Genomic DNA, 71,091 nt, shown 5'->3' with positions numbered 1-71,091 from the left:
TTACCAACTTGTTAAAATTACTAAATGTTACATGAAATTACCAACTCCTTTTTTTTGTCCACTTACTAATTTTATTTAATTATTTCAAAATTACCTAGTATTCCAATAATTAATCGATAATGACTTATGGAGCTTATATCACCAACTATTTTGTTAAATTATCAACTCTTATTTGAATCAATTACCAGCATATCTTTGCCTAGTTTACCAACATCTATGTTGGAGCATACCAAGGGGTTAAATTACCAACTTTCGTAAGAAATTTTCAACTCTTTTCAAAATTACCACACTTTCCAATACTTTACGGATATTTATTTGCGGGAAAGTTTCCAACTCTTGCATTAATTTACCAACTCTTGTTTGAATCAGTTACCACTGTATGTGCTTTTTTTTAGAATTATCAACTGTTTCCACTAATTTACCAATATTTGTTTGCATAGCTTACTAATGTTGTTGAAGTCTATATGAAATTACAACTCCTCGAGTCATGTACCCACTTCTGTTTGCTTTAAATAATTTACCTGCATTTATTTCAGGATCTTACCAACGGGTTAAAGTGACAAATTTTTATATGAGATTACCAACACATTAAAAATTCTTGACTACTTCAATAATTTACTAACATCTATTTGTGGAGCTTAAGTTACCAACCTTGTAATTGAATTACCAATTCTTATGTGAGTTATTTATCAACATATATTTTATTGTTTCCAAATTGCCAAATGTTTAAATAATCTACCAATGATTATTTATGCAGCTTACCAACTTATAGAAGAACTAACTTTTATACGAAATTGCCAACTTCTGTTTGAGTTCACTTCTCAATGTAAATTTGATTGTTTCAAAAGTGCCATCTGTTCTCATCATCTTCCCAACATTTGTTTGGGAACTTTTTAATGTGCTAAAGTAACAAATTCTTATAAAGATTATCAACTTTTTTCAAAATTACCGACTATTTTTGGAACTTATGTTATCAAATTTTATTTAAGTTAGTTACCAATATTTATTTGATTGATTCGTAATTATTAGAATAATTTACCTACATATGAAGCTACTAAATCGTACTTGGTAAATTAACATGCTGGTGATTGAATCAGTTTAATTTTGATAAATTATTGGAACACTTGGTAATTTGAAAAAAGTCAAATAAACATCGGTAAGTAACTCAAATTTAGTTTGGTAATTTTGTATAATAATTAGTAACTTTGACGCATTGGTTCTTCGTACATTTTCGGAATAGTTAGTAATTTGAAATGACCGAAGAATGCTGGTGCTTTTCTAAAAGTATTGATAAGTTAAAAATGCATGACAAGTCAAGAAGTTGCCAATCAACTTTTTGTAAACAACCTTTTTTACAAATTTACCAGTACAAAAATAATTTCGATTTTAAACTCACATAATACCAGAATCGTCTATTTTTTTTTTTTTGGTAACCCAGGGAACCCCCGCACGGCCGACAGCCGGGAGGTAAACCCTGGGGGCGACACGTGCTAGCCACCACACACGTGCACCGGTTAAGTCACCCTGCGGCGCCCGGGATTCGAACACCCAATCTTTTGCGAGAGGAAGAGTGCCCTTTCCAGCAGCGCTACCCAGGCGGGTGGTCCAGAATCGTCTATTTTGATTTCTGCAATTATAAAAAATACAAGTAACGCAATAGGAGTTTCTTTTTTTTTAAAGCAAACATCCTTATTGTCACTCTCAAATGATAAGCATGGAACATGTGCAATCTTTTCCCAATCTGCACCGCTTTCTATTTGGCACCTCTCTTCCAGACCGGGACACCCAACAATTCTCAATTTCTTCAAGGAGGTGAGATGATGCATCCCATCAAGCATACATGCTAAACCATGGCAACCCTCAATTTGAAGATGTTGGAGCGAAGAGAGATTGCCAATCCATTCCGGCAAACTTGTCATATTCTCACAATGAATTAAGCCAATTGCCCAATTTGTTCATGAATTTGTCAGATGGCTTAATTCGTATGGAATTCAGGCAGGGACAACCCCTAATATTCACGACCAAAGTTTTGGGATTGATGATTGTGAATCGTACCACAAATAATCCTGATCTGCTACCACCAATTACCTTCTTCCCCATCATCCTCTCAGTCCAAGCCCGTGATATTCAACGCCTTTATGGAAGGGAGTTCACTCAGGTTCGGTAGATACTTCCATCCCCTAGATACATCAAGTTGGATCTCAATAAGATTGGTGATGGAGGAAAGCCAGCTTGGCGGACTCCTACTCATACAAGAGACTATAATCAAACAGGCCAAGTTTGGGTGTGGTCGGAGGTTCTCCCACACGATTAACTCATCGCTCTCACTTTTGCCATTTTGTTGCTTCCTCGTCCACTTCAACTCTAATTAAGAAACAAAGACATTTTTCCCTCAAGTAAATTTTGTTCGGTTCCGATTGAAGGACCTCCAACTTTCTAAGAGTAATGGACCCAACCAATCTGTTTAACCCACCTAGTTCATCTACTCTTACGACACCATGAGGTAATTTATGGTCCATATTTTGTATGATGAATTGGGATAAAGTCCGAAGCGAAGACAAGTGGTTCAACCCGCACGGCTTATGGCTAAGTGAGTCACACCCATCAAGTAAGAGGTGTCTAAGGTTGACCAATTTCCTAAAATCTCTTCGAAATGTTGTAAGCTTCTTGTGAGTTTAAGGGTCTGCAAATTCAACAAATTCGTGATTCAATCTGGCAAACTCTTAATGGATAGATTTTCAGAAACATCAAGAAATCTTAAGTGCTTCAAAAGACTCTCAAAAGAAGGAGGGATACAAAAATCTGCACAGCCCAACACCAACGTTCGATAATGCCTAAATATGAAAAAAGAATTCCATGAAATTTACTTGGAGACAACTTATGTACAGACGGACTACTCTTTAAAGAAAGAAATGTCGTAGATTGGTCGCTTCCAATAGAGGGGTCACTTCATGTAGCAAGGACGATTGTGAAGCAAATGATGCATGTCGAATTCCACCACCGATGATGCCTTCATCGAGACTAACCATCTTGCACTCATCTCCTGTGACTTTCAAGGTAAGATCGTGAATCTTGAACATTTTCACCTCACCTGTGAAGTAATCAACCTATTCAACTTCAAATAATGGCCTACCTTCTTTCTTGTTTGTGTGCTTAACGTTAGGGGTTTCCGATGAGATAAATCAAATTCTGGCAAGTGGGAATGGAATTAGCCGACAAGAAGATAAGCATGTGCAAATGTTAGTTGGTGCGAAGATGACTTGGGTCCATTAGAAAGGGACTCAAAGATAAGAGGAGGAAAAGACCCCAAAGGCTTCTGGGTCAAGAAAGGATGCGGCAAAAGCAAAGCAACTTGCTCTATTTGTTTAGAGGAAATTTTCCATTTTTTTTATTTTCATTTTCATCTGAAACCTGAAAATAATACTTGAAAAAGCGTTTGGTAAACATATTGAGATCAGTTTCCAAACGAAAATAGTTTCCAAAAGAGTTGATGAGCAGAACATTAAGAAAGACCATCGATAAAATGCTCTCCAGTATTAATATGGGTAAGAGGTTTCCCACAAATTGAAAGACAAGTGTTGAAGTGAGGTACATTAGGTGATGGGTTAATACACTCCTGTTTACACAAATAGAAAATATACAGAAAGGGATTTTTACTAGTTAAATCGCTCCACTTAAATCCATTTTACACAAAAAACATGATCTTAAAACTCTCTTCTATTGATTATATAAATTAGTTTACCAAAATTAAAATCTGTATACATATTAAAGTCTTAGCCAGCCCTGCTCGTATAATAATTTTTGCCACAAAAAAAACATTTAAGAGACTATTGCTTTGTCTTTTCTTTTTTCCCAAAAAGTAGACTTAGTCATCACGGGATTTCATTATGTTTTGTTGGAATTTCTCCAGCGACGAAATATCTTTTACCGAAAGTCATTCTTCGATTTTTAAATTAAAGGAAACCAAGATCTTGCACCAACTCCGGACGGGAAATATCACAAGCAATAAGAACCAACAACTTTAATTAGAACATAACTGTACGAACGCAAACCATGTCGGAATTAAATCGACGACAAGGCTTGGAAAATATAGACTCAGTAAAGCAATCAGAATCAAACAAATTATGTTGGAATTTAATCGACGACACAACATCCAAGATAAAAATACAAGCCGGAATTTAATCGATGACGCGAATTTGGAAGCTACAACTAGGAAAATAAAGTATTGTGCATGAAAGTAAAGATACTGAAAAGATAGTAAATTTGTTTGATTTGTGCAAGGATACTCTTCGGTAGATGACTGGTGGTATTTATACTGGTTAAGTGGTAACAGCTCCCCAACGGTTGCTAGCGGTTGCATTTTCCTCAAACGGTTTCTGTCGATTGTCCCCAAAGTCCTTTTTTTTTCTTTTCCAAAAGTCTCATGCCTATACTTCCACGATCTCTTGATCTTGTTCTCGAACGGTAATTCCTTTGAAAGTGCATGTTAACTGCCTCATTATCTTGTGCCCACGTTCTCACGATCTCATAGTCTTACTATGAGATGATTATTCTTTCAAACATTCATGACAATTGCCTCGCAATTTCAGATGCCCAGTGTGGTGCTCTTGGGCTTGCAATCGTACCTCTAAATTCCTCATGTTTGTTAGTTGATCCATCGTTTATATCGTCCTATCCCCTGGCGGCTTCGAATTTCTGAACTCTGTCTCAACGCTTCTCAGGTATTCAAGGAATTGTACACTGTCATTCGCCCATCGGCACATTCATTGATAATTACTGGTCCTTCGTCATCGTATGTCGACAGCTAATTGACTGTATCCCTTAACATGTGTCGTCGACACATATCAATATTGATGTGGTCATCAACGATGTGTCATGTGCATAGTAATGTCCGCACACTAGTCACGTGATCACTTGTGTTTACGCAGTAGTCACGTGTTCATCTATATCGATGACTTGTTCATTTTTTGGTGTAACATGTGTTTAGTAGACTATTACTTTGGTCCACTACTCAAAAACTGAATGAAATTTGGCATAATTGGGATGGTCTTGTCCAACTCGCTTACATTATAAACATTACAGCTACCCGTGATATTTTTTTTTTGTAATTTCACATACGAAATAAAAGAAATTTAAATTTTAGCGATTACGGGAATGACGAGAATCTGAACTAGATTGTAAACGTCATATACAAACTGATGGATTTATGTGGAATCATGTTCTTATAAGTTAGAATTTGCTTATGTGTAAAAATTAACTCATTAAAAATGGAGATATGAAAAACAAAGTGATGAAAAACTCAAAAGGGATAATGACACAAGCAGTTTTTGAAACTTTGGCACAATATGCAATATGGTCCATGAACTTTTAATATATTTAATGTGGTCCATGACATGTTCAATGTCGTCCATAAACTACATAAAAATGTTACATGTAGTCCCTGAGCTTGAATTAATGAAAGGACTACATTGAACATTTTCATATAGTTTAGAGACTAAATTAAACATGTACCAAAAGTTCAGGAACCACATTAAACAAATTAAAAGTTCATGGACCACATTACACATTAAATTAAAATTTAAATACCACATTGGACAACTAAAAAGTTCAAGAATCACGTTGCACATGTGGCCAAAGTTTCAAAGATCGCTTGCGTCATTTTCTCAGCTCAAAACTTAATCATTTTCTAAAGGAATAAAGAACAACAAAATTGGGAGTAAGCCGAAAAATAATTATAAAAAAAAAAAACAAAGCCCCCTTGTGATAATTCTACACTCTCACGGTTCTCTCACGGTTCTCCCTCCCACACAGATACATCCAAGAAACTCTTCCTTTCGTGCCCGACAACTTTTGGGTTTGTCCAATCTAAGCAGGCTTACATGAGCACTCTGGTTCTCCAGTTTGTACTTTGTACCCCGTACTGCGCAAATCATTTTGAGCGAGTGAGATGGAGGCGAGCAACAGCAAAGCGTCCGTGGTGGGCCGGCTGCAGGCGGCGAAGCACGAGTCCGGCAAGTCGTTCAGCCAGATAGCGCAGGAGACCGGCCTCACCAACGTCTACGTCGCCCAGCTGCTGAAACGACAGGCCCAGCTGAAGCCCGACACTGCCCCGAAGCTCCGGGCGGCCCTGCCCGACCTGCCGGAGGACCTCCTCCACGAGATGATGAAGCCCCCCATGAGGTCCTATGACCCCAGTTTGATTCAAGATCCTACTGTTTACAGGTCCCCTTTTCATTATTACTAGCTCCTATGATCGAAAATTTTTCTGTTTTTCTCTATAAGTAACATATTTCTCTTTTGAATTATCTTGGTTCATCTGTGTGGCTTTGTGCTTTGAGGGATATGGGTCTTCGATTCTTTAGATTTCGGATGATGGGTCATTCGGTTGTGTCGCGAACGAATCTAACCATGAGCTGTATTTTTTTTTTTTTGGTAAGTTACCATGAGCTGTATTTTGTTCCTAGCATGTGCTAGAATTTTTGTGAGGGCATGTCCATCCCTTAAAATCTGCATGGATTGTTGTTTATCTGATGTAAGGTGTAGATGAATCAGTTTGAAGTGTAATGCTTATCGCGGTGTCGATTGATTCAGAGTGGAAGACAAAAGTGCAATAGCTATCAACTGAAGTGGTAGTTCCAGTTATCTGGTGTTAAGAGTTGATTTAATTCATGACTATACTCTTTCTTGGGAGACTACTCTGTTTAAGCTCTGTCTGCATCTGGTGGCTGAGTTGAGCTCAACAAAACAGTCTTGATTCTTGAACTACGAGCAAACTATGTGTTTTTCTCTTATTAAAGATGTTCTTTAATGATCCTTCGCAATGAAAGGCTGCCTGTGTAGGCTGTGGAATTACGTAGAACACCAGATGAGGTTATTTCGACTTTTCTCTTTTCTGTAGCTGCGGTTTCAAGAGATAGATACGACCTGAAAACACGCCAATCCAAAGCTTTCATTTTTTGCCTTTGGGACAAATCCTGTTCTAGCTTGTAGGATTTTCTGTCATTGCTGTACTGTTCGATTATGGTACGGATAGTCTGTGATGCTGATCAGAATCTTGGAAATGGCTAATGCTTTAATTTCTAAGTCCTTGGCTATTGGATTCCCAGGTTGAATGAAGCGGTGATGCATTTCGGAGAAAGCATCAAGGAAATTATAAATGAAGAGTTTGGTGATGGCATGTAAGTCTAAATTCCTAACTGTATCATTCTCCTTTTGGAAATCTGCATCTTTGTCCATGCACAAACCATTTGTTCTAGTACGATGAAATTTGACCATGTTGTCTACATAGTATGATATTGGCATGACTTTAGCCCCTCTATTAGGTCTCCTGCTGAACAAGCCTGCAAGTAGCTCGTTTTTGGGTGTACACAATTCATTTGTGGTTATGAAAACAGGAAGTGGGTAAGTTGGAACGATGCACGTCCCAAGCAATGATAGTGGTCATCAGCATGAAATAGGACTGTTCTATTATTGACCTGCCAATGTCTTATGATGGGTCCCCACTTCAGTGAAAATCATGTAAATTAGATTCGTGAAATTGATATGAGATTCTGTGTAGAACATTCAAATGATACAAAACACCTTTCCTTGGTTTGCTTGGTTGAGTTGACCAGTAAGTCGATCTAGGAAGCGGCCTAGCTGCTGGTCTCAGGGATGATTATTCCTCATCCATGGAATGAATAATTGAATATTAGGAACTCGGATGTCTCTATTTCAGCTTTGTTCAATTGTTAACTCATTGACTTTATTGCCTTTAACGTGTTTTTGCAGAATGTCAGCCATAGATTTCTACTGCTCGGTTGACAAAGTCAAAGGTGTGGATGGGAAGGACCGTGTTCTTCTGACATTTGATGGGAAGTATCTGCCTCACACCGAGCAGGTTAGTTGGCATCAATTCTGTAGGCTAAAAGAAAGATGACGGAAGTAATATCTGGGTTTTCATAACAATTGATGCGTTACGATGCTTTCCGCAAGCAATGGAACAGCATAGCACCTTCTTTTCCTTTCAAGCTCACGTAAATCACTATTCTCCAAAAGATGGGAATCAAATACATATTCACTACTTTATGACAATATGCCTATGGAAATAATCTGTCTTCTGTTGAATACAAATTCCGCGTTTAAGTACTTATTTAGTTTGCTGCAAACTGTTGACATACAGCAAAAAGAAATTCAAATAGTCCTTTTTTCCTTCGCCTTTTGGCTAACAAGGATAGAATTAGCGACTGCCCAGCCACCTAATTCCCATTACTTAGTTACCTTTGCCATGAGCATAGGGTGGTTGGGGAAGGTGGTACATGTTGTTATTCTTCAGATAGTTTTACTGATTAGAATCTTTTCTTAGGTGTGTCCTACTTTTTCCACTTTCTTTTGAATTGGATAAGGTTTGCTGCAATATGCACCTTTTCTGAGCCTAGGTATCGTCTCTTTTAAAGAAGCAGACATGTTGACGAGTTTGATTCAGACAAAGAACCACACATGGTTCTCGTACATAAACATGCACATGCTCTTTCAGAGCAGTTTCATTACCTAATTATAGGCAGTCAAACGAAAAACTGAGCCGGTCCCTCTCACATTGTAACATGATTCATGAGGTGTCTGCTGATAGGTTTCTAGGTATCCAATCAAGGGAGTGAAGGATTCACTACTGGCTTTTAACTTCAGCACTTGAGACGAATAAGTTAAACAATGGCCATGTTCTGCTGCATCTGGTGCTTTAAAAATAACTGGATATCTTCTGGATTGGCATGATCTAAACATGTTTGCTCTTTCATTTATACTATGATCAGGTCACATGTTGAAAATTGTTTTCTCGCAGATATCGGAGCATATGGTTTCCAGGCTACACTTGCATGAAGAAAAATGAATATGCGAGCACCAAGTCTGGCGACGCAAAGCTCTTTAAGATAAAATGAAGGTTTTCATTTCTACATGGTTGCGAATTGCCTTAGGCTTTGTTGTGTATGTAATTATGTACTCCTCCAACAATGTTGTGTTGTGCTTTTAAGCTGCAATAAAGAATTAAATATTTTGATTGGATGACACCTCTTTAGCTGATACATATAGAATCAGTGGATTGCTCCTTGAGGCGATTTTTTTGTGGCATATCTCGGTATCTATGCTTGTTCCTGTAGCCTGTTTATTCTGATAGTAACTGCAGGTCAAGTCGTCGCAATAGTTTGTTGAACTTTCTATGAAAAGAATTACGGAGATTTCATTCATGCCTTCAGGAAAAGTTAGGATGATGATGCTAAAACAGCGGTGAACGATTTACACTTCTTGTGTAGGTAAGATGAAGCTCTCTTAATTGGAGTTTCGACAATCTATAATCCGGTTTATGTTTTTCTTGTTCTTTACCTAAAAGTTTGACAGTTTATCATTTTCCACATTGAAAAAAGTACAGCATCGAATCGTGATTAACAGGGCAATGAAATTCATTCTTGCAATTCGATATGCAGGGCGTGTGCGATGTCTATATGAAAATACTTATGCATCTGTTATGCCCAAAATGCTATTTCCATAGAAGCTTATGATCTTTGAATCTTTTTCTTCAAAGCTAAAAGAACTTGCCTCTTATATCCTCTCATTTCACAGTATCTATCAGCAAGTACATTTCACCCCAATGGAGGGAGGACTGTAAAATTAAAGCACAAAGCCTAAGAACACCACCTCATTGGCTAAACTGGAGAGCCAACAGAGGTAGAAAGAGACAACTTATTGCTTTACCCCAGAAGGAGATTTGAAGAGGAAAGGAATGAATTGAAGTGGATTATATATACTCTGTTAAAAAGGGCAAAAAAATGCTCCGGCCTTCACCTTAGAGGAATGCAAATCGATCCTTTTTTCTGGCTTATTTAGATAGCTCCGATCAGTTGTATTGTCAACGTGGTAAGATGAGTAATTCCACAAGTATGCTCTACCCTTGCCACTATGTTAATAGAGGTGATCGGTTGTAGAGTGGGTCAATTCTCATCATGAAACCTAGAATCATATCGGGTAAGGTCGGTTCTTAGCTTGTGGAAGCAGGAACCAGCCCAATCTACCAAACCAACTGGTCCAGTTCAGTTTCAGAGTCGATCCCGTAACGGGTGATTTTTTTTTTTTCCCTACAAGTGGGAGTTTCCCAGCATGAAAAAAATTTAATAATTAGGGTTTGCTTCAAAATAAAAAATAAAAAAAGGGTTAATACCACAAAAATCCCAAATTATTCTCTTTGTGATACAAATATTGCAAACTTTTTTTTTTTGGTAACCCAGGGAACCCCCGCACGGCCGACAGCCGGGGGGTAAACCCTGGGGGCGACACATGCTAGCCACCACACACGTGCCACCGGTTAAGTCACCCTGCGGCACCCGGGATTCGAACGCTCAACCTTTTTTATATCACTAAAAACCCTAAATTTACCATTGTGACACAAATACCTCAAACTTTTTTTTGTATTATAAAAAACCCTGAATTTATTCTAATGTGACAAATATATCATTGATGGAACTAAAATAGAGAGTATATATATGTCACATATGTATAAATTTGGGCTTTTTCGTGATACAAACAAAAATTTTGCGGTATTTGAATCACAGTGGACAAGTTTAGGGTTTTTAGTAAAAAAAAAATTATGGTATTTGTATCACTATGAGCATAGTTTGGGATCTTTTATGGTATTTGCCCTAAAAAGAATTAAGGAACCTTGGTCAGTCCAATTGGTCTGGTTCCTTATGTGGAGCCGAGAATCGGACCGATTATTCCCAGTTCCAAATTTTTAGAATTGGGATTGGAGCAATCTCCTTGAGAACCACTCAGATCGGCCAGATCAATCCGGTCCGATTTAGTTTCAAGGTTGCACACCCCTAGTTGATACTATATATGAGAAATTTTCTGAGAACGAGAGCCTTATGATATAGATTACTGGTAACTGGAAACTAAAAGACAAGCCCTTTAAAAACATCGAAAGAAAGAGTTATGTGTGAGATACCGTACATGTCTCATATGCTCATTACTTTTAGTTTTTACCATAACCCACTTATGCTCTCTTATTCCATCTCAAGGGCAATTTTTAATCCTTACGCAAATCGCACACGATTTCAAAGAGAGCGGCGACCAAAGCAACATCTCATAGCGCAGAAATGGAGGCAATGTCTGAGCTTCGAAGTTAAAAATATGAGATCATCCGTCCATGTTTCACTAGAAAATACTAAATTGTTTGGAGTATTTAGATGTATTTTGTCGATGTTTCCGAGCGGTAACAATTTTAATTCTTGATTGTTCTTTTGTTCCACTTTGTCATTACCAAACAAGTCATCACATTATACATTACAATTATCATAATTTTTTTTTTTTTACCAAAATACATCACTCAGATTTCAATTTGTTTGATGATGATTTTAGAGAAAGAAAAGGAAAATAAAGATAAAAGCCTCTTTTTGGTTTTTTTGGCCCTCACATAAATGAGATTTTCTAAGCCAGGCAAAAAAAAAAAGCCTAGCAAAAAAAATTATATACTGAAATGTATTGTCTTCCCTTTTTTTTTTTCAAAAACGAAAATGTGTTTTCTCCACTTCAGTTTTTATCCCTCGCCGTCTCGATCCCACCATGGCCCACAAACCCTGGCGCGTTCCACCTCCTCCGCCGCCGCGCGCCGCCCGCGCCGCCCGCGCCCTGTCCGTCCAATTCCTCCGGAGGCGCCTCTTCTCGACCGAAACCTCCTTTCCGTCGCCTCCGCTGCCCCCCCCCCCCCCCTCCTCTTCCGCCGCCTCTCCTCATCTCGCCCGCCCCTCCCTCCGCCGGCCTCAACCGGAACACGGTCCGCTCCGGTCCGGGCGTTGCGCGACCCCGTCCCATATACCTCCACTTGCTCGCCGGCGAACTCCGGCTCGGCCTCCCGCGAGCGGTTTCCTCCGGAGGCGGCGCCTCTGTTTCCGGGCTACGATCACCGGCGTTGGCTCGTCGTCGTGGATAAAGCCTGCTGGCGACGGAGCTACGAAGCAGCAGATGACTGACTGTTTACGTTCGAAACCCTGGCTAAAGTTGTTGGCAGGCCGTGAGGTTCCGCGTTCTTTTCTAAATTCTTATGATGCCGGTTTGTAAAAGCAGGAGGAGGAGGAGGAGTTTCTGATCTCTGTATGGTGGATTGCTTGCTATGACTTCTTTATGCGAGCTATATGAAATGTTTCTCATGTGGGTATCTTGTGGTTGTGCTAATCTTATGCAAATGAATGTTTTTTTGAAGCTTACAGCAGTTGCAAGCTCTTGTCTTGGTGATTTTCTATGATGATGGTGGAATGCTCGACGTTTTTCCCTACTTGGTTTTTGTTTGGAAGATTTTGTTGACTGTCCATGCTGCTTTGTTTGTGAATGGCTACAGTGAAGAGGAAGCAAAGAAGATGATCTACAATGTCTGCTTTGAGAGATGCTTTGGTTTTGGGTGTGAGACTGAAGAGGAGACGTCCAACAAGCTCCAAGGTTGCTTCATTTGTTACTTTTCATTTCTCTTAGTGTCTTTTCTAATTTGTGCTACTTATTTTTTATCTGCTAAAAGCTATAAATAATTTCTGCCAACAGGGTTGCCTGGTGTTTTGTTTGTGATTCCAGACTCGTATGTCGATCCTGAATGCAAGGATTATGGAGGTAAGGCTTGTAGCTTTTAGTGTTTGTTCTCCTTTTATGTATGAGGTGAAGGGTCACTCATATTGGCACCTTGCCGGCTACCTTACATCACCTTTTACCTGCATCTGCCATGCACACACAAAACTTTGTTCAGATTATGATCCTAGCTTGTGCATTAATAGGTTTCGGTAGTTTTGGCAGATGCCTGTCCTATCTTTTGTAAATGACTTCAGGTGTACGGCCTAACACCCTCCTTAAGAAATGGTTCTCTGGACTGTTCTTAATTATCAAGAATTTGATTGCATACCATAAGTTTTTTGAACACTAGCATAAATAATGTCATTGTTATTGTTACGTTTTTGCTAAACAAGTAATGTTATTATATTTCTCTTGCAATGAGAAAGGCTGAGAGGCCCACAACCATCTGAACATACATACTAGTCCATCTTGGCAAAGCTAAAAAGTCTAATGGCAATATTTAGCTCTGATTGCTAATGGACTCACATCAGATGTCGCTCTTAAGTGTTCTATGTTTTCTTCTTCCATTTGAGCTCGAGATCAGTGGAGGTGAAATATATATTCTTCAACCGATTAAGTCCAGGTCAATCAACTAAATTTGTTGACTCCATGGCGAATCGAACAATTCTGTGAGATCTCATTCTGAACATGTACGAATTTGTGATTCATACACTATGTTATCTGATGGTCTTGGGATGCAATTTAGCAGTAGCTTTGGGGGCCAAAGTTTCTGTGGGTTTTACATAATTAGTTTTGAGGTTAATGTCTCATCTAAAGCAAAACTTTAACTTTAGCAGTAGATCTTAGATATTACTTTTCAACTGTAAATCAGGTGATATAAAGGCTGATACTTTCAGATTGTTGGAGACCATGGGAGTAAATTTTGGTAGCAAAGCAGCTCAGCTGCATTATTGACACAGAGACAGGTGTGTACACTCGCACAAACATCGTGACCTGTTTCCCTTTGAATGACTTTTTTTTTTGGCATGCATGCTCATCACTTGGACAGAGCACGTGCTTGGAGAAAATGGTCAGAGACTTGGAGGTACTAATAGATGAATAAACCTGTGTAGTCATTTCTTGGGAACAAGAAAAGTAGGTTGTATGGGTTCCTGGGGAATGCAATTCCATATCACAAATTATTACTGTGCTCAAGTTCTTGCGCTTGCGGTTTGTAAATTTGCATGAGGGGTGATCTTTTCAGGATCCTTACTTGTGTGGTCGATAAAGATGTACATATGGCACGTGGGTTCAGGATTACATGTTCACTTCAGTGCATTTTAACCCCGGATAAGTTCAGTCTTATGTGGAGGCCATCCAATTCGAGCTTGAGATGCAAATCAGTCTTATGTGGAGGTCAATCTCATGTCGAATCGCATCGAATTACGCGCCCTAATATAAAAATTATGACTTATCCAAGCACGCAATTATTTGTTAGTACAATACTATCGCCAACAGTTAATTACAAACGATACTAAAATTAAAATCAAAATCAAAATCGTAAATGATAATTATAGTAATAGTTAGTACTATACAGAATAGAAGTTAAAGGGAACATAAGGAAAAGTACTTGGTACATTAAAACTGGAAAAATGATGGGGCTATTTATACAAGTTTTAAGCTTAAGTCAAATTCTTTCCATTGCCTGAAGCTCCTTCATATTTATTTTAGGTGATAAAATAGGAACAATAGATTTATGATAAACTTTTGTATTCTGCTTTAATCCTTTTTTCGTCTCACAAAAAAAAATCACGTTCTTTTAGGTAAACTGACCAAAATGTCCTCCACACATAAGTATACCCTCAAGAACCTGCCTTTTGTTTCATAACAATAATTTAACCTTTTCATTTCTTCTCTCGTCTGGTGTCTTGTATCTCTTCTTGTTTACCGTAGACACCTGATAATAAAAATTTATGATTTAAATATTCTCACCTACTCTTCCGATATCGAAAATTTGTTTAGAGTAAGAATTTATTTAAGAAATGCGTCGGCCTACGAATTCCAAAGGAAAAAAAATGGCGGGTTTGTTTGCAAGATTGGAACATAAGCATGCTCCCAAGCATCCAATTACATTTATTCTTTCATCAATCTTTAGCTTTAAGTTTTCCAAAATATGATGACCCAGTCTTTGGTTTTTAGATTCTTCATAATTGAACTTTTATTATTTCGTAAGAGATAATTTCAACAAGTTAATTTGGTATAAGATGTAATTCAGATGAGTTCATATGTCAGTGAAATCATAGATAATTCTCTTCATTCAAATGATTAAAAAATAAAGGTTTCGAGACGTTAAAAGTTATCTATTTCGTCATAGCTAGTTGGTCATTCTGGGTTTATAGTGCTAGAAAATTTGGGAGATCATTGGGTAAGGGTTATGACTTTGAGCATCTTTAGTGTTTTTTCTTTCTGTTTCACTTCATCTCTATAGTTAGTCATATTAAGAACAACAATTATTGCTAAACAGAATAAAGATGGACGCTCATTGTTTGATTCAACTTGTTGAATATTTAAAAAAGCAATCTTCTATTGTGTAAAGAGAAATCAACATCTTACAAAATATGGATTTTATATTTGAAAAAAGTTCTGTGCTAAAATTGCAGAGCTAATGTTTTGCTTGTTATTTGTGGAAAAAAGCTTTCTTATGATTCTATATATTGGATGTACAAAAAAATGGACATTGAGATTCCTAATAACTTTGTAATCTTTGTTTCTATTGAATAAACAAAAAAAAAGGTTATCGATAAAATAAAAAAAAGCAATAGAAATACAGATTAGACCAAAACACCATTTAACATAAGAGAATTATACATAAAAGCAATTGTTTGTAAACTTAAAATAAGTGAGGAGACTAGACAGGCAAGTTGAATAAATATTTGGCTAGATATTCATGTTATTGAAGGCCATTTTGGTCAATTTTCTTAAAAGAATGTGACTTAAGCTAAATGGGGTGTGAAAATAGTCTCCCCTCGAATTATTAATCTCTGTAGAATAAAACGACTGCACCGCCCGTAGTTTCACTTAAGGTTATCGAAAATTTCTAAATAAGGACATTAACTGAAACTACTTTCTAAGAAGATGGCTCAAAATGAATCTTATCTCAAATAAAACTCTGAAATGATCAACTAACTCTCATATACAGTCCCGAGCTCTCTGGCTGGCCCCGTCATATGAATGTTTGCCGGCCGGCGAGCATGAACGATTCACGTGACATTTTCAAAGCCAAGACAGGGCATTTTTTTTTAGGCCATCTTTTTCTTGTTATCATTTATTGAGGCCATTTTTTTTCTTGTTTTCTTCTTTTTCTTTTCTCTTTTCCCTGTGCCCAAACCAGTTTGAGAACGTTGGAATGGAGATGAGATTTTTGATCGGAAACTCAAGCTCAAGCATTGTTGCCATCGTTGCACAGGAGATGAGGGACAAAATCAAAGAAAACTAGCTGAGAATGATGGAAAGCAAGGATAGATTCACTTCGTGTAAATCTCCCCATCTCATGCCCAAATTTGGTGATGTCGCTCCCTCTCGCTCGGTCGCCGGTCAGTTGGCTTCACTTTCTTTCTCACTTCGTGCTTCTTTCACGTGGGCCACCACCCTCGGCGCAACGGTCGTCGCCACCACCGGCGGCCATTAGACGGCTCTGCTGCGTGGGGCCACGGCCCTTGCTGGCGTGTTTGTGTTCGACAGTGGAAGTGTGCGGCAGCGGCAGCGGCATCGTCAAAAAAGTTTAATCATATATTGAGATTAATACAAACTAATATTAGATAGACAGTCGGCTTGATACTTATAGATCTAAACGATGACAATGACCACGACCACGACCACGACATCAAAAAAAATTTATTGGAAATGGTTGAATGAATATTCCCCAAAATAACTAAATTTATTGAGAATTGTGTGACACTGACATATATGAGCCTTGGGGAAAATAACTAAATTTATTTATAATTGTGTAACATAAATGAGCCATATCCCACAAAATAATGCAAAAAATTTATAACTTTCCTGTGAAAAAAATGAAAAGTCTAGTGCAAAGAATAGGACAATAAAAGAAAACTATTTCACTAGATTACCTTACAAAATCAAGGGCCAACATGCGATGTCTTTAACCTCCTTTATTTTCTATACAAAATTGCCGGGGTCTGAGGTTGACCAGGTTCCTAAATCACTTGGAAGTGTTTTAAGCTTTTTGCAACCAGAGACTTTTAGAGTCTACAAGTTCAGCAAATCCGTGATTGAATCCGACAAACACTTGATGGTTTGGTTTTTCGAAACATCAAAAAAAATCTTATGTGCTTCGACCGATTTTCCAAGGAAGGAAAGACACAAAAATCTGCATAGCACAACACCGACCCTCGACAATGACTAAACTCGGAGAAAATCCAATGAAATTAATTCGGGGACAAGTTCTGTACAGATGTTCGGCTCTTCAAACGGAGAAATCTTCGTAGATTGGTCGCTTCAATTACAGTCACTCGATTGTGAAGCAAATGATGCATATCGAATTCCTCCACTGATGCCGCCGTCATTGAGATTAACCATTCTTGGTCTTATTAACCACTTCGATGAGGTGTGAAAGCTGATTTGATTTGGAGAAGAAAATGCGTACCTCTTTCGACACCTTGTTGCCAGAAGTGACCTTGTGCCTTAGATCTCGGGTTGCGACATGGTTGAGCAAATCCTGCACGTCGTACAAGCACGTCTTCGATCCTGGTGGTTGCGCCGTTATTGCTTCTCGGCATACAATAATTGATTGGAGGTGAGTTGTGAGCTTTAGAAATATTGAAAGTCTAATCCATGGCTGGATGGTCAATCAATTGTTGCCATTACCGTTGGCACGGTATTGAGCTCATAACTACTGGAATCCCTACCCACCTTATATTGAAAAGGCTAAAAAAGGGAAAAAAAACATTACGAAAAAAGAAAAGAAAAGTGAGTATGAGCATGTAATTGAAACAGGGTGAACCTACCCTACTCTCCCCAAGGACTTCAATATTTTTTCTCCAGCAACATACGTGCAAGTGATGCATGTTTAACTTCTCCCTCCATGTTGCCTTCATTGAGATCAACCATCTTGCACTCCTCTCCTGCGACTTTCAAGGCAAGATCGTGCATGAGATCGTGCATCTTGAACATTTCCACCTCACCCGTGTAATAATCAACCTCTTCAACTTCAAGGAATGACCTATACAGTAGGTCCGAGACATAACTATCCCCAATCTCTTCTAGGTCCTGATTCTCGTCTAATGACTCAATTAAGCCTTCTGTCATCCAAAGTTGTATCATTTTATGTTTATCAATGACATAATCTTTTGGAAACAACGCACAATATGCAAAACAACGCTTTAACTGCGATGGAAGATGATCGTAGCTGAGTTTGAGGACTTCCATAATTCCGTGGTCCAAGTTATCTATTTTTGAAAGTTCATGCTCTCTGAAATAGAGCCACTCCTTTTCGTTTTTGGTGGATAAAAAGCTGCCTATAATTTTGATAGCAAGGGGAATACCATAGCATTTTTTAACTATATCTTGGCCTATCTCCTCCAGTCTCGGATGTAATGATTCTTCCCCATCTTCAAAAGCCATTATCTTGAACAAGTTCCACGACTTATCTTCAGATAAGCCATGTAGATCATGGATAACAGATTTCATATTTGTAGCCTGCATGACTGACTGATTGCGTGTGGTTACGAGTATTTTGCTCCCCCACGAACTACCCATCAACAAACATTGGAGCTCTAACCATCTTTGGCCATCTTCATTCCACAAGTCATCCAAAACAAGCAAGTATTTCTTCCCGTGTAGTACCTTATTAAGGAGCCTCTGCAACTGGTCCTTAGATTTATTCTCAATGTCTTGAAGATTTCTCATCTCAAGATCCCCTTGCCACTCTTCTTGGGCAGATTTCAGTATTTCTTTGATTATCAAATCCTCATCAAAGACGTCAGATACACACACCCACATCTTAAGCTGGAAACAGTCATTGACCTTGTCATCGTTGAATATTAGCCGAGCAACCGCTGTTTTTCCAATTCCTCCTAAACCGACGATGTAAACAACCGAAACACTCTCTCCGGAAGAGGAATCAAACAAATGCGCGATAATCTTCTTCTTGTCCTCTTCTCTACCAACAATTTCTTCCTCGCACGCAAAAGAGTGAGTCGTCCTCCTCCTCACAATAGCAGCAGCTGCCTCACTCAGATGCGACTCTAAAGGGAAGTCCTCATCAGTTTCAATCCAATCCAGTGTCTTCCCAAGTTGCTTTGTTTCGGAGAAGAAAACACATACCCCTTTCAACACCTTTTCCCAATCTGCACCGCTTTCAGTTTGGCAACTCTCTTCTAAAGTGGGACACCGAACGATAGTCAATTTCTTCAAGGAGGTGAGGCGGCGCATTCCATAAGGCAAACACATTAAACCCGGGCAATCAATAATTTCAAGCTCTTGGAGTGAAGAGAAATTGCCAATCCATTCTGGCAAACTCGTCAGATTCTCACAGCCTTCAAGCTTGAGAAATTGTAGAGAGGTGACATTTTGAATCCCCTCGGGTAACGCAACCAGTTTTGGAAGTCGTCTGAATCTAAGAACGCGGAGTTTCACGAGGGATCGCCACTGGGTGCCATGCTCGTCGTCGTGGCTCGACAAATCGAGTTCTTCACAAGCCCCAATAACGAGGTGCTGGAGTGAGGACAGGTACCACATGCCACGAGAGAGACTCTTTAGTTTGGGGCAATCATTGAGGCTCATGGACTCGAGATTATTAAGCACCGGAAGTAAAGTCTCGAGCATTGAGTGCTCCAGATCACCCACAGCAACAAAATTTAGATTCTTTAATCTAGAGAAAGGAATGAATGTGGATTCCACTGGTGCTTTTGATGGACAATCTTGAACGGCCATCATTTGTTGTTCCAACAACTTCGTGTTATCTCCATCTGTATACAAGTTTTCTATCCAGGGAAACAGTGGCATAGAATTCAGGTGGGGACAACCCCGTATTTCCACGGCCGAAAGTTTTGGGAATGATGATTCTGAATCGTACGGTGGATGATCCTGATTTGTCGTCACCAGTTGCCTTCTTCCCCACCATCCTTTTAGGTTGCAACAGTCGAGGAGGGATAGTCTCTCCAGAGATGGGAAGAAGGGGCGTGTAGTATTAGATTGCGCCAGGTCACTTATCTCTTGAACGAACTCCAACGCATTTAAGAACAAGAGAGTCAATGCCATTAGGGAAGGGAGTTCACTGAGGGGTGGCAGATACTTCCATCCTCTACATTCTTCGAGTGTGAGCACAACAAGATTGCTGATAGAGGCAAGCCAGCTTGGCGGACTCCTACTCATACAAGAGGATATGGTCAAATAAGTCAAATTTGGGTGCGGTCTAAGGTTCTCCCACACGATCAATTCATCGCTCTCGCTTTTGTTATATTGCTGCTTCCTCGACCACTTCAACACCAAGGAACGGAGACGTTGTTTTCCCTTCAAGTGACCTTTGTTCGGTGCTGGTTGAAGGAACTCCAACTTTTCAAGAGTAATGGACCCGGCTAATTTATCTAACCCTCCCAATTCATCTACTTCCCCCACACCACCTTGTACTTTGTGGTCTATCTTTTGTACGATGAATTGGGATAAAGTCCGAAGCGAAGACAAGTGGTTCAACCCACGTGGCATGTGGCTGAGTGAGTCACACCCATCAATTAAGAGGTGTCTAAGGTTGACCAATTTCCTCAAATCTCTTGGAAGTGTTTAAAGATTCTTGCAACCAGAGAGTTTAAGAGTCTGCAAGTTCAACAAATCCGTCATTGAATTCGGCAAACTCTCAAGGGATTGGTTTTCAGAAACATCAAGAAATCTTATGTGCGTCAACTGACTCCCCAAAGAAGGAGTAACATAAAAATCCGCAAAGCCCAAATCCAATGCTCGACAATGCGTTAACTTGGAGAGGAACTTATTATATTCTTTTGGGGATAAGTTCTGTACAGATGTTCTACTTTTCAAAAAGAGAAATGTTCGTAGTTTGGTTGCTTCGAGTAGAGACATCACTTTCTGTAGTGGGAACGATTGTGAAACAAATGATGCGTGTCGAATTCCTCCACTGATCCAGTCTTCATTACGATTAATCATCTCCAACTCGCCTCCTGCGACTTTCAAGGCAAGATCGTGCATGAGATTGTGTATCTTGAACATTTTCACCTCACCAGTGTAATCATCGACCGCTTCAACTTCGAGGAAGGACCTACTCAGTAGTTCTGAGACATAACTATCCCCGGTCTCTTCTAGGTCCTCGTTCCCCTCCAATGAGTCAATAAAGCCTTGTGCCATCCAGAGTTGTATCATTGTTTGTTTATCAAAGACAAAATCTTTTGGGAACAACGCACAATATGCAAAACAATGTTTTAACTGCGACGGAAGATGATCATAGCTGAGCTTGAGGACTTGCATAATTCCATCATCAATTTCTGGTATTTCTGGAAATCCCTGCACTTTGAAACGAAGCCATATATCCTTCTTTTTGCCGTACAAAAGGTATCCCATAGTTCTAATGGCAAGGGGAACCCCAGTGCATTTTGTAACTATATCTCGACCCATCTCCTCCAGTTCCGGGTCTAATGATTCTGTCCAATCTCTAAAAGCCATTTTCCTGAATAAGTTCCAGGACTTATCTTCAGATAAGCCACGTAGAACATGGATAACTGAATTCGCATTAGTGACCTTTGCAACTTTGTGGCTACGAGTGGTTACAAGTATCTTGCTTCCCCATGAACCACCCATTAGCAAATGTCGGAGCTCTAACCATCTCTGGCGATCTTCATTCCATAAGTCATCCAAAACAAGCAAGTATTTATTCCCATCTAGTACCTTACGAAGGAGACTCTGCAACTGGTCCTTAGATTTATTCTCGATGTCTTGAAGATTTCTCATCATCTCAGGATCCTCTTGAAACTCATCGAGGGCAGGGGCAGATTTCAGTATTCCTTTGATGATCAAATCCTCATCAAAGACGTCAGATACACACACCCATATCTTAAGCTTGAAACAGTCATTCACCTTGTCGTCGTTGTATACCAGCTTAGCAACCGCTGTTTTTCCAATTCCTCCTATACCGACGATGGAAACAACCGAAACACTCTCTCCGGAGGAGGAATCAAACAAATAGGCGATGATCTCCTTCTTATCCTCTTCTCTACCGATAATTTCTTCCTGGCGCACAAAAGAGTGAGTCATCCTCCTCCTCACAGTAGCAATAGTTGACTCACTCAGATGCGGCTCTAAATGGAAGAAGTCCTTCTCATTTGCAATCTGATCCAGTCTCTTCCTAATTTCCTTAATCTTATTAGCCACTTTGAGGCGGTGTGTTGATTTGGACAAGAAAACACTTACCTTTTTCGACATCTTGTCGCCGGAATTGACTTTTCCCCTTAGATTTTGTGTTACGACATCGTCAAGCAAGTCCTGTACGTCGTACAGCACGTCCTTGAGCCTACTGAGCCAGAGCTTCACCCGGGCGTCGTGCCATTGCTCCTTCTCGGCATCCAAAAGCACAGCTCGGATCTTTTCAACGGTCTGCCTAAGACGTACGAGCTCATCTCTCGCTCCACCTCCAAGCTGGATCTCCGAAGCGATGATGGAACTGGCCAGTTCCAGTACGTCCGTGGCGAGGTTGAAGAGCACCGCTTCCGCCATTTTCAATATAGCCTACCTTCTTCTGGTTTGTGTGGTCAACTTAAAGGGTTTCATGCCTCGTCTGTTACTACGTTTATATGAGGAAATCTAAATTATGGCAAGTGGGAATGGGAATCGACCAATGAGAAGATAAGCACGTGCAAATGTCACGTGGTGCGGAGGACGCGTGGGGTCCAGAAAAACTGCGGGAGGGAAAGACCCAAAGGCCCCCGTGGGTCAAAAAGCAAAGCAGGTTGGCCCTGTTTTGCTTTAAAAATGTGGACGCTAGTCTGGTGGCAGATTCGAGGACACGTGTCGAACTGACGCACATTGCGCGGTGGTTTCGGATTTCAAAAGTCGGACCATGCACATGATGGAATCTTTCCCTTTTAATTTTTTATTTACGGTAGACGAACACCGTTAGTATACCTCCACGTGTACCTCCACGACAGTAACACACTTCTGTTCACGCGAATAGAAAATATACATAAATCAAAGGTTTTTTTTTTTTCTGGAAACATGAATCAAATATTAATACCACAAAAAACTCAAAACGATATACCTATAATAAATTTATCTCAAATTAATTTTTTGACCACTAAAAATCCTAAATTGGTAATTTTGTGATAAATTTACCTTTCATTAGCGGACCAATTTGAAATTTTTCTTGGACCTTATGAATTTTCACGTGAACTTGCCACGTCAACATACTACATCACCATGTGTCATCCATATTAGCAAATTTAATGGTAAAATTTAACGGAAGGTAACGAAGGGTAAATTTGTCACAGGTGTACCAGTTTGGGTTTTTCGTTGTCAAAAAATTAGTTTGGAGTAAATTTATTACAGGTGTATCAGTTTGAGGTTTTTAATGGTCAAAAAATTAGTTTTGGATAAATTTATCATATGTGTACCAGTTTGGAGTTTTTCGTGGTATTAACCCTAAATCAAATTTGCTCCAATTAAATACACTTCACACATGTCATGAGACTAAAACTATTGTCTATCGATAGAACAAATTTGTTTACCAAAGTTGAAGTTTGGGTATGCACCAAAGCCTACGGCCTGATTGTGTAGTGATTTTTTTTTTATAATAGGAAAAAGTTCAAGAGACTATTAATTTGTCTCTTCTTATTTTTTCTCCCGGTAAATAGACGAAGTCATCAGCAGGCTTTTCATTGACCTGTGTTTGCACTGTAGTTTTAATAACAATTCGAAAAAATAAAAAATAATATGAAAATTTTAATTCAGGGTAAAATTATCACATATGTACCAGTTTGGGGTTTTTTGTGGTAAGTTAAGGGTAAAATTGTTACAAGTGTACCAGTTTGGGGTTTTTGGTGGTCAAAAAAATAGTTCGGGGTAAAATTGTCACAGGTGTACCAGTTTGGGGTTTTTTGTGGTCAAAAAAATAGTTTGGGGTAAATGTGTCACAAGTGTACCAGTTTAGGATTTTTCGTGGTATTAACCCTAAATTAACTCAATAAAAATGGAGATAAGAAAGACAAAGTAATGAAAAATGAGAAAGAAAAAGCCAAACTTAGATGCATCCTATAATTAATTTAAGAATCTTTTTGAAAGAAATAAAAATACGAAAAACTGGGATTCGGTAAAAAAAAAAACTAAAAAAGCCCACTTGCATTAGTTCTACACTCGCGGCTCTCTCCGTAATCGTTCACCGAAAAATAACCAACTTTTTTTCATTTTTGAGACAACCTCAATCTATTTCTTTTTCCTTTTATATATTTATTTAATGTTGTACACGCGCAGTAAGATAAAAAGAAAGATTGCATATTCTGGCGAAAAGAAAAAAGAAAACGGTAAAATTAAGGCTTTGGAGAATGAACGATAAAATCAGCAACGGAAAGAATCGAACTCGAATCCTCTCAACCAACAACTTTCGGGTTTTCATCTTAGCAGACTTCCATAAGCATCTGGTTCTCCACTTGTAGTCATTTTCAATAGGGTTAATACCACGAAAAACCCTAAACTGGTACACTTATGACACATTTATCCCAAACTATTTTTTTTGACCATAAAAACCCCAAACCGGTACACTGCGACAATTTTACTCGAACTATTTTTTGACCATCAAAAACCCCAAATCGGACATCTCGTGACAATTTTACTGAACTTACCACAAAAACCCCAAATCAGACAGTATGTGACAATTTTACCCCGAATTAAAATTTTAATATTTTTTTATTTTTTTCGAATATTTATTTATTATTTTTATTTTTTTCCTTTTATTATTTTTTTTTTATCTTCAACCTCTGGCCGGTCGCCGGTCCGGCGACCGGCCAGAGGCGGAAGCCGGCGAGGGTCGCCCTCGCCGGCGTCGGGCGAGGGCCGCCCTCGCCGGCGTCTAGTGAGGGCTGTCCTCGCTTGCCCAAGGCAAGAGCGATCCTCGCCCGACTCAGGCGAGGGCGACCCTCGCCTGCGTCGGGCGAGGGTTGCCCTCACCGGCGTCGGGCGAGGCTGTCCTCACCCGCCTGTAAGGGCGCCTCGCCCGACGTAGGCGAGGGTCTGGCCGCCCGACTCAGCGAGGGCGACCTCGCCTACGCGGGCGAGGGTCCGCCCTCGGCTTCCGGCGAGGCACCTCGCCTAGGCGGGCGAGACACCTCGCCCGAGCCGGACGAGGGCCGCCGACGCCGGCGAGGGCCGCCTCGCTAGATCCGGCGAGGGTCGCCCTTGCCGAGTTGAGCGAGGGCGGCCTCGCCGCTGGCTACCGAGGGCGGCCCTCGCCGGCTTCCGCCTCTGGCCGGTCGCCGAACAGGCGACCGGCCAGAGGTTGAAGTGAAGAAAAAAAAAAGAAAAGAAAAGAAAAGAAAAAAGAAAAAATTCAAAAAAATAATATTAAAAATTAGTTGGGGTAAAATTGTCACATGTGTACCAGTTTGGGGTTTTTTGTGGTATGTTCGGGGTGAAATTGTCACAGGTGTATCAGTTTGGGGTTTTTTATGGTCAAAAAAATAGTTTGGGGTAAATGTGTCATAAGTGTACAAGTTTAGGGTTTTTCATGGTATTAACCCTTTTCAATATAGCCTACCTTCTTCTTGGTCGTGCGCTTTAACGTCAAGCGTTTCAACCCTGGGGGAGTTGTCGACTCTTTTTGACCTGCCATTGGAGGTGGTGGCAAAATCAAATTCTGGCAAATGGGAATGGAATTGACCAATAAGAAGATAAAAGCATGCGCAAATGTTATCTCCAGAAAATAGGGACTCAAGAAAAAAAAAAGAGAGGAAAGACCCAAAAATTGTGGGTCACATCAGCCACAACCCCATATGCCTAGTGTCCGAATTAATCCTGGAATCGGGTCCGAATTAATCCTAGCATAGGATCGGATCGGCCTAAACTAATTGGTTCAGGGCTGATTCTAGGAAGAATCAGTTCGGTTTCAGTTCCACGAATCTAGAACCGATTCAACCAGCCCGGTTCTCAAGTTGATACAGTTCAAACCGATTTTAAAGCCCCTTTTAGAAACCTATAAATACTTTTACCCAAGAATTGAACTACGGTCTTCAACGTTAACAAATAACAACATAATTTCTTAACCAACGAACCTGTTTTTTTATAGTGAAATGGTGCAACTTTCATTATTTTTTTATAACAATTTGGTTTTTTACTCGAAACATAAAATGGGCCTGTTCTTAGAACTAGTATTCGAACTAAAACTGAGGGTCACAAGGTCGGTTCCCAATTCTAGGTGGAGAATCCACCCATCTTAAAACCGATCACCCCAAGATATCGTCACCCCTACGATCTCTCTCTATCTCTACTTTTTTCCTTTAAACTTTTAGCCTGTTATGTTTAATTTTTCAATCCTTTTTTGATGTGATGCTACATAGGATGGAAAAATTAGTAAAAGGGTTTGCCACGTAAACTTTCTATTCATCGGAAACAAACGGAAATGACAAAATACTTAATGGTATGTTTTGTGCAAACTTTAATGATATTGTTATCATTATCTCATCCTATCCATTTCAAAATGTATACTTATATAATGGTGTTAAGAAGAGATATTGCTCTAATTAAGTGATATCATGATGCGGGAGCACCTGATTTTATGGAACAAACCTTTAGTTCCAACCTTGTTCCATCGACTGGCCATGCGCAATCGGTTTTCATCCAAGCAAAAATAAATTTTGGTCACAACTTGCTTCGATGGGTCAAGAATGAAGATATCGACGTAGAGGCTATTGACCAATATATCAATTAAAGAGTTGTCGATTCGTCCCTTGCCGATCCAGTACCGATTCACCAGACTAGTTGACGATTTCAAAGATATATCGATGAGAAGCTATTCTGAGCGATTTCCTTGGATATTTGTTGATCTTTCAAGATAGTTATATTTTGGTCAAGGCCGGTGAACAAATTTCAAGGCCAAGTTTTATGAGTCTTAATTGTGATGCAGTTTTCAAGAGTCAAGGTTCTATTTCCTAGGACTTTAACTGCTTTCTGAATTCCCATGTCTTTAATATTTGGGTAGTCCCATGTCTTTAATGTTTGTCTATTTCCTATGTTTTAATTCATCTATAAATAGAGGAGAGTTCTCAATTGTAATGCAGACATTTTGATCATTATATAAGAATCCTCTTTGAATTTCTATCTCATTCGTTTTACAGGTTCCTCGGTGCCGAATCAAACAATTATTTATCCTTGGCCAGTGGAGCAATCCTTTACGCCTTTGCGGTGAGCTGTTATTATCCCGGTTCTTTATCCTTGGCTGGTAGCTTGTGCCTTCATGCTTTGGTGGTGAACCTTGCTTATCCAATCCATCTCAATACACCCATCCATACGCTTAACAAGGCAAATTCCCAATTCTAGAATCACTAGTCCAACACACACATCAAATTGGTATCAGAGCTCAAGGATGGACTTGTTTTGAGTGATTCTTTCTGTTATCCATCTCATATTGAAAATGGATGATTTGGTTCAAAGATGCTTGACTTTGGAATAGGCACACAACGAAAAGGTAAGATCGTGCCATAACTGAACTCCAGCAACAAATGGAGCGAGTCCTCAATCTTCTGGAAGATCTGGTGAGACAAGGACAACCAGCAAAGCATCCTGATAATCAACTTCGACGTGATGATTCAGATTTTCTTCAAAATTCTAGTGACGAATCCACCAGAGGTAACTCTAGTAATTCTGAATACCAATTCCAGAGGAGAAGAGTGAGTTACAAGGAGAATGATCGTGAAATCAAAGTGAAGGTACCTGAATTTGAGGGCAATCTCAATCTATATGACTTTATCGATTGGTTGCATGCGATCGAACGAGTTTTTGACTTCAAGCCATACTCGAATGAGAAGAGATGTAAGGTTGTTGTCTTGAAATCAATGAAATATGCTTCTCTTTGGTAGGAAGATCTAAAACATCATCGAAACAGGGAAAGAAAAAGAAAGATCAAATTTTGGGAAAAACTAAAAAAAAATTGATGAAAAAGAGGTTCTTGCCCAATGACTACAAGTTAGACTTATTCCTGAAGCCAAATTCCCTCAAACAACACGAGATGAGCCTTAAAGAATACACTAGGGAGTTTGAACAATTCATGATGAGGTGCAAAGTTCCAGAAGTGCAGGAGCAAACCATAGCTCGATACCTCGGTAGAATGAATCGGGAATTGATCGATACTTTCTTGGTCCTTCGAAGGAAAGTGTAAACCAGAAATAAAGGTCAAGAAACAATTAAAGAGCAGCAAGAGGTTTTCTGCTAAACATCAATAAATGGAACATCCTTCTTTAAGGATGCTTCCTCAAGCAAGACCAAGAGTACGTCAAAGAAGGATAGGGAGAAAGAGAACTTTAGAGTTTGTCAAAGAACTCCACAAGAAAATTGATGGTGAATTAACAAATGCTTTAAGTGCCATGACTATGGACATTTGCAAGCTAATTGTCCTAACCGGAGTGTTATGACTCTTCAAGAAATAGGAAGATCGACTTGGAGCTTGAAGAAGTGAAGGATGATCCTGACCAAGAGGTTGTGGAAGAAGCTGATGATGGCAAGTTGTTAGTTATCCAGAGAGCATTACACATAGTAATTTCTCCAAAAGCGGATAAGCAAAGGGATAACATATTTCAAACCCGTTACACCATTAATAGGAAGGTTTGTACGATGATTATCGATGGCGGGAGCTGCACCAACATCACATCCATAACTTTGATCGACAAATTGAAGCTTCCAACATCTAAGCATCCTCAACTGTGCAAGCTTCAATGGCTTAGTAAAGGAATCGATCTTAAGGTAACCAAACAAGCTGTCGTGTCTTTTCCAATTGGGAAGAATTACCAAGATTAGGTTCCATGTAATGTCATTCTCATGTATGCATGCCACTTATTATTGGGGAGGCCTTATCAATAAAATAGGAAAACTGTGCATAATGGTCATAAAAACGTTAACTCTTTTCACAAGGGACATGCATTACCCTTGCACCTTTGAATCCGTCCATGATCCTTTAAAATCAACCTAGGGTGGAAAACACAAGTAAGAGTAGCCTTTTTTTGAATGAAACATGGGTTGAGAGAGCCATTAGCAAACAGAAGAATGTATTTTCTTTGCTCATGGTCGAGGATAAAAAGAGAGAGAGGGACCCCCGCATCCTAAAATGCATTCCTTATTAAAAGAATTTGAAGATTTGTTTCCAGAGGATTTGCCACCTGGATTACCTTCCATAAGAGGCATTGAGCATCAATCGATATGATCGTTGGTGCTTCTTTACCGAACAAAACTGCTTATCGATGCAATCTAGAAGAAACAAATGAGTTGCAAAGACAAGTCGATGAACTTATCAACAGAGGATATATCCGAGAAAGCATGAGCTCTTGTTTCGTTCTAGTCCCACTCTTGCCTAAGAAGGATGATGGTTCTTTCAAAAATTGTGTAGATAGCCAAGCCATCAACACCATCACCATTAAGTATAGGTACCCCATACCTAGACTTGATGATATGCTTAACGAATTGCATGGTTCTACTATATTTTCCAAGATAAATTTGAGGAGTGATTATCATCAAATTAGGATGCAAGAAGGACACGAGTGGAAGACGGCATTCAAAACTAAGGAGGCCTCTATGAGTGGCTTGATATGCTATTAAGACTTTCCAATGCTCCAACTTCCAAGCACTCTCATGAGACTTATGAATGAAATTTTTCATTCTTTTATTGGTAAATTTGTGGCCGTCTACTATTTGTCAATCCTCAAATTCTAGATTCCCATACCCACCCAAAACACAAAAATCTAGGATTTGAATTAATGTCCTTTCATTGATTTCTCCTAAAGAGTAAAGATTTTGTTTCAACTGGAATTTGGTTATTCATCATGTACAAGGATCCCCGCTAAGCATCTATAGCCGAATGGTCCGAATCAACTAAAAACTAAACCATTCAAACCTTAAGCAAAAAAAAAACCTTAAGCAAAATGTTAAAATAGTTTGCACGGAGACGTAATTTTATCTTTTCAATGTACGGTTTCACTTATAGGTTTGTGGATGGCACTTGCCAGTCAAAATTGAGCTATGATTTTGGTATTTGCCCCTTCATTTTCTATATCAAAGAATTGATAATTATTTCTACCATCAATGAGATACTTTTATAGATAGCATATAAGAAATTATACGAGACTCTAAAAGTACACTAAAAACAATGAGATAAAAAAAAAAGTCATGCACATTGAGACACCATAATATTTTTTTATAAACACTTCATGATAATATAAATTTTTGTTAATTCCAAACGAATTTGTGTCCTTTAAATTTTCTTTCCTTATATTATGTTAGTCATTGATCTAATTTAATTTCATCTATTTAATTTTTGCATTGAAGAATGTAATTGCGATTTTATTTTGGAAAATCTTTAAAGAGGTTTTTTTTTGTTTCATCTTATCATCCTATAAAATTATGTGTGTGTAAAAGGACAACTGATAGGAAAAAAATTTAGTGATGATATGCACAATAAAAATAGAAGCCTACATATATCTAACCGTGGTAAAACTTTGTTCATGGTCGAATTTTTCTGCATTCTATTTGACAATTAATTCATAAATTTTCTCGACAACTTAGAAAAGAATTAGGTTTTTTGAAAATTTCTCTATTCGACAAAGTTAATATGAATAAAACTAAAACCTAAAAAAAGAAAAAAAAAAACAAACGTAATTCTTTTAATATGCATGATAACGTTACACCCAATTAATTTTTTTAATAAAACGCACGTGACATTGTTTTTTTTTTTTGGTCAGTCAACACGTGACAAGCATAATCATTGATCTTACCTGGAAATAATAAAACTTAAAAAGGAAGTAAAGTGAATTAATTTGGGGTCCCAATCTGAATTTCATTTGGATGATTAAGAGCAATTTCGTTTCTATAATGAAATAAGACGGGACTTAGTGATTTCGGGAGCGAAAATAGTCCCATCCTTTGAAAATATATCATGTTGAAACATCACATGGCTTTTCACTTGTAATAATTTCAGCTCAAACTCAGACTTGAGCCTACACTCGAGATTTAACAATACGACAGAACAAAAAATGATAATATAATTTGTACTTTTTTGCTACAGATATATAAACACGTCTGGAAGTCGTAAAATTTTAATTACTCTATTAAATTAATGAGAAACTTGGTCCGACGATTTCTAAGTTGGAGTTTGACTTAGGCTTCATTTGTTTCACAAAAAATAAATGATTTAGAAAATATTTTTTTTAAAGTAATGGCTTATATCTCTTATAAAAATGAATGAACATATTTTTTTTATCATCCACGGAAATATTAAATAGAAATTGTAGTTGGTTATGAAATCATTTTTATTGACCAATTATTTCAAGCGATACGAGCGATCTTTTTAAGGAAAATATTTTCTAAATCATCCATTTTTCATGAAACAAACGGAGCATTAAATTCAATGTATTGAGGTGCTTGAACCGGAAGAGATTTGAGTTGAATTTCAAAGTACTTTGCTAACTAAGGCCCGTTTATTTCGTGGAAAATGAACGATTTGAAAAATATTTTCCTAAAAATGATCGCTCATATTGCTTGAAATAATTAGCCAATTGAAAAAACTCTTATTATCGATAATAATTTATGTTTAAATATTTTCGTGGATGGTGAAAATATTTTTTGTTCGTTCATTTTTGTAAGCAATGATACAAGCGATTTTTATTTTTTGAAAAAAGAAATTTCGAATCGTTCATGTTCCGTGAAAGAGTGGGAGCCTGATCTTTGAATTATGGAGCTCTTGATAAAAGATGCGTAGCTTCATTTTCATTCTCGCTCCTAATTTTTGCATATATATGACAAAAATAAATAAATAAATAAACGCAGCGATAAGTATACCTCCTTCTATCCCCTTGCTAAACCGTCATTTTTACTCACTCTCGCAGTCGCCGCCCTCGAGCTCTCTCTCCGCCATGGCCCAAACCCTAGCACGCGCCGTCGCCACCGCCACCGCCACCGCCACGGCCTCCGGCGCCGCCGCCGCGGGCCGCCTCACCATCTTCTCTCTCGTCGGCAAGCGCCTCCTCTCGACCACGCCCTCCGTCACCTCCCCTCCTCCGCTCCCGTCCCTCCTCTTCCGCCGCCGAGCCCTCGGCCGCCCTCTCTCCCGCGCCGTCGGGTCGGCTTCCTTCGGCGCGGCCGGGGCTCGGTTCGCCCCCATACGGTGCCGCGTGAACCGGTCGGGGGGCTCCCCGTACTCGCCGCTGAACTCCGGGTCGAACTTCAGCGACCGGCCGCCCACGGAGATGGCGCCGCTGTTCCCCGGGTGCGACTACCAGCACTGGCTCATCGTCATGGACAAGCCTGGGGGTGAGAACGCCACGAAGCAGCAGATGATCGATTGTTATATCCAAACCCTTGCCAAAGTTGTCGGGAGGTAGTGGGTTTACCCTTATTCTGTTTTCCTCGTGGTTTGGAAGATATAAGAAAGGATAAGTTGCATTGACGTAAAGTAATTTGTTAGAAATGCGCGGAGATGCCCACTTTTGGATATGGTTACGGTTTCGGACACCCTTTGTTCGTGTGAAATGTTTTGGTAACACTCCTCTGACATGATGAATTACATAGGAACCCCTGTAGAAAACCCGAAATGTAAGGAGTTTTGGCATAAGTTTACTAGAGTTCAGATTATTAATAGAAATGTTGGTGCAGGTAGTAAGGTTGGTTCTGTTATGAACTGTGTATTAGTTACTAAGTCAAGAAGTCGAATTTGTTTCTTTTGCCCCGTGTAGTGCTTACTGTACGAACTGATTGGAGGTCCTTCTTTATAGATTTTAGGCTATGCCTTTTGGATTGATAATCCCCGTGTTTGATTGTGTTTGACATTTGAAAGTTATGTGATATTGATGAGCGAGTTTGCATCAGATGTGCTAATGATTTAGATGATGAAATGTTGGGGCTTTAGGTTGATTTTAGTGTCCCTTGTGTTTGCTAATGTGCATCAGTGAGGAGGAATCGAAGCAGAAGATATACAACGTGTCCTGTGAGAGATATACTGGGTTCGGCTGTGAGATTGATGAGGAGACATCAAACAAGCTTGAAGGTCAGTTGTCTTTCTCTCTTTATCTGGTTTCTTTAAGCTGGTCTATTCCTCAGCTCTGAAATAATTTGTATTTGTGAACAGGTTTGCCTGGGGTATTGTTTGTGCTTCCAGACTCCTATGTTGATCCTGAGTACAAGGACTATGGGGGTAAGGCTTGTTCCTTTTAGATGAATCGTGAGCTATCCTCTATTTATCATTGTGGCATATAGTTTGGTAATGACATATTGACGGTTAAAATGTGGATATATTATTTTTCGTTTTTCGTTGGATCTTGAGTATATTTCAAGGGTAAATAATGGCTTCAATATTGTTTCTTTAGTTTCTGAAAGCCTGGCTTACCTATAAAACTGGATTTGATTGCTGAATGACTTGTTTTGACTGGGCAAGAATTTTGGTTGTTCTCACCTTGCATGTTGTGGTGCCCTAGAGGCATCAGTGTGAATGTTTAATGAAAGATTAGATGTGGAGAGCATAGTGAAATACATTCACGCATCTAGAGCATGAACTGTAGAATTTCGTAGGATATCCTGATCAGACGAAGCTGTGTCTTTTTCAATGTGCTATGAGCTTGATGCATTTAATGAACTGAAAGAAGAAATTGCTTACTTTTAAAAGGTGTTATGTCTCCACCATTTATGTTTGAGTGTAAAAATATATGTTTGTTTGTTCAATTAGTTATAAACTTTGCATGTGTAGTTGACAAAGAAAAGTTCAAGGCTGCGTTTCTGCTGGGACTTTATGCCATTCTTAATGGTGGAATCACTCGTGTGGAGTCAACATAGGATGATTTTAGTTTAATGACTGGTTATGCATATATGTTGTTTCCCTAGTGAGTATGAGTGTGTGTTGTGGGTGATGATAACTAAAATTTGTCTATTAAAGATTTCTAAATGCATGATAGTCCATCTTGGCAAAGCTGAAGAGTCTGTCGACAATGTTCAGCTTTGAATGCTAATGGACTAATATCAAATGTCTCTCTTAACTATGCTCAGCTTTCTAGTTCCATGTAGCTGCAGTTCAGTGGAGATGAAACAGAAGTACTTCATCGTTACACTAAATTCTGTTTCATCACAAGTCTGATTGGTTATTTTATTGCATGGGTGAGTGTTGTTAGTGATGAATAACTAAAATGTGTCGATTGGGGACATCTGCCAGCATGATAGTCCATCTTGGCGAAGGTGAGGAGTCTGTTGACAATGTTTAGCTTTGAATGCTAATGGAATTATATCAAATGTCTCTCTTAACTATTCTCAGCTATCTAAATTTCATGGATATGCAGATCAGTGATGAAACAGAAACACTTCATCATTACACTGTATTTTGAGTTTGTCATGAGTTTGATTATGGATCTTATAGTGACTAGTGTCTCAATAATTTTAGGCGGTCTTTAACAAGTATGCTTATTTTGCTGGCTGCAAACTGATTGACGCACCGAGACATGGACCTTAATTTTTGTAAACAATATAATGATTTATGCGCTTTTGAGAATGCTTTCGCATGGTGCATTGCAAGTCTCAGAAAATAATATTGACTTAATCGATAGAGCTGAACATATCTTTTTTCTGCTCAGGATGATTGAATGCGGTTGTTAAATGTGAATGCCGTCTACTTCTATGAATTTCGCATGGTAGAGAAACAGACTTTATTCTTGTAGACAATACCGAAAAAAAAAAGACTTTTACATGGATAAGGTGGCCTGTGCATGAGATTCTGAAAAGTTATATCCTTATTCCTGCATTTGTCAATAGACTTGGTTAATGTTGTTACTGTGACAGCAGTACCACTTCTTTGTATTCCACATGGGAAATACTTTGGCCTCGTTTTGGCAATGCTTTAAGATACTGTGTAGAGCTCTCCATTTTGAAAAATATTTAATATTATGGACTTGTTTGGCAATCTATATAAATTAACTGTTCTTTACAATGTTCTTGTTTTTGCTTCAAAATGATTTTTGGTTGTTTTTGCTGCTGTTCTCTTTTTTGTTCAAAGAGACAAATGTAAAAGTTGATTTTTTTTATTTCATTACTATGTATGTGGAAACTATTGTCTAATAGATGTTGATAAAAGTTTCTTCTCCACTTGAAAACATTAAACAGTTCTTGTTTTGGGTTCTGAAAAATCGTTCGCTAAAGAAAAATTTTCAAAATCACTTTTTGGAAAAGCGCTGTCGTCTTGGTTTGTCATAGGCTTATTGAGAAAATAAATCAAGGTAAAAGCATTCGGTTTAGAAGTCCTTTTGTGGAGTCTCAGCAAAAATGCGGTAGAGGGTGGTTGTGGTAGATTGCTGGCCAATTGATTATACTCTGTAGTGCAGATGATAAAAATGGTCATTTTACCCTTTTTACTTAATTTCCATGTATAGAATGGTCCTTTTTTCTTTATTAGCGCCACATGGGTATCCTTTGACGTAGTTGCCCCCCCGGGACTTGTGTCCTTTGGCTTGGATGCTCCATGTACGACGGAGTTGCGAAAAAAATGGAAATGGGAATATTAAAGGCTCATCAGCATGCTTTGTCGTAATTCTAAGGCATGGTACAAATCCGGGGATATTAAGATGTGGTAGCATGTCATGCATGCCATCTCTAAATATGGAGCATATACAAATCCAATTCACCTTTTTGTTTGAACTTACTAGTGTATTAGTTTCTAGCTGATCTTGATGTCATAGAAGGGTATTAACTTATACTGCGGTCTTGCTATATGTTGTAGCTGAGCTGTTTGTGAATGGAGAGATTGTTCAAAGATCACCTGAGAGGCAAAGGAGAGTGGAGCCGCAACCTCAGAGAGCTAAGGACAGGCCAAGATACAATGACAGAACAAGATACGTCCGCCGTAGAGAGAACATGGGTTGATCTGAGAAATTGGTTAACAATATGTATATGGGTTCTGTTTAGAGTATGCCGTGCGGGGTGGCAAGTCTTTATCCATGTTCCTGCAATATGCTTAGTCGACTTTGGACCGGGGTGAATGGATTTATTTTGTGCTGCTCTTTCAGATTTGCATGAACTCTGTTTAATGTTGAGATGATGCATGTAAGCCCTGTGCTTGGAATTCCATCGCTGAAGAATATTCATATAAAGCTGTTATTTTATACCGAGTCTGAAAATTGGTGGTGTTCTTGGTCCAGACAAGAGTGAATGAACTGAATTGCTGCCTTTGTCGAGTTTCAGAGATGCATTCGTATGGAATAATTGATATTGATGGGTTCTGAGACAGCTCTTTTGTCGTAAATTAAGGATGATGTTCCTTAGAAAATCTTTGCCAAGGTACCGGCTGATTTGTTCGGAAGGAGTTCTTGATTCTCTGGTGTCTAAACTCTTGAGGGCATTGGTTCCAGGACGAATTAGCTCAGAAAATATTGTGTTAGCTCGTGAGTTTGTTCATTAGATATAAGAGACAAAGGCGAGGAAGTTCGTTCCCGCCCGTGTCTTAAAACCTGATACGAAAAAGTCATGACGAAGATCAAATGGAATTGTCTGCATGCGTCGCAACCGTGTCTTAACTTGCTTTCGGTAGAGGATGCACCTTACGTTGCGACGAAGTCTTTATCTCGGAGCCTCTACAATTTTTTTTTTATAAAAAGATCTAACCGTTTAAAGAAGAAAGATAAAATGAAAACAAATATAATTATGAAAAGATGAAGTCATGCCCATTCATACTGAGAACAAATCAGCTACAGGGACTAGGGAGTAATCTGCCGCAAATTCATGAAAATGTAAGTTAAGAATAATCTACCGAACTACCACCATAATCAGTCATTGCCAACTACAAAATATGGGCTAAAAAAATCTAAACGCATCCACTCTTTATAAAGAGAGAACCTGTTATAACCGAAGAATGAGAGTGTTTTGAGTGATGGTACTGGAGTGCTCACCCGTGCTCCATGAGCATTGTTTATGGTGGAGCACGGTTGTGTGTGTACATATATAGTGGGTAGAGAAAATATACCTATGATATCAAAAAGTTATAAACGAAATAATTTTAGTGACTGCCTTTCCTCATTGGATTCCACACACACACACACACACACATATATATATATATATATATATATATATAAAGGAACCAGTGCTTATGACTATTGAAGTTGTCCCCACCCATAATATAGCAAAAATGGAACTAGAGAGTGTACTTATAATACAAGTCATGTCCTAAGTTCGGGAAGATCAATAAGTCTTCCACATGGAGACATTGAAATGGTCAACCCACTCGCTAAGTACTGAGACAACCATTGGCTCAACCCCTCAGGATGCTGTTGGGTTTTATCAAAAGATACAATATCGAGTGTGCACAATGAGTCATACATGTTGACTAGATACCTTGATGTTTTTTTTTTTTTTGGGTAAGGAAGATACCTTGATGTTGATCTACTGTATTCCGTAAAAATTCCAATTAATTCATGACGAGAGGATGACCTAATCAACTCTTATTTTGGACAGAATTAATAATTGTATTAGTAGAAAATCTAGTTCCACTAAGATTGTTATGATAGGAGGCTGACCTGATCAACTCTTGTTTCAATACAATGTGTACGTTGTCTATTTTAACTGTGGCAGGGATGGCAAAAAGAACTGTCTACCGAGCAGACAAACACAAATGCCCATCTTACTCAGTAGTAAACATTTCGAATTTCCATATACTCTATCGGATATTTCGAATTTCGAGACCCATATCCTGTCAAGATGTAACTTCTTGCAATCATGTATTCGCAAAGATTTTAGTTTCTTGAAACTTGAAGCTGGATCAAGCACCTCATCTAAAGATTTGCATCCTTGTATGCACAAGTCTTCCAATGACTCCAATCTTCCTTGAATCTTCACAAGATTATGACATCGTCGCAGGTCAAGTTGTGTAAGCTTCTTCAAGTTTGATAAATTGGGCAATCTCTCAAGTAGAGGCAGTTCACCTAGCTTTAAGATCATCAAATTCTCCAAACCATCAAAGCTTTTTATTTCAGTTAGACGATGACAGTACCGCAAGTAAAGTTCGGTGAGCTTCTTCAAGTTTGATAGATCAGGTAATCTCTTCAGTAGCGGAATTTCTATGAGCTTCCAAGTTCTGAGATTCCCCAAGCCTTCAATGCTTTGCACATCAATTAGATTATGGCAGTGCCCCAAGTGTAGTTCATTGAGCTTCTTCAAGTTTGATAAATCGGGTAATCTCTCCAGTAGCGGAATTTCTATGAGCTTCAAAATTCTGAGACTAGCCAAGCCTTCAATGCTTTGGATGTCAGTTAGATAAAGGCAGTGCCACAAATGCAGAATGACTATGTTCATCATGGAAAAATTGGTGATCTTAACTTCCAAGGGAAAATGATGCCACGAAAGGCATCTCAACTTGGAAAGCATAAGCATATTGTTTTGTAGATTGGCTGGGAAATCATTTGAAGGCCAGTTATCCGGGAAAACCCTCACTTCAGGGTATCTTAGATTAGATAGCCTCTCAACTTCTTCTTTTGCAAAACAGTATATCAACTGAGGGTCAAACTTTCGGCAAAGAGCTTCAATTTTTTTTGTTCCCTGCGACAGTAAAACAAAAGGGCAAGTATAATAATCGTCTTTCCAAATATGAAAAATAAATCTAAGCATTAGTATAACCAAAAAAACAAGTTCCCTCACTTTCTTTTCTTTCTATACTATATATCGATCAATCCAATCTCGACTTATTCAGCTAAGCCGAACATTAGATGCAAATAGAACCTGAAAGGAATTTTTGAATTCAATTCTTATGGAAACAATAATCATGAGATAAGAAATAACTTCCCTTAAACATTATTGAGCAAACAATCACAGTGAAAAGGCATGAAATTTTTCCGCTTGATGGGGATAAAGTAACTGAAATGCAACTTTACCTTCGTTTCCATCACCATGTCCAAACCTTCCTCATGGTTCCGCAACCAAGTTTGCTGTTCTCGTTCCTTATAACATTTTCGACGAAAAATGTCTCTACCAAGGCCTCTTAGCTGAGCATGCATCCATAGCTTATTGTGTTCGTCGATTTTTATCAAAGACATTTTTTGAAGGACTTCAAGACCTTCCTCTGGGAAGAGATTGGAATCTTTCCACAAGTGGAGCACTACCCGTTGATCAAATCCAGTGAAAAGACAAGCTATATCAAGAAAGAGATGCTTTTGCCATTTATCCAAGGCATCATAACTTATTTTCAAATTTCTTTTTACTTCATTGAGAGGAACTTGTTTCAACTTCTTCAATATCTCATCCCAAACATCTTTCCTTCTACGCGGAAGTAGCTTACCTATAGCCTCAAGAGCAAGAGGAAGACCTCCCGTACTTTTGACCACTTCTGTGGAGATAGCAACATAGTCATCCGAAGGGTAATCTCTTCCAAAAGCATGTTTGCAAAAAAGTTGAAGAGATTGATTGAAGTTCATGCTCCTAAGCTCATATGGATAATTAACCTCAGGAACCTCGATAATATCCTTGTTTCTACTAGTTATGATAATCGTACTTCCTAAACCAAACCATGCAGGTTTTCCTACCAGTGCATCCCAATGAGTCATTTGATCAACATCATCAAATAGCACCAGAACCTTTCTATCCCATAACCTTTCTTTTATTCTCTTAATTCCTTCCTCAACATTGCTAATGTTTGACCACTTTTTTTTTAGAACGTCAGAGATTAGTTGATTCTGTAAACCTTCGATGCCCTTTAGCTTCGAAGTTTCGCTGATGTTAGAAAGGAAGCAATGAGCTTCAAAATTATGTGACAGCTGGTTGTAGATGATTTTGGCAAGAGTAGTCTTTCCAACACCCCCCATACCATGGATTCCGAGAATTCTTATATCCTCCGAGTCACCACACATCATTGTATGGATTTCCTTCACACGATTTTCAACTCCGACCAAGTAGTCTGTCACCAGCAGATAAGCCGTTTTCAACTCATCTATAACCTTCTGGACAATCTCGTCTATCAGTTCTCCTTCACCTCTAATATTATGAAAGGAAAAGGGAAAACATAATTAGAACAACAAGGTAATATTATGGAAAACATTGCGCCAAAGTGATAACCCAGAAAATGACATACCTATTCTTCTTTGAATTGTCCCATCCGTTTAGATCGGCAACGTGTTTGAGAGCAGCTTTCCACTCACTGACCTTCGCACCAAATTTCTCCTTATGCAAAAGAAAGGCTTCTTTATAAGACCCAATTTGATGACGAACCTCTGCCGGAGCAACGTCATAAAATATGGGCATAACCTTCTGTCTCCTTATTTCACTACACTCCACAATTTTGACCAACTCATCAAGACACCATTTACTAGAGGCATAGCCCTTGGAAAAGATGGGAATTGCAATTTTTGATTGGCTGATAGCTTTGAGCAACTCAGGACCAAACTCCTCTCCAACTCGGAGCTCTTCATCATCCTTAAATGTGTGGATTCTAGCATCTAACAACCTGGTATAGAGGAAATTTGTAATGCCTAAACGAGTATCTGGCCCCCTAAAACTCAAGAAAACATCATAGTCATATCCAGATGACCTGGAGGTTGATGATGGTGAGCCGTCCTGCTGGTATTGTTTTTCCTGTTTCGGCAGCATCATATCAGGGAATTGCGGTGAGTTGGAGACACCTGCAGCAGTAGCTTCCACACTACCATTATTGATAGCCGATGAGGATGCCGAGTCACTGACAGAAGTTACCCCCATTTTTGTTTCTGTCACAGCTGCTATTTCTTCTCCCCTCAAAGATTCTGTGTTTTCACCTGTTTTACGAAAAATGTTAAGCAATAATAACCACAAAGAGAATTCAGGCAATTGCAGAAGGCGAGGCAACTTCAAGGAAATTTATTATGTTCAGTAGAAATTTCCTTTTAAGTTATAAATCGTGGTGATATGACACCTATCCCTGTAGACAGTAGCTACAACTTGTGAAATTTTGAGTCCAAAGTGATTTTATTCCATATTCATAGATTTTCATCTAATTAAAAGGAAAATCGACAAGGAAATTATGTGGTAGTTATTATAGGAGCATTACATGGTAATACTAGCCAAAACAATTCCTTCATCTAGGGGATGACTGTCTATTTCACGTTTGTGTTGTCTATGTGTCTCGCCAATTGATCAAACTGCTATTTCAGTGAACACTTTAGCCATTTGGCTTTGGTTTTCTTGCTCTCCAAAATTGAGCACCATGAAAGAGGCAGCAGGAAATTGGTCTTGGAGTTTTGCAACTATGCCTCTCATGTAAAACTCATATTCGTCATCCTTCAACCAGTCCGTGGTAATTTGGCCAAAAGCGGACCAATCCGTGGTAAGACAGTGTTCAAACACTGCATCCACATCAACATATGAAAACAATTATGTGCATAAGATTTCCGTACAAATATAGATGAAGCTAGAAGGAGACATCTATCATCAAGTGTCCTTCCTTTGGGCTCAGTATAAACTTGATAGACCATGAAATGAATTAAATTCTTGAGGTAAAATGAAGTACTCATGCAACATAGCTTCCAAATCGCATATGATGACTTGCTACGCTGTCAAAAGTTATTTAGAAACTAAACCGAAGAAATAACCTCGTAAACTTCCAGAAAAGAGTGACTAGTTAAGTTTCTTGTAAAGTAGGATACATGTACCGCAAATCATTTCCATAGAGGTGCAGCGTGATTGATATTTCCAGACTAGTGATGAATCAACTAATGAAATGATCCCCTGAACTTGAAGGATAAGCACCTCATGAGAATCTTCTGCAGATAAACCTATTGAATGCTTATGACCTTTCACCAGCAAGTTCATTTGGGAATGGCGAAATATGCATTTATGACTAGACAGTAGCGCCCGCAAGAGCCTTTGTGATTAACCAGCAAGCAATTACAGAAAGGGCTTGTGGCCAAGTAGCTCCATCGAAGGTTTATCTCTTTCTACTTCTAGGCTTTCCAGACTTTCAAAGAAAATAGCATCTATTTTATATTTTTAAAAAATCTAGGTGAATGATTCATGCGCCCACTTAACCAAGTGAAGCGGGCCCACTGAGAAAAAACCCTCCCCCTGCTCTTTTAAGAGGTGGGCATTTTTTGTCCTGCTGAAAAAGCTTACAAGATAGCTAGTATTTCCATGCTATGGTCCTTCAAAATGGGCACTGGATTGACCTACTCCGGTTTCAGGTTAGTCTCAACAGTCTGATAGCCTAGCAATCATTGACGATTTATGGGATTTCTTCTCTTCAATCCGGCATGAACTGAACTCTTCTTATCAGAGTTGAGTCCCAATGCCATTTGGCTGGTCTATAAAACATTGGTGCACCTTCAAAAGCTACTGAGGTTATGCAGTTGCTTGAAGTTGGTTTGCATGAGCATGGATATGCTCCCAGGTTAAAGCAGGGCTATGGGTTGTGTGAATGGTACCATTCAAGTGTGGATTGGTTCAAGAATTTCCTTTTAGCTGAGGCAAGAAATGAACTCGAAATCAGAAGTGATATAAAATGCAATGACATGCTTCTATGGAAGTTAATGCTTGTGGTGAGAAACTATTTGATCGGAGGTGGTCAACAAGATGCAACAGCCCTACTAACTCCTAGACAGAAAGTTTATGCTTCCTTTGCAAAGTAACAAAGTTGTCAATCCTAGAAGTTTTAGTCTGCATTTGTTTCATGAGCCTAGAGTCCAGTTTTATGACCAAAATGGGAAAAAAAACCAAAAACTACAGTACACAAGCTTCTCTGATCTTTTGACCTATGATATGCCTAATTCATTCCTAGTTTTCACACTGGTTTTCCACTAATTCCCATATTGTTGAAGTACTACAGTGCTCCTAGAGGAGGAAAATGTCAGAAAATAAGACTAGAGACTGTTATTCCACCCAACCACTAAAATAAAGGAGCATACATAGAATCCTGGAATCTGACAATACTACACATATAAACTATTGTAAGCATACCGAGACTGAATACGTTAAAGCTTACCATAGACTCTGTCTGAAACTTCCAACACCCCTCCATCGGGCAGATTCCTGTAAGAGAATATCCAGAGTAAGGCCAGAGTGCACCAGGATTAATCCATATGCTTAACATCAAGCATCTTGACACACTAGAATTGCACTCAGGTAAAACCAAAAGTCATGTTACTTCATTTTACATAACACGTACTTTATGGTGGAGAAAATTATCTCTGTAGACTAGGACAGATTGTAAGTCTGTAAACCAATAATTTGCTCGGGAATGGGAGCTACTTGCTGTCGTTGTTCATTGCATCAAATGTGCATAGTAAAAGGTCAAATAGATTTATGTTGGTAATGTTGTCATAAAGAATTTAGACGATCCCAGTTGTAAACTTCAGCAGTTTCTAAAAAATCGACTCACCTTGTCCTTTTAGACAAATCATCTTTCTCTTGGATGATCTGGTCGGGCAGTGGCTGTGACTGCCGGTCTTCAATCATCCTCCGTACTTTAGACATCGAAGGGCGCGTCGGAGGGAAGTCGGATGCACAAGCCATCGCCACGTGCAACAGTCCCACTAACTCATCCTGGAAATTCTGGCAATCTCCCAACTCAGGATCGAAAGCATCAACAGTCCAGTGCTTTCCGGTGGTGGGCTTAACCAAAAATGCAAGATCAGCCCCATCAGGCATTTTCCCAGTTAGAAGCTCCACAAGAAACACCCCAAAGCTGTAGACATCCTCCTTTTGAGGGTCAGCGGCCTTCGATGTGCCATTCGCAGGCGCCTGGATGTGGGTCAGGCCGTAATCGGAAACTAACGGATCATAGGATGCCGTGAGGAGGACATTGGTTGACTTGATTTTTCCATGGAAGACATTGGGACCTTGAGAATGCAAGTACTCTATGGCCCGGGCAGCTCCAAGAGCGATGCCGCGCCTGATTTCCCAGCTAAGCAGGGTCTTTTCCGACCGACTGCCTCCATGTAAAAGTCCGTACAAGCTTCTCAGGGGCACGTAATCGAACAACAGGAGCTTCTCGTCTCTACTGTAATAGTAAGCCTTCAGGGGGAGTAGATTCTCGTGTCGCATCGCTCCCAATGCGTTCACCGTCTTCCTGAATTCACCAACGGGCAAGGCCACATCCCTCAGCCTCTTCACAGCCACCGTCCTCCTGTCCTCCAGGACCGTCTTGTAAGACGTCCCGACGGTCCCTTTCCCTAAAACCTCGGTACTGCCCATCAAAAAGTACTCCAAGTCAAACCCCTCCTCCGAAGGGTCCAAGAAGACCAGCTTGTTCGCCGCGCGTGCCGGCTTCTCCCCCTGAATTTCCGCAGCCTGCAGCACGGGTGGTGGATTGTTCTCCCCCGCTGCTCTGCTCCTCCTGTCACCCGACCTTCGCCCCGGATTACTCAGAGTCCCCGCCGCCATCATAACCAGAAAAGAAGAAGCCCCGAGTACGATCCGGTCACGCTATGCTCTCACTGCTATGGCAAGCATAAGACAGCTTCTTTCTCTTTCGTCTCCTCAGCCTCGTTAGCTCCAGGTCTTCGTCTTGCTCTTTCCCCCTCCTGGTCAACGATATCAGTAGCAGGAATAAAGTGTCTCAAGAAGAAAGGTACTTTACATTCACCACTGTGATCAACAGCGTGACATGAATCTATCCAATGAAGGACAGACACGCGACTTCCGGTGCAAGGAAGGACAGACTTTTCATCCAGCCATCATTGACTGAATTGCACAGAGAGCTTCTGTCTTCTTCTCGATTTTCATTTTTAAATATTCTTTTTCTCCCCCACTCCTTCAAAGACCAGCACGACCAATACTTGATTAAAAAAAAAGGAAAATACCATAAAAAACCTCAAATTACATCACTTATAATAAATTTACCATAAATTTTTTTTATGACACAAAAAACTCCAAACTATGTCACTTGTAATAAATTTACCCGGAACTTTTTTTTGTGACACGAAAAACCCCAAACTATATCACTTGTGACACATTTACCCTACAATACTTTGGCCATGGACATTTTCGTCTTTTTCCTTTTTCTGGTTTTTTTTCCTTTTTTTTTCTTTTCTTCTCCGGCGAGGGCAGACCTCGCCTGAGTCGGGCGAAGTCGCCCGACGCCGGATTTGGCGAGGGCGACCCTCGCCGGCGATCCGACATTTCCAGAAAAAGACGAAAATGCCCATGGGCCAAAGTATTGTGGGGTAAATGTGTCACAAGTGGCATAGTTTGAGATTTTTTGTGTCACAAAAAAATGTTCATGGTAAATTTGTCACAGGTGGCATAGTTTGAGGTTTTTCGTGTCACAAAAAAAAAGTTTAGGGTAAATTTGTCACAAGTGGCATAGTTTGGGATTTTTGGTGGTATTTTCCCCAAAAAAACATTACATATTTTTCATCTATCTTCTGGAAAAATAACTTACTTTCTGCAAAAGTTGAGCGTCTCCGATGTTTCTGGGCCACTGGGGTTACGTATAGGGCCCATGGACCCGGAATTGGGTCGAAATTTATGTAATCTCGCATTGAATGGGCTTTTCTGGCCCCAATGAGTTTAGCCGCTATTTTTAAGAGCGCGATTTCTAGTGTGTTACGAGATTAGGGCATGTGGAGATGCCTCCCTTCACCGCGAATCAGCAGGACTTGACAGCAAGCGATTCCGGCGTGTGGTCCGGAAGATACGAGCATCCAAAGCCGCGGCCACGGGTGGGTGACTGGGTAACTTTCTCGCGAAGCTACGGATCAATGCACATGAGCTTTAGGGTCGATCCTTGGTACGGATTCGGAATATTACCTGTGATCCTTCCGGTGACGCAAAAATCACGCGATTTGGTTGTTCTTGGATGGATTATCGAGTCCTTGAAGCCTGTAACTTGAAACTGGATACTCTAGAAATCTAGTTTTAAGCGTGCGTGGTCACTTTCGATGACTCATGCGGCCCGACCCGACATTTGATTGCCGTGTCGTTTCCGTTGGAACCAACACGCAAAACACTACAACATGTGAATTTCTCCTAATTTTCGGAAAATAATCGAATTGTCTGTTATTTTCCAGAAATTCCGAAATTTTTAAAAAAATTATGGAATATGGTATTCTGGACATCCAAAAATTTGCTACTCCATCCGGTCTGTCAAAAAATACACATTGGAGGTGGAAAATTCTGATACTTCTTAGACTTTGAAAGGTTTGATACAATTATGTAAGAAAATAGGAACCGATGTATATATATATAGTTTTATTTGTTTTCTGAGGACATTGGGTTGCGTGGAGGACCCATGGACACGGAATTGGGTCTTGTAGGGATTTTTCGTAATTTTGAACCAAATGGGCTTTTTGACTCATTGATAAATGCGTCAAAAGTCTTCAAACTTATAAAGTACAGCTGAGTCTTAAAATTTATAAAAAATACAATCGAGCCTTAAAATTTGTTAAGTTAATATAATTAAGTCTCACGGTTAATCCCATCTAATTTCTTCTTCTTCTTCTTCTTCTTCAAGCCTCATTCGGGAGTTCGTTTAGTGATTCTTGGCATGATTGGGGTGAGTCGAGGCAAAAGCACTTTCGACAAGTGCTATGAGATGGAGTTCGGGGAAGCGACACCACAAGGAAGGAGGAGGGCTTGTTGTTGTCAGTGAGTTGGATGGTCAGTATGAAGACGGTTTTGAGGATGTTAGAACCGTGAGCATTTGAGAAATTTAATCTTTTTCAATGTTTGAGATACTTGTCTTGTATGCTGCCTGATGTGTAAGAGCTTGAGACCACTTTCTAGGTGGGGCTTCTTGCGATTGTAGTTATTGATGGAGATTTTGGAAACATTACGAACATGTTTCTTGATTCTTTTCAGGTTTGGTGTTTGGTCCTTTATCGTGTTTTTTCTGGGGGTGAAACAGAGAAAACTAATCCTTGTCTGGATGAGAATGTTAAATGCTGAAAACTTTCACTTGTACCATAAACTAAATGATGTCGGAGTTATGCCGTCAGGGCTTTGGCCTGGTGATGCGTGGATTCGGTTTGCTAGGTGTGTGTCCAAGGATTGAATCCCAGGGAGAGCGAGAAAAACAATATGATAGTTATCTATCGGCTGTTTTGATTAAATCCAAATGTTTTGTCTGTGGATTTCATGTGTTAGAAAGGTAGTACCTTTTATCCGGCGGCTATTCAAGATTACATTTGTGCAGCATTGATGTATCATGGGACTATGGAAATTCGACAGTTCCCACGAGGGTTTATCGGGTGATTGGTTCCATTCTTGCTATGGTGGAAGCAGTGAAACGCAACGTACATACACTATTTTGGACTTTGTTGCGGGAGTTTTTCAAACCGTAATCGACGGTATCTAAGTTTAAAGTGTCGATCAGAGTTTATGTAGGATAAACCTTTTATGAATGTTCTTTTAGCGTGTATATTTGCGTCATCGATAGGCCCTCTTAAGTGAATATATATCCATAATCCAATAACCATAACAATTCCTCTTCTGCCATTTACAGGAGAGACACGACCTCGTTGATAGAGTGATGGTAACACGTCTTCACCTATATGGAAAATAGATCAAGGTACCAAAGATTTACATCATCTAGTTCATAAATATCCAATCAGGGTGGGATTGATGCTTACGTGCGTTGTTGGTTGTCTGTGCAGAAATGTGATCATGCCAAATTAACAAAGGAATCTCCGACGAGAACTTGGAGTTAATGCGGATTGAGACCGTGATATGGCCTGCAGATGATACCAATACCGAGAAGATTGGTTGATTAGTTGCTCTGTCTGAATCTAAAATCGGCATCTTTTTTGTTCCCTGTTTCATTGCTACCTTTCCTAGTTTAGGTTTCTGCTTGCCTCAAGAGAAAAGTGATTTTCACTCTCCATTTGTAAATCTTCAAATTTTTTGCCTGTAAAGTTGTATATATTGGAACCAACATCATTTTAGCTCAGTGAAGGAATGCTGAGGTTGAGAGTTCGCTCAGTGGCTCCTCTATTTCTTTTGCAAATATTTCGGTCAATTGATCACTTTTTCCATTAGAGTCTACATTGGCAGTGCAATGGCTGGCGTAGAATTCAATTTTTATTTTTCAGCATCATATCATATACATCAATGGATATCGAGTTCTGTTCAAGTGTATTGAGTTATATTGTTGCGTTTGGTCACCTGAAATGCATAAGGGATCGATTATTAGCTTTCCGATGATATTATGCCCTTTAGAAACTCTCGATCAGGGGACTAAGCTTCAGACATTACACTTGACACTAGATTGGACCATGCAACTATTTCAAGCAGTTAACATTCACTTCAAGGAAATTATCGACATACTCCAGTTGCGATAAATTACGTACATTGTCAAGCCTAATAAGTTTGCATAAGCCAATGGATATGTTGCAACCTTTTTGTCTTCTTGTTTCCATAACATCTCCCTTTTACTATGAATCAATACCGGCTATTAGTAACAATTTGGTGGAAAGGTCGTTGCAGAAACTAGAAGTAGACCTGGTGAATCTTGTGCCGTTTCGGTTTTGAAAGGCGAAATAGACTAGTCAAGATAGGCACATATATTGGAGCGTCACATGAAAATGAAGGTAATTCCTTCTCGGGTTCCCGTGTTGCCTGCAGTACAAGAGTGCAGATCCCTACACACAGCATCAAAGAAAGCATTGGAGACGTTTTTTTCGATGAACATTTAGGCATCTTGACAAAACTTAGTAATTAAGCAGCCATATCCTTTGGATCTCAGTGGTCAATGTGCGTTCGCAAAGTCCTAAATCATAAATTGGTCAACAATGACATATTCAATGAGTCAAATCAAGATGGTAGAAAACTGAGGCCTTTACTGGAATTTTACTTCAAGGTTTCAGGTAAAAGAATAAAAAGACCTCAATAGATTCTCAAGTAACTGTTGCCAAAGAAAATATCTCTGAGCTTTAGAAGATCATTTCCAACTTGGCAATTCAATGGCTGTCCAAAACAATATCCAAGCATGGATCGTGGTATCTCAAAATTTTTGAATTTACAGAACTCATCCGCATATGTATGTAATGCAGCAACTGTGTACACTCTAGAGACCAAATGATGCACTCCACAGTGGCAACCATGGTCTATAAAGACTCGAGATTCAAAATACTAGAATTACAACAGTGAACTTCCAAAGGCAACCCAGGTAACTGGTGGGGCACCAGAAAAGCTCCCTGCGCTGCTTACAAGAAGAACTATAACTGTAGTCTGCTAAACCTGCAAAAGCATGATCAACGGTGTACCCTCTAAAGCTTTCAGTTGACAACCAATGGCTTTGTTTGACTTTTTCCAGAGAAATGCCTATTAAAGAAATGATTTACAATAGTAATTGGGCAACACCATCAAGCAAAAGAAAAATTGCAGGATTTAGTTCAAGAGACAGTAAGGTGGCACCGTTTGATATAAATTATGCCAACGTGAGGACCGTTCATTGGCATGAAAATTGAGTGATATTCCAGCTCAATTTACCAATGCCAGACTGGTAAAAAAAACAGAAAGGAAACAAACAGAACATTTCACCTTCCATGCTGTCCAAAACATTGGAAGACAAGGTATCATCTGTCAAAAGCACCAGCAGTTACCAAGCTGAGATCGTCTATCCACTACAAGTCAAGCTGAAAAGTGGAATTAAGAAGGCCGTGTTTAGATCCTTCGTGCCCGCCTATAAATATACGGCAGAGCCTCGATTATCACGATTGTTACTTCTACATGTCCGCTAGAAAAATTACAATTGAAGTCCGAAACAAAATATTGCTAAACAGAATATTGTGAATGTAGAAACTCTGGAAACTTACACGATAACCTCTAATTCCACTTCTAATATTATTCATCTGTTAATGATATTCAATTAACACAAATTAATACTTAACTCTCAGATAATTAAGAAGAATGTAAGAGAGAAGACGCGAGCTGATGCCAAGATAGTCAATCTTGGAAAATCTGAGTAGTCTGTTGACAATGTTTAGCTTTGAATGCTAATGGACTTATATCAAATGTCTCTTTTAACTATTCTTACCTATCTAAATTTCACGGATCTGCAGATCAGTGAAGAAACAAAAACATTTCACCATTACACTGTATTTTGAGTTTGTCATGAATTTGATTATGGATCTTATAGTGACTAGTGTCTCACTAATTTTAGGTTGTCTTTAACGAGTATGCTTATTTTGCAGGCTGCAAACTGATTGACACACTGAGGCATGGACCTTAGTCTTTGTAAACAGTATAACTGATTTACACGCTTTTGAGAATGCTTATGCATGGTGCATGGCAAGTCTCAGATGATAGTATTGACTTGATCGTTGGAGCTGAGTATATATTTTTCTGGTCAGGATGTTTGAATGCAATTGTTAATTGTGAATGCAGTGGACTTCTATGAATTTGCATGGTAGAGAAACAGACTATCTTTCTTGTAGACAAACGGAAAAAATGACTTTTACATTGATAAGGACGCCTGTCCATGAGATTCTGAAAAGTTATATCCTTATCAGTACACTTATTGATGGACTCGCTTGATGTTGTTGTTGTTAGGGAAAATGACACAAACAGTCCCTAAACTTTGACTCAACATGCAATTTGGTCCCTGAACTTTTAATTTATTCAATATAGTCCATGAACTTTAACCCAATGTTCAATGTGGTCCTTGAACTTTCAATTTGTTCAATGTGGTCTTTGAACTTTTGATACATATTCAATATAGTCCCTGAACTTCCTTCCATTAATTCAAGTTCAGGGATTATATTGTACATTTTCATATAGTTCATGGACTAAATTGAACATATACCAAAAGTTCAGGGATTATATTGAACAAATTAAAATTTCAGGGACCACATTGAACATTAGGCTAAAGTTCAGGGACTACATTGAACAAATTAAAAGTTCAGGGATCAAATTACATATTGAGCTAAATTTCAGGGAATATTTGTGTCATTATCCCTTGTTGTTAATGTGACTGCAGTACCACTTCTTTGGATTCCACGTGGGAAACACTTTGGCCTCATTTTGGCAATGCTTTAAGATACTGTATAGAGCTCTCCATTTTGAAAAATATTTAATATTATGGACTTGTTTGGAAAACTATATAAATGAACTGCCTTTTAAATGGTCTCGTTTTTGCTTCAAAATATTTTTGGTTGTTTCTGCTTTTGTTCTCTTTTTTGTTCAAAGGGACAAATCCAAAAAGTCGATTTTTTTTTTCATTACTATGAATGTGGAAATTATTGCCTAATAGATATTGTGTACATGTTTTTTCTCCACTCAAAAACATTAAAACAGTTCTTGTTTTTGGTTCCGAAAAATTGTTCGCTAAAGAGTAATCTTCAAGATCACTTTTTGGAAAAGCACCATCATCCATAGGCTTATTGAGAAAATACATCAAGGTAAAAAAGAATTTGGTTTAGAAGTCCTTTTGTGGAGTCTCAGCAAAACTGCGATGGAGGGTGGATTTGGGGTAGATTGCTTGCCGATCGATTATACTCAGTAATGCAGATGATCGACTATACTCAGTAATTCCCTTGTATATAATGGTCCTTTTTTTCCCAAATACCAGCACATGGGTAGCCTTTGACTTAGATGCCCCCGGACTTGCATTGTAACTGGGGTAAGTTTTTCGATGCTCCATCTATGGCGGAGTTGCGAAAGCGTTGGAAATGGGAACATTAAATGCTCATCAGCATGGTTTGTCGCAATTTTAAGGCATGGTACTAATCCGGTGTATGCAGTAGCACGTCATGTATGCCATCTCTAAATATGGAGACATATTTCATTCATCCAGTTCACCTTTTTGCTTGGACCTACTAGTGTAATAGTTTTGAGCTGATCTTGATGTCATAGAAGGGTATTGACTTATACGGCGGTCTTGCTATATGTTGCAGCTGAGCTGTTTGTGAATGGAGATATCGTTCAAAGATCGCCCGAGAGGCAAAGGAGAGTGGAGCCGCAACCTCAGAGAGCTAAGGACAGGCCAAGATACAGTGACAGGACAAGATACGTCCGCCGCAGAGAGAACATGGGTTGACGTGAGAAATCCATGAACAATATGCATATGGGTTCTGTTCAGAGTATGCCTTGCGGGCTTGCGAGTCTTTATCCATGTTCCCGCAATGCTTAGTCGACTTTGGACCGGGGTTGATGGATTTGTTTTGTGCTGCTCTTTCAGATTTGCACGAACTCCTTTTATTGTTAAGATGATGCATGTAAGTCCTGTGGTTGGATTTCCATAGCGGAAAATCATATAAAGTTGTTTTTATACCGTGTCCGAAAACCGGTGGTGTTCTTGGTCCAGACAAGAGCGAATGAACTGAATTGCTGGCTTTGTCGATTTTCGGAGATGCGTTCCTGTGGAATAATTGATATTGATGGGATATGAGACTGCTCTTTTGTTGTAAATTAAGGATGATGTTCCTTAGAAGATCATTGCCGAGGTGCTGGCTAATTTGTTTGGAAGGGGTTCTTGATTCTCTGGAGTCTTAAAACTCTCTAGGGCATTGGTTCCAGTTCCGGTTCCGATTCCGGTTCCGGGACGAATTAGCACAGAAAATATTGTGTTAGCTTGTGAGTTTATTCATTAGATTCAAGAGACAAAGGCGAGGAAGTTTGTTCCCGCCGGTCTCATAAACCTAATATGAAAATGTCGTGACGAGATCGAATCGAATTGTCTGCGCGGCGCAGTGCTCATCCTTAGCCCACAATGTGTCGCAACTGTGTCTTTAACTTGCTTGTTGCGATGAAGTCTTTATCTTGGAGCCTCTATGATTTAGAAAATAAATCTAGGGTTAATATCATTAAAAACCGTAAATTGATATACATGTGGTAAATTTATACTAAATTAATTTTTTGACCATCAAAAATCCCAAATTAGTACGCCCGTGAAAAATATACCTTTCGTTAGTTTACCGTCAAATTGCTGAGTTGAATAACACGTGGCAATTGACGGGTGTACCAGTTTAGAGTTTTACCCCTCTGTTTGTCACAAATTTACCAATTAATGATTTTGTTGTGGTATTAATCCAATTTAACGGAAAATAAATTTGTTACAAACGTACTAGTTTGGGGCTTTTAGTGATTAAAAAAATTAGTTTGAAGTAAATTTATTATATATATACTAGTTTGGAGTTTTTCGTGGTATTAACCTATAAATCTAATCAATTAAGGAAGAAAGATAAAAGTGAAAACAAATTTGATTATGAAAGGATGACGTCATGTCCATTTATATTGAGAACAAGTCATTTAGCTGTGGGGACTAGGAATAATCTACCCTAAATTCGTGAAAATGTAAGTTAAAGAATAATTTACCAACATAATCGGTCGTCCTGAATTACAAAAATTGTGTCCAAAGAATTTAAGGGCTATAATATCACGAAAACCCCAAAACTTGTACATTTGTGACAAATTTATTCCAAACTAATTTTTTGACCACTAAAAACCCCGAGCTTGTACATGTGTTAACAAATTTACCCTCCGTTAGTTTCCGTTAAATTAGATTAATACCACGAAAAATCACAAACTGGTACACCCATGTGTCATTTAACTCAGTAATTTGACGGTAAAATTTAACGGAAACTAACGGAAGATAAATTTGTTATAAATATACCGATTTGGGGTTTTCCACGGTGTTAATCCAAAATTTAAAAGCATCCACTCTTCATAAGGAAGGAGAATCTGTCATAACTTAAAAAGGAAAGTACTTGTGTGAGTGGTCACCTGTGCTCAACCAGTGAACAAATATCCATATATGAGAGGAAAATACAAAATATATATAAAAGGAAAGGCAATCCCTAAATTATTTATATTCCATTTTTGGAGCACCAAAATCAATCCTTCTAGACCAAAGTTCAACCACTGATGCCAGTGGCCACCTTTTTTATTTGAGAAAGAGAGGTGAGGAGTTCGATTCTTCATTTTCTTAGGAGATTTTAGAGGTAGGGACGTTTAGTTTCGGATATGGGTTTCGACTCCCACGCCCCGCAAAGAGATATGGCGAAAGACGAAAGTCTGAGAGTAAGTTGAGAGATAAAATATGATAGGAAAAAAAAAAAAAACCAAAGTTCAACCGGTGCATTTACATTCAATTGATGATATCACAATCTTACGTGTGAGCACAAACGGAAATAATTCCTTGCGACACTTAATTTGCGGAACACGTGTTCCCCTTATAATTATTCGATCCTCTCAAATCAATCGGATAACAAGACTTGACCCTATGATCGATCTCTCGCGCAAGCCCACGCCTTCCGCCTCTTCAAATTAAAATCTGTCGCGGAACTCGATCTGCCCGCCATAATCAGTCGTCCCCGACTACAAAAAAATTGCCCATATAAAGAGAGAACCTGTTATGGCCGAGGAACGAGAACATACTATAATCATTGATCATAATCCTAAATAAGCTGGACGTGCAAGGCGTGAAAGCCGTAGGCTTCATCGTAGGGGCCGGACGAGGCCCGGAACGGGAGCTGGAGCAGAGACCGGTGGCCGAGCGGCGGACCGAGGCCGGCCGCCAGAGACTGGGTCGGCAACGAACCCTGCTCAACCTTCGCAATGGTCGTGACGAGCCGGGACTGCCCCCTCTCGACCGTGCTCGCCGGAGCTCTCCTAAAGCGGAAAAATGAACGGAAAAGCTTTCTCGAAAACCCTAAAATAAAACGGAAGGAAAAACGAAAATGTATTTAGCATTCCGGAAATAAGAGTTTTCCATCATCATTTTAACCAAAGTTTTTGCTTATTAAAGATCGGTCATTTGAGATTCTGACATGGACGTACTCATCAGATGACGCGGTCGTGTCGGAATATATTCATATAAAAACCTAGCGCACGTCCTCTCTTCTTCACCCCACCCTCCCTCCCTCCCCCCTGCCCCGCCCCCCTCCGCCGCCGCCTCCGCCGCTCGGCGACGGCGTTGGACCTCGCGAAGGGCCACCGGCGGCCCGTCGCCGGCCCGATCGACGTCGATCCGGCGTCCCGGGCGCGCCCAAGATCCGAGGTCTCCATTTGCTGCCCCCGCTCGGCCGAAGATCTCGTCGACCCTCGTCTTGTTCTGCTGTGCCGTGTAAGTTTTTCTTGGCTCGGTGTCGATTCTTTGCGTGACTTTTGACTGGTAAATTTAACTGATACAAGGGGCCTCGGCTCAGCTGACGATTGAAAATGCGAAGGGACTACTGATCTTTCAGCTCGAAGCCCGGGCACGATGAAGAGACCCTTTGCCGACGCGGCGGCCGAAGTTTTGCCCGAGGACATCGTCATCGAGCTGCTCCTGAGGCTGCCCGTCAAGTCGTTGATGCGGTTCAAATGCGTCTGCAAGCGGTGGCGGTCTCTGATATCCGACCCGGACCTGGCCAAGACCCACCTGCAGAGGCTGAAGGCGGGAGACATGGTTTCAAGACAGAGGATCTTCAAGACCAGCCCCATCGAGACCATAGACTACCAGGCGTACGACGGCGTCGGCGGCATTGATGATCGCGCGGTGGTAGAGTTTCATGAGCTGAGGATGGAGGATACTGCCTGGGAGCCATACCTCGTGGGGTCCTGCGATGGCTTGGTATGTTTGTTTGTCCCCGGCAGATTTCTCTTGTATAATCCGTCCACCAGGGAGTGCAAGGATTTGCCCAATTCCGATCTTTTTCAACTGGATGAGGGTTGGGATTTGCCCGGTTCCGATCTTTTCGAGCTGGAAGAGCTATTCGTTGGATTCGGATACGACCCTCGATCCGATGACTACAAAATAGTACAGGGCGACGGTGTCGAAAATTGGCAAGTGGAAATATTTTCGCTCAAGTCCGCTTCTTGGAGAATCAAGCAAGTCCAACCGGAAAACGACCTCCCGGTTACGGAAAGGGGAGTTTATTGGAATGGGGCCTTACACTGGTGCGTCATCGACGAGAGCAGAAGCAGGGGCGAGAGTGTGATCATGTCATTCGATTTGTCGGAAGAGAAATTCCATCAGGTGCTTTCGGTCCCCGAAGTCGATGGGGAAATACTTTTCGAGGGACTTGGAACTCACGGGGCCAATCTGTTCATATACCATGTTTCCATCATAAATGACTGCTTCGAGGCATGGATAACAGGTGACAACGCATCATGGACAAAATTTTTCAGTGTTCTGACTGATGGCATATCTCTCTACAAATATGTGAAGATTCCCGCGTGCACAAGGGGCGGAAAAATCGTTTTTCAGATTGATATGCACCAGATGACACTGTTCGATCCGGAGGATGATACTTATGAGGAATATCCCATCCAAAGCGACAACGATGTCGAATCTGTTATCTATTTGGAAACTCTTGTTTCTCCCTATCTTGGCTGTGAGCGGTCAAGAATCGAGAGCCTTTAAGAGTTGTTCCTGTGCATTTTAGTTTTACCGATTTGGTTCGAGTTTACTTTCTTGCCAAGATCTGGCCATCTTGAGCTATTGAATGATCTTGTGGATTTTGAAGAAGAAATAAAGAGCGTCCATTGTGCTTTCAGTACTCTGTCCTAGGGGTGTGCATGGTCCGGGTGGGCGGTTCCCACCCCGGAACCGTGGACCGCCCGCTACAGGACCGGTTCCAAAAATTGGAACCGAGAACCGCCCGTCGGTTCCATGGACCCGCCCGAGAACCGGACCGCCGGTCCGGTCCGGTTCTTGGGCCGGTCCATGGAACCGGTCTTAACAAGTTTTCCTAGACAAATAAAAAAAAAAATCTGTGGACCAACATCGGATCAACAGAACAAATTAAAGGAAAAGAACATAACTTTTCATACAATTCCTACACTATGATCGATTATATTAACCACGTCATCCATAAATCAAGTGGGTACCCATTAATTATTGAGAAAAATGACCAAGGTATCCCAACTACACAAGAGCTTCAGACATGATAACAAATTTTCTTCTTTTTTTTAATTTTTTTTTGTCAAATTTTTTTAATTAAAAAAATAAATATATTATTATTATATTACCGATCCGGTCCGGGTGGGCGGGTGGACGGTTCCACACCGGGAACCGGCCCAAACAGTACCGGTTCCAAAAAATTGGAACCGGGAACCGGACCGGTTCCGGTCTGGTTCCGGGCGGTCCGGGCGGGTCCCGGTTCTTTTGCACACCCCTACTCTGTCCTCTCCAGATTTGAGGTTAGATTCTGCTCGTGCTAGAATATTCACCGCACTAGCTAATGTTGTTGTCCAATCTGGTTTCGTTTAATTTCACCGGCAATTTATTTGGTCTCGTTATGGAGTGAACATTCAACTATAATCGAGTGAATGTTAAAGCAAGCACATAGTAATTTGGTTGCAGTGGAATGAGAGACACATGATTGTAATGAGAAAACTGAATAACTAGGTTTACACAAAGCCTTAACCATAAGTCGACGAAAGCAGAAGTTTCAGTTTAAGCACCTATTAGAAGACACAGCTAAATCTGCCTAGTGACTGAGGAACAAGCAGAATCCATTCAATAAATGTTGTAGAATTCGTTACTTTTTCCACTTCCCCTTGAAAGTTGAACACTCCGGATAAACGAAAGCTTCGACGGGAGTGAGACATAGTAATTACAAGCTGGACGCAATCCACGTCTAGACTTGTGAAAAGGCTGGTAGCATAGGACTTTTGCATGCATAGTGAGGGCCGGTATACAGGAGTAACCAATCTCCATCGAGTTTGAGCCTTATGACAGCAATGCGAGGGTCGATTTCCGGCAGCAGTATTAATCTGGGGCTATTAAGATATGGCTCCGAGTCGTGTGTGCCATCTCTGACTACGGAGTGCATTTTTCATAAATCCAATGCACCTTTCCGTTTGGACTTACTAATGTATTAGTTTCTAGCTGATCTTGATGTCATACAAGGGTATTAACTAATAGTGTATTCTTGCTGTTTGTCGTAGCTGAGTTGTTTGTGAATGGAGAGATTGTTCAAAGGTCACCTGAGAGGCAAAGGGGAGAGTGGATCCGCAACCTCAGAGAGCTGAGGACAGGCCAAGATCATCCAAGGACAGATCAAGACATGTTCGGCGCAGAGAAAACATGGGTTGATGCGACAAATCGGTGAACAATATGTATATAAGTTCAGTTCAGAGTATGCCATGAGGGAATGCAAATCTTTATACTTGTTCCTACAATGCTTAGTTAACTTTAGACTGGTGTAAATGGATTTGGTTTTTTTGCTGCTCTTTCAGACTTAATATGAACTCCGTTTATTGTTAGCATGATGCATGTAAGGTCCTGTGCTTGGATTTCCATAGCCAAAGGAAAATCATATAAAGCTGTTATCTTATACCTAGTCCAAAGATTTGGTGCTGTTCTTGGTCCTGACAGAGTGAATGAACTGAATTGCTGCCTTTGTCGAGTTTTCGAAATGCATTCCTATGGAAGAATTGATGTTGATGCTTTCTAAGACCGCTCTTTTGTCGTAAATTTATCTAATGTCCTTTAGAGAACCATTGCCGTGCTGGCTAATTGTTTCGAAGGGGTTCTTGAATCTATAGTGTCTCAAGTTAGACATGTCAAACTGGTGAGTCGGGTCGGGTTTGGATTGGGTCATAAATGATCCGACCCAAAAACTGTTTATAACCCATTTAACCTGTTTATGATTCATTTATCGCAATATAAATTTCTCGACTCAAACTCGACTCAACCCGACACATTTAACTAAATCTAGGAGAGCTTGTTTGTTATGATTTTTTTTAAAATTATATTGTTAAAACACTTTTATGCAATACAAATCTAGTGGACAATTTACATATATATTTTTTTAAAATTGAGATTCCGTTTGTTTCGTAGAAAATGTTACATTTCTAGAAAATATTTTCTAGGAGATCATTTTATTTTCCTATATTTTGGCTGAAACTTGAAAATGAATAAGAAAATATTTTCTGTTGTTTGGTATGGAAAATCAAATTTGATTTTCCTTTATACATTTATTTTAATAATTTTTATTTTTTAAAAATCATATTTTAATTATTTTTCTTTTCCTTTTTTCTTTTATTTTTTTCTTTTTTCTTCTTCCTCCGCCGGCCACGGCATGCTGTCGTTGTGGCCGGCCATTGGTGGAGGAAGAAGGAAAAAAAGAGGAAAAGAAAAAGAAAAAGAATAAAAGAATAAAAATATTATAAAAAATTCAGAAAAAAAAAATCAGAAAATGAAAAAAATAAAAATGACATGTTTATGATTCACTTAAGTTTAATACCCATTAAATTAATAGGAAACCCGTTTATGACCCATTTAAGCTTATTTTTAAAATTAAAGTCAACCCATTTATGATTCCCAATCATTGAATATGAAATAATATATGGGTTATTGACCCACATTGCACCTCTATCTCGAATCCGAGGGGCATTTGATAACATCAATTGCTACTAGGTACAGCACCATCACATCACATTACATTCACAAGAAGAAAAAGGGGCCTTTATATGTTCGAAAAGAGAGCTTCTTTTACGTAAGAAAAGAAATCACTAGACTGAACGACTCCGGCAAATGCAACATTCTTGACACTATTCTCTCCCATTCTGTTGTTTATATGCCTCCCTACTCGAATATCTATCATGCCAATCCCGTCGTCCTCCACATTCTTGCTGGCACCAGCCAAGTTGAAATTACTAAAGCCACGGTTTCCATTGTGTTTGATAATTCAGATCAAAGTTGAAATACTCTTGAATTTTGTACTTATATTTCATAGTCTAACTCCAAATAATAGAGAGCAAACTCATTTTATCACATTTGAAATTTCATAGAAATGTATTTCACTCATGGTCAAGCAGATAATTATAAAGGCACTTTTTATTAGTTGTGGAATGAAACGACAAAATAAATAAAAAACTTAATTGTCATTGTTTTATTATAAAAAAAAAAGGAAACTTTCCAAACTTTCGTGTAATAAATAGGTCTTCTGGCAACTCTAGAGCTTGAATCCACACAAGCTCCAACCTTTTTCGCGTTCACTACAACTTTCTTGGTGTCTACATGAATTTAAATATGTAAAAAAAAATCAAAAAAATCAATGAATTGACTTTCTTGGTTTTATGTATTTGATAAGAAGCTATGTTCTATTCTTTATCTCAATGCAAAAATTATTATTTGAATGCTAGTACAAGCAAGTAGACAAGAAACCACCCATATTGTGGTGCTATGATACTGTAGACATGAAGCGCCTTTGTTGCAATGCGAGATGCAGTCCACATTACATACAAATGGGTTGGGGTCAAAGAGACAGAACAATGCATACTTCAACACGCACAACTTAAATATGCCTGCGTCGACACGGATAGACGACCTTAGAGCCACCACGAACATTTTCGGCCCTATTCTCTTGGATGCCGTTACCTCCATTCTACTCACAGCTAATCTGTTCTTAGCCCCTCTCTCTCTTTTCTTAATGAGTTTTGACAGCTTTATAACCTCGTATAGTGATATGTTGAGATGAACCAATGTAGCACATTTAAGATTCATTCAAGTTGTTATGAAGAGGAGAAAGATTATCCTTTTCCTTCAATAAATTATAGATTGTATATTTCTCTATTTAATTTTATCATAATTATATGATAAAGTAATGGTCCCGCTTTTTCCACTCCTCATTAAGCTTAGACACTCCTTTTTTGTATATTTTGACCATATTATCCCTTGTATGGCCCACCGCTTCCCTTATAACTCTACAAAAGTTATCCATTTTTATTTTGCTTTTTGTTCTTTTTCTTACAAGTCCCACTTTCCTTCTTTTTCTTTTTTATCAAGCCCAAATCGTCTCTCTGTTTTCTCTACCATTTTGTTGTTTTTACGCCTCCCTACTCGAATATCTATCATGCCAACCCCGTCGTCCTCCACACTCTTGTTGGCACCAACATTGGGCTCAACCCAACGAGCCCTTTTTCTCCGCCACACGCAGCCTGAATAATTCTGTACTTGTGAGGGGGTCTCTGAGGTTTTGTGGACTAACGGATTGCTGCTTCAATAATTTCGTATTTGCTTTGATTTGTTTCATGAGCATGTTAGGGAGATCTTTGCTCTAATTATTGATTGAGAAGCACAAGCTCGAAGGAAAACATAAAGCGAAAATTGTCGGAGAAGCTGTTCTAGCAATACTATCAATGGAGAGTCATCATCCATTGACATTATTGTCCATGGACTCTCGCTTTTTGTCTCACGATGAATTGGAGAGAGATAGATGGCTCGATCATCCATGGAGGACCACTTGATATCAATCTCCCTTTGTCATCAAGGCCTAGTCCACCCTCTCTGCTTTGGAATGACCCTTGTGATATTTTAAATGTTGTTTGGGACACTAACTTTACCAAATAGAGATGAATGTTAATATCCTAAAAGTGGGGCATAAGAGTAACAAGCACCTTGATAGTGCATGGAGCGCCTGGTTTTTCTTTAGTTTCTACTTCAGGCCTATTTTGAATGAAAAATCAAAGTCCAAATTAGTTCAAGACCGTAATGGTGTGCCCGACTTTCAGAAATCAGACTTGCCACTCGATGCTTTTACACATGGGTTTTCAAGGAAAGGCCTAAAAATGCTCTCGGCAAAATGCACATGAGAAGTTACATGACCGGGCATAGTCGGCAAGGGGAGCATCCATTTCCCTGTAGGGGGTTTTGTGCGTTCTCATAGGATGCAGAGGAAGCATTACCGTGGCCTCTCGAATCTCCATTGGAAAGTGTGGAGGACAATAGGGTTAGCATCACGGGGTTGGCATCACATGGAGGTGTATAAAGAAGAGAATGGGAGAGAAAACGGAGAGATGATTTAGGCGTGGAAAGAAAGAAGAAGAAGGAAAGTGGGACTCGCAAGAAAAAAAGAAATAAGAAACAAAATAAAAAGGAATCAGTTTTGTAGAGTTATAAGAGAAGTGGTGGGTCATACAAGGGATAGTATGGTCAAAACACACAAAAAATGAGCGTAGCAGAAAAAGTGCTACGCTAAAGTAAAAGTTTGACTAATAAACTTTCCGTAGGTGCAAAATTCGAGTTAATTTGATCATTCATATTTCTCACCATCAATTTTTTTTTTGTTGTTGCTAGAAACACCATCAACTAGTTCTTGGATAGCATTAATAGCAATCAAAATTCAACTTTGTTTTCTGTTATCAAATCCATTTCTATTCAATTCTATCTGAAAACTGTTCATGTATAAAATATAAATTCTTTATTTTGATACATTACCAAATATCAATCTATTCCTTTGTTTTGTACTTGTTATATTATAGTCAATTCAATAAGTTGAATTCTTGTTCATATTGAAATGAATCAAAATTAATAAGGAGCTGGTCAATGATACTCAAACATGTACTTGTTTTGAGTGCCTATTTATTTTCTATTGGTATCTATGGATTGATCACGAGTCGAAATATGGTTAGGGCCCTTATGTATCTTGAACTTATCCTCAATGCGGTTAATATAAATTTCGTAACATTTTCAGATTTTTTAAGAGAAGTGGTGGGTCATACAAGAGATAGTATGGTCAAAACACAAAGAAAATGAGTGTAGCGGAAAAAGTGCTGCGCTAAAGTAAAAGTTTGACTAATAAACTTTCCGTAGGTGCAAAATTCGAGTTAATTTGATCTTTCGTATTTCTCACCATCAATTTTTTTTTGTTGTTGCTAGAAACACCATCAACTAGTTCTTGGATAGCATTAGTTAGTTCTTTCGAAATAAATTCAATCATGCTTGCAAAGAAAGACAGTGTAAAAAGATGTTAGATAATTAATTTATTTTCAATCAAATATTTATATTTTTCGAACAACCATTCGATGAAACTAACTTCTTCCAGAGATGTGACAATAAGTTGCCATCTATGCTCACAAGTCCATCTACTAATTAAGAAATTTCCCTATGTGTTGTGTATTTAATCAAGATTTCGATCCTTTAGAATTTAAATTGGATTCTCGATTACCTTTTAATTGTGGTCACAACTCAATGTCGTGGACACCTTAACATAGGCCAATCTCCAAAATAAACACCGATGACACAGAAAAGAACCAGCTTTCGGCGTTACAATAGAACAAACCAATCACTCGAACCACTCCAAATCAATCTTTTGCCAACTGCAAACACTATGCTGCTGTATTTGCGCGCCTGCTTCGTCGGTAGCGGAGTTGCTTTGTTGCGTTTTCGTGCGTTTGTACGAGAATGGAGGTACAACAGGAATCAGAGAGGAATGAGTCAGAAATGGGAAAGTGGAATGTCACAGAGGACGACGATGCCAAAAGGGTCTTCGAGTTTTCTTCTTCTCCCTCTAGCGATTTTCTCGGTAAAGCCCCTTTCCTCTGAGATTTTTCTGCAACTATCGTCCCCTTCCCCCGCTTATTTTCAAGCGGTTTCTCTCAATCTCTCTCCCCCTCTCTCTCTCTCCAGACTCCTCTGTGGTTCTTGTTCGGATGTCAAAACAACGCACACAAACACAACAACGTGAACACGTCAACGTTGCTTTGCCTCGTTCCGGAATTGCCCCTGGTCTCTCGTTTTATTCACGGATTTGGCCACGGGAGCTTTTGATCTTCGACTTTCCTTTTTCCCCATGTTTTCCGATATCCATGAAATTCTTCAACCAATCTTGTTTATGATGGGTTCCAAATATGGACATAATTTGCATTTAATTTTATTGAATTTGTATGTGAAGATGTTCATTATTTGTACACCATCTATCGAAGATATGATAGGAGGGAGTTCTGCGCTTTTTATTTTATATAAAATGATGTTTGATTCTTCCACCATAGCATTTAATTGTCCAAGCTCTTCCGACCGTGCTCGCTAGCCAAGATATGATGTCAAATCAAATAAGCTGTAAAGTAACATTGAGTTTAATAAAATTAGTAGATGAAGAGAATATTTGGTACAGTTTCACTGCAGCTTCAACGATGAAAATAAGTAATGCGACTATTATAAGGTGTTTGGCAAGCATTTCAAAGCTACGTTACGTTCAAAGTTACAACCGTTTCTAAGAAGCTATCTCACCCGGTTCTAAGGTGCTCCAAACTTGAAACGTAGTTTACTAAACACAAGAGTCAACACTTCACGATTACAGCAAAGCATGGCTCCGCCCACCAACAACTATATTACTCGGGGTCTAGAATACGAGACATATTAAAATGAGATAAATAAAAAAGGCAGGAGAAGAACATTTGTCAAGCGTATAATCTACACACACATTTTAGTGCCTTCTTTCACAAGTCTTTAACTCCATACAGATATATGTGATTTGTTATTTTCATATGTAAGATAACACGACTAGTGAAGACAAATATCAAGTGGCATTATACACGTTTAAAGGGATTTCTTAAATATTTGAAAATTTCAAAGTTCAGAAAATTATTTAATGAAGTGATCTCGTTTTTATGGAATCAATAAATTTTATTGTAAACCATATAGAAATTAGTTATTGCAACACAATACAAATTATTTTAAAAAAAATACTTGATAAGCACTTGTGAAAATTAGATGAGAGCGGAGCATATTACAATAGGACAGAGCATCAATAATTACAACTTATAACAATGTCAAACAGACCAGTATTATAGAAGGGATTTTCTGAAAATTGTATTCTCTTTAATAAACACACAGTAGCCCACATAATGAGTTAGGCAATACATCAAAGTAGGAAATAATTACATGTGAATAGCTAAAAGTAACAATTTTCCAAAAAAAAAAACTCGAATTGCTTTGGTCAATTTGTTGTTGTAACTTCTATATTTAAAGATTTCCTAAATTTAAATAATTTCAAGCTATAAAATACTAATTGAGAAAATTCATTTGACTCTGGAATAAATTAATTTCTCAATAGAAAAATATATGCCAAAACTTGGGTGTATTGTACATAATATCACAAACCTCGAGAAAGAATTTGACATAATAATACTTAGGTTTCATCAATAAATTCAATGAAACTATTATACATTTTTTTTTGGTCAGACATTATGCCATATTGAATGTCCAATAGTGAGCTTTCCGTGGGTGCAAAAATCAAGTAAATTGGTGGCATGAATTTTTTACACAAAATTATCCCCTTAATTTAGAACCGTTCATTATTATTAAATAGAAAATGTTGTGTATGGTAATACGGTATTTGTATCTCCATATGGGGACTTAAATTAGCAACTAGCTACCGATTTCCCGTTCTTGGCGAGAATGATGTTTAGGAAGTACTTCAATGATAAGTTAGCCTCTCAGCAATTGGCCATGTTTGTTTCATGGGATTTGCCGCAGCCTGCTTTATTGAAGGCTTACTTGCTCTATGCTTCCTGGACGGTTTTACATATGTTGCAAAACGGCTTTGCCATGGGGTTTTGAATATTGTGGTGATAAGTATTTGATTAGTAAAAGTGATATATTGGATGTAGATTACAGTAGGGATTTCACTGCATCCATGATCAGTGAAATTGTTACCTCCATTTTTTTCGAGAAAAGTCCTATGGAGGTTTTGAAGTTTTTTGATGCACTTCAGCCGTTACTGATAGAAAGTTTCTTTTGACATTTCAAATTTCACAGTACCTCAATCTTCACCATGGTATTAAATTATATAAAACCCGATGCATTTCAAGCATCGCGTGCCTCATGACAAGCGAAATGAGATTTAAAATTAGCGAATATCAAGATAAAATAACAAAAAAATTGTATGAGATGGACAATGGAGTTGCCAATGATACGACAAAAACAGTTTTTAGGTATCTTTATTTCTAATTTTTTTTTACAAAAAACATCTTTTTATGTTAATTTACCAAATTAGCTTTATTAAGCATGTATTAATATTTACTAACATCTTTTTTAGGCAAATAGATGATTTATGATTGTTATTTTCCTATTTCGATTCAATTCAACATTTTAATTTTTTATTCTTTCTTGAATCTCACTTGAAAATAACCATTTACTTTCTCTTCCGAAATAACAATAAAAAAAAATGGAACGTGTATTCAGCTAGAGACTCAATTGGGGATTTTAATTTTTTTTCCTATAAATTTTGGTACTCCTCTACTGTTCATTAACAAATTTATGGTAGTCATACTTTTACATAAAATTCGACCAAAAAGTACTCAATTTTGACAATCATAACTTTTTTGTTCGACATTCAATTGACTTGTATTTATGTCTATTGAAAGCTAATTAGTCGAACTTTCAATGTATATTCCAAATAGTGTATATTACAACTATGGAGGGGACAACATCATATTCGTAATATCGCTAAAATATTGATACATTGTTATTTGAGTTCCTTTTTCTTTTAGTGTGTACTTAGTATTTTCTAAAACATAAGTTTATGTTGTGCAATTAATTAGTTTGATCTTCTATGAAGCATCTCCGAAAGAAATTATTTTCATCGAAAGGTTGTTCAAATAATATAAATATTGAAGTGAAAATATCTTAATTACCTAACTTCCTTTTTACATTGTCTTTCTTTCTCTGCAAGTATGATTGCATTTATTTTGAAAGAACTAGTTGATGTTATCCAAGAACTAGTGGTGAGAACGACCTGGTTAATTTTTGACTTGTCGTCCGATGTCCAATTAACTCAAATTTTGCAAAAGCTCATTAATCGACTTGCAAATTATGGTATAATTATGATAAAAATTGAATACAGATATATAAAATATAGTAATCCCAATAGTAAAAACAAAATAAATATCTAATGGAAATTGTGCCAGGTAAGGAAAATCCTATTTTCCCATTAAAACCAATTACAATCTCATTGTTTGCACTTTGATAAATTCTATCTAGAAGCGCTCTTGCACTTCCTCCTTTTTCACTGAAATATGATACGATATTTCAAGCTTTTTCATTAAAACTGTTTCTCGAAAAGGGATCTCGTCTTTGTCGTGGACTACTTAATCGTATTGTGCTATGATCGTGACTTTCTTGTTGTGACCTATTAAGACGATCGATTTCTTCCGTGATAAGGTACACGGGATGAGAGATGCCGCTGTTCAATGCCCAGTTGGAGTCGATATTATTGATCGCTCAAAGGTCGAAAATTGGTAAAGTTTTGAATAATGCCCTCATGTTTTAATTTCTAAAATTTTTGTTGCCAATAGAAAGAAATTATTCCTTATAAGAGATTTGTAAAATGTGTTGGTGTCTTTTGACATTTCAAATTTCATGGTAACTCAATCCACACATGTATAAAACTTTATAAAATATGACCACATTTCACCTCATTACAAGTGAAATGAGATTTAAAATTAGCAAATATTAAGAAGAAAGAACAAAACTATTTTTATGGGATGGAAGAAAAGAGTTGGCAATGACATCACAAAAACGGTTTTAAGGTAGCTTTATTTTCATTTTTTTTATTAAAAACATTTTTTTTATGTTAATAGACCAAATTAGCTTTATTATGCATGTATTAATATTTACTAACATCTTTTTTAGGCAAATTGATGATTTATGATTGTTATTTTCCTATCTCAACTTAATTCAACATTTCAATTTTTTATTCTTTCTTAAACCTCACTTCAAAAAACCCATTTACTTTCCTATTCCAAAATAGCAATAAAAAAATGAAATGTACAATTCAGCTAGAAACTCAATTGTGGATGTTAATTTGTTCTTTTCTAAATTTGGTACTCCTTTAATTTTCAATAACAAATTCATGGTACTGATACTTTCTCAGAGAATTTGACAAAAATCATCCTCTTTTAAACGAAATAAGGACAGAATTCTTAGTTCATATTTTATATTTACCTAAAATGCAAGGACTCGATAATAGTTAGAAAATTCTCAATTGTCGTTGTTTATAGGATATATGAATTTTTTTTTATAGGTGATCAACAACATTATCGTAATATTAGAAAAAAATAACAAATATATTTCAAGGAAATATTTAATAGGAAGAGTTAAAAAAAAAACGTTGAAATGTTCAATAGAAGTTCGCATTAGAACTATTTTTTTTTATCTAACAAAATTCATGGTACTGAACGAGCAAGCAAAAGTCTTAATTGAAAGCAAAACAAGTAGAATTGTGAAAAAGCAAATTTACTCCTTACATAAAAATGACCATTGCCTTGCGAGTTAGAGTCGCATGCGTGTGACTTTCAAGAAACAATTCTTGAGAAAATATCATGATATAGTTAATATTTCCCTGTAGTGCTCTTGTTCAAATCTAGTTATGTTTAAAGCCAACTCGGCCCTATTCCGTTTTTTTTTTAGAGACTTATCAACTTTTCCTATTAATTTTCACGAACCAACCATACCAATCAAAGACAAAAGAAAATTAGACAGAAAGAACTCTTTATTTTTCATCATCGGAAAAAAAAAAAAGGGGAAGTATATAATCTTTCAAAGAGAAATCATACAAATGTCCCGGCGTTAGACCCCAAGACGCTTTTCTTTCCCTGAAGTAAAGAATAACCCTCTAATTACTTTACATTTCGGGACCACGAGATCTTGGCGAGGCTTAGGATGGAGCAGTTTAACGACCTTACTCAGGTCGGGTTTATTTTTCATCATCAGAAAGTGACAAAAAAAAAAACAAAAATCTTGTTGAGCACATGAGATTTTTCTTTCAAGGGGAAATCACATAAATTAAACAGAATATTTAGACCTTCCATGATTCCATCCCACATCAATAGTTCGATCCTATCATAATAAAAGGAAGAGAGCATGTGAGTAGTTCGCTCCGCTTCCACCATCCATCCTTTAGGTTTTCTTCCACCTCCGGGTCGCCCACTTCACTCCACCGCGACAAATCGCTCTTCTTCCGACGAGACCCAGAACTTCGACGGCGGCGGCGGCGGCGTTCCTCCCCCCAAAGGTTCGGCCTTTGACCTCTCTTCGCTTCTCGCGGGAGCGGAATTGCTTGCTTCCGCTGAAGGGTCTGCGTTCGATTTCGCTTTCCTTCGTTTTCCTTCCCCCCATCTTTCGGGAAGTATAGGTGCGGGACGTCTTGGTAATGGGGTTGCCCTAGCTCGTCTTTCGGCGCAGTGGTTGAATGCGTGATTGCTTTGCTTTGCCTTGCTTGCGAATGCTTGGTTTCGAATTCCATCCCTTGGTGATGAGAGGTGTTGTGAGCTTTAGTTTTGACTGGCTGATTGTACATGGGAGCTTAATTTGTGCCTTGCACTCACGTTGATGGAGCGGCTTGGCGAATTTCCCTGTTTTCAATACGAGAACCGACGCTTCGCATGAACCTGTGAGGCGGGTTCGGCTGCATTTGGAACATACGAATCGGTTTTGCGATCAGCAGTCGCTAGTAGATTTGAGAAATGGGAAATGAGTGAACTACTTGGGCCGTGGGAAATTTTTGCATTGATGCTTTTGCGGTGATTCTAGAGTCTTTTCAGCATATCCTTTGGCTTGGTCGGATCAGCACCGTGGAAAGGGGCTCTTTTGAAGGCAGCTTTGTGACTGCTTTCTGTTCTTACAAGAAGAATCGAGTAAAATTTTGTCTATTCTTTGAAGCACCGTGTCTCAAGCCATTGAAAGTAGGGAATTCTTTGTTGTGTTTCTTTGCGAAGGTATTCGTAAAGACTTAATAGAAGATGAGTTTTCCTAAACAACTGAAACTGGTTATACGGAAAGATTTCCTCAGCTTGTTTGTAGAAGACAGATTGTTGTAACTACTTTTGCAGACTGCTTACACATGGCTATTGAAACAGAACTCTCCCGTAGTTGTCTAGTGCTAGTACGTGTTGAGTGCACAAGTGAGCCTTCATCTAGCCAACAAGATTGGTGCTCTTATGTTGTTAATCATATCAAAATATCATAAGCTTCTTGTTGTGGCCATACAGCTGGAGTCCCTTGTTTCTTTAATAGGACCTAATTCTTGCAATACCAAAATGATCCAACTTTATGAAAGGTGAAAAAATCTTTTCGTTTTTTTTTTTCCAAATATGTTTATGAAAATACCGCATGGCTATGAAACTCGTATGGAGAGAAGTGTAGGAGTGGTTCTGATTTTTGTTCCATTTGAAACTTGATCATCTTACTTGCTGGCTTTTTCCAAACTTGTAAAAACGAGATAATTTTTTCAGATCTGTCATCCTTTGTTCTTTTGATTAAAAAAAAGTCTTGATTCTTTGTCCGTTTTTCATTCATTGAGCCTCCTGTTGTTTTGAACAAACTTTTTCTGGGGCATACGAGACATTATGGTTAAATACAAAAGCACTTGTATGACCGAAGAAATTGCCAGTGCAATTGCAATGTCGCCTCAATATTTTGAGAACTTTGCCCACGTTGGACTGTAGAGTACTATATCTCTGCTGAAGCAATAGCAATTTTACTCCATGATCATATTCTATATTCTATGTTTTTCCCCATGGACACTAAGATGGGGATCAATTCATCGAGGGTTTGATTTAGTCTTTGCAAGTTCTTTAGTATTTACAAAAGCAGTGTTGTGTTTCCACTCTGTTCAATCCGGGAACCTTTATATCAATGTGAAAACCATCTTTTGCTTTTCATGTCATGATTAGTTGGCTAACTTGTTTGGATTGTCAATCAGGGTCTGGAAAATATTGTAGTGTTTTAATTTCTTTTCAGATGATGCTTCTACTTTAATCTTGAATGCTGATATTAAGTCTTACTATTTCTTACATTTTTTTCTTGGTTTACTTAGGATGTAGGCGTTATTGAAGAGTGCGGTAATCTTGATTTGAGCATGGGTCTAGAATTTGCCATGACGGCATGTATCAAATATCTAATTGTTATTTGCAATCGCTTCTCCATTGGAATGCTGGGTGTAATTTTCTGTGTTACATATTTAACTCGATTGCAGCGGGAAGCTGTTTTCAGTTTTTGTAGGACTATTTTTTTCAGCGGATTATTATGGATGACTTTTTGGCGGATTTTGAATTGTAGATAGTTGATCTTGGTATTAAATGCTTCTTGTAAGTATATCTAGAGGCTGATATTGAATTCGGGAGCTAATATGCTCTTTACCTTTTCCTCTGTCTGTTTAATAGGCTTAAGATCTCCAGCACAAGGTCTATCGTCAGGATTCACCTCTGTAATTTTCTTTGAGCCCAAATGAGCAGATCTAGTAGACAAAAGGAAAGGCGTGTTGGAAAAGAGCCATCACATGAAGACGAGGATGATAGTACTGCTGCTCGGACCAGACCTTTATGCTTTGAAGATATAATGAAGATGAGGAGAAGCAAGGAATCATCTCAAACTATGAAACACAAAGATGCAGAAGAGGATAAAAATTCAAGGAGGGAGATTATTGAGAATGTGCCGATCCGGCATGAATCTGAAAAAACTTTCAAGGATACTGAACGTATTTCCCTGCGTAATGAAAAACAAATTTCAGTGGATCTAGCAAGGTCAAGGTTTAGAGGTAAAGAGGGGCCAAATTCCCATTACCTAAGGGAAGATAGTTACACAAGAAGCAAAGACAAAAGCACCCACGAAGTGGAGCTTTTACCTAGAGCAAGATCCAGAAAAAAAGAAGAGCGTGCTTCCGTTAAGGAAGACATTCTCGTGAAAGGGAA

General features: G+C 38.9%; 6 protein-coding genes and 1 long non-coding RNA gene across 9 annotated transcripts in view; 4 read left to right on the top strand and 3 right to left on the bottom strand.

Annotated features, from left to right (window-relative positions):
- The first annotated feature begins 5,818 nt into the window (after positions 1-5,818).
- LOC115683592 (cyanate hydratase) lies at positions 5,819-9,930 on the top strand. Of its 2 annotated transcripts, none has more exons than XM_056321594.1 (4): positions 5,819-6,222; positions 7,107-7,178; positions 7,771-7,879; positions 9,595-9,930. In XM_056321594.1, the coding sequence occupies exons 1-4, from the start codon at positions 5,948-5,950 to the stop codon at positions 9,658-9,660; spliced, it is 522 nt and encodes a 173-aa protein (XP_056177569.1). In that variant the 5' UTR covers positions 5,819-5,947; the 3' UTR covers positions 9,661-9,930. The 2 variants fall into 2 exon arrangements, with proteins under 2 accessions (XP_056177569.1, XP_030463996.1); XM_030608136.2 differs by lacking the exon at positions 9,595-9,930 and adding an exon at positions 8,819-9,039 and having other exon boundaries at positions 5,823-6,222.
- Positions 9,931-20,358: 10,428 nt separating this feature from the next.
- Positions 20,359-22,322, bottom strand: LOC115683558 (putative disease resistance protein RGA3). Its single transcript, XM_056318593.1, has one exon. The coding sequence runs from the start codon at positions 22,294-22,296 to the stop codon at positions 20,359-20,361; it is 1,938 nt and encodes a 645-aa protein (XP_056174568.1). The 5' UTR covers positions 22,297-22,322.
- Positions 22,323-31,642: 9,320 nt separating this feature from the next.
- LOC115683591 (multiple organellar RNA editing factor 2, chloroplastic-like) lies at positions 31,643-35,902 on the top strand. Its single transcript, XM_030608133.2, has 4 exons — positions 31,643-32,143; positions 32,712-32,809; positions 32,891-32,956; positions 35,519-35,902. The coding sequence occupies exons 1-4, from the start codon at positions 31,680-31,682 to the stop codon at positions 35,659-35,661; spliced, it is 771 nt and encodes a 256-aa protein (XP_030463993.1). The 5' UTR covers positions 31,643-31,679; the 3' UTR covers positions 35,662-35,902.
- Positions 35,903-37,347: 1,445 nt separating this feature from the next.
- On the bottom strand, positions 37,348-44,259 carry LOC115683557 (disease resistance protein RPV1-like). Its single transcript, XM_056318547.1, has 5 exons — positions 43,127-44,259; positions 42,731-42,777; positions 39,854-40,532; positions 38,661-39,756; positions 37,348-38,328 (listed from the first exon to the last, which is right to left on the bottom strand). Exons 1-5 carry the CDS (start codon positions 44,131-44,133, stop codon positions 37,348-37,350), a joined length of 3,810 nt encoding a protein of 1,269 aa, XP_056174522.1. The 5' UTR covers positions 44,134-44,259.
- A 4,357-nt stretch (positions 44,260-48,616) lies between these two features.
- Positions 48,617-49,930, bottom strand: LOC130138713 (uncharacterized). The gene is made up of 2 exons (XR_008817042.1): positions 49,228-49,930; positions 48,617-48,924 (listed from the first exon to the last, which is right to left on the bottom strand). It is a non-coding gene; the product is annotated as an uncharacterized LOC130138713 (long non-coding RNA).
- A 4,611-nt stretch (positions 49,931-54,541) lies between these two features.
- On the top strand, positions 54,542-57,956 carry LOC115683590 (F-box/kelch-repeat protein At3g06240-like). 2 transcript variants are annotated; one of them, XM_030608130.2, is made up of 3 exons: positions 54,542-54,751; positions 54,873-56,190; positions 57,562-57,956. In XM_030608130.2, exon 2 carries the CDS (start codon positions 54,890-54,892, stop codon positions 56,030-56,032), a length of 1,143 nt encoding a protein of 380 aa, XP_030463990.1. In that variant the 5' UTR covers positions 54,542-54,751; positions 54,873-54,889; the 3' UTR covers positions 56,033-56,190; positions 57,562-57,956. The 2 variants fall into 2 exon arrangements, with proteins under 2 accessions (XP_030463990.1, XP_056175663.1); XM_056319688.1 differs by having other exon boundaries at positions 54,855-56,190.
- Positions 57,957-70,236: 12,280 nt separating this feature from the next.
- The window catches only part of LOC115683587 (uncharacterized), a 12,229-nt gene continuing 11,374 nt past the window's right edge, over positions 70,237-71,091 (top strand). Inside the window, exon 1 of the mRNA XM_030608122.2 lies at positions 70,237-71,091. This exon is cut by the window's right edge and continues 1,057 nt beyond it. Coding sequence (XP_030463982.1) covers positions 70,628-71,091 — 464 coding nt within the window. The 5' untranslated portion in view covers positions 70,237-70,627.

The sequence above is a fragment of the Syzygium oleosum genome, unplaced genomic scaffold (genome assembly GCF_021117445.2).
Source record: "Syzygium oleosum isolate NSW1041296 unplaced genomic scaffold, Sole_v2.1 Sole_v2.01, whole genome shotgun sequence".
Classification (NCBI taxonomy): Eukaryota; Viridiplantae; Streptophyta; class Magnoliopsida; order Myrtales; family Myrtaceae; genus Syzygium; species Syzygium oleosum.
Note: the sequence above shows the minus strand (reverse complement) of the source record. Positions and strands in the feature narration are given on the sequence as shown.

Excerpts from the sequence above, each read along its gene's own strand:
- LOC115683591 (XM_030608133.2), top strand. The coding sequence starts at position 31,680 with ATGGCCCAAACCCTAGCACGCGCCGTCGCCACCGCCACCGCCACCGCC. Across the intron at positions 32,810-32,890 it reads GACATCAAACAAGCTTGAAG|GTTTGCCTGGGGTATTGTTT; the intron begins GTCAGTTGTCTT and ends ATTTGTGAACAG. Across the intron at positions 32,957-35,518 it reads TGAGTACAAGGACTATGGGG|CTGAGCTGTTTGTGAATGGA; the intron begins GTAAGGCTTGTT and ends TATATGTTGTAG.
- LOC115683557 (XM_056318547.1), bottom strand. The coding sequence starts at position 44,133 with ATGATGGCGGCGGGGACTCTGAGTAATCCGGGGCGAAGGTCGGGTGAC. Across the intron at positions 39,757-39,853 it reads GACAATTCAAAGAAGAATAG|AGGTGAAGGAGAACTGATAG; the intron begins GTATGTCATTTT and ends TCATAATATTAG. Across the intron at positions 38,329-38,660 it reads ACATGGTGATGGAAACGAAG|GGAACAAAAAAAATTGAAGC; the intron begins GTAAAGTTGCAT and ends TTACTGTCGCAG.
- LOC115683592 (XM_056321594.1), top strand. The coding sequence starts at position 5,948 with ATGGAGGCGAGCAACAGCAAAGCGTCCGTGGTGGGCCGGCTGCAGGCG. Across the intron at positions 6,223-7,106 it reads CAAGATCCTACTGTTTACAG|GTTGAATGAAGCGGTGATGC; the intron begins GTCCCCTTTTCA and ends TTGGATTCCCAG. Across the intron at positions 7,179-7,770 it reads GAAGAGTTTGGTGATGGCAT|AATGTCAGCCATAGATTTCT; the intron begins GTAAGTCTAAAT and ends GTGTTTTTGCAG.
- LOC115683590 (XM_030608130.2), top strand. The coding sequence starts at position 54,890 with ATGAAGAGACCCTTTGCCGACGCGGCGGCCGAAGTTTTGCCCGAGGAC.
- LOC115683558 (XM_056318593.1), bottom strand. The coding sequence starts at position 22,296 with ATGGCGGAAGCGGTGCTCTTCAACCTCGCCACGGACGTACTGGAACTG.